Source organism: Passer montanus, unplaced genomic scaffold (assembly GCF_014805655.1).
Source record: "Passer montanus isolate IOZ18808 unplaced genomic scaffold, ASM1480565v1 scaffold27, whole genome shotgun sequence".
Classification (NCBI taxonomy): Eukaryota; Metazoa; Chordata; class Aves; order Passeriformes; family Passeridae; genus Passer; species Passer montanus.
In genome coordinates, this window is record NW_024367372.1 from 7,777,625 (window position 1) to 7,849,713 (window position 72,089).

At 37.9% G+C, this 72,089-nt stretch overlaps 1 protein-coding gene across 2 annotated transcripts; it reads right to left on the minus strand.

Annotated features, from left to right (window-relative positions):
• Positions 1-7,149: 7,149 nt before the first annotated feature.
• On the minus strand, positions 7,150-36,283 carry VRK1 (VRK serine/threonine kinase 1). 2 transcript variants are annotated; one of them, XM_039712863.1, is made up of 13 exons: positions 36,196-36,283; positions 32,230-32,388; positions 30,692-30,747; positions 26,439-26,508; positions 25,959-26,046; positions 24,448-24,556; positions 24,214-24,306; positions 23,088-23,220; positions 21,774-21,894; positions 20,839-20,897; positions 19,830-20,008; positions 15,780-15,873; positions 7,150-8,505 (listed from the first exon to the last, which is right to left on the minus strand). In XM_039712863.1, exons 2-13 carry the CDS (start codon positions 32,381-32,383, stop codon positions 8,423-8,425), a joined length of 1,239 nt encoding a protein of 412 aa, XP_039568797.1. In that variant the 5' UTR covers positions 32,384-32,388; positions 36,196-36,283; the 3' UTR covers positions 7,150-8,422. The 2 variants fall into 2 exon arrangements, with proteins under 2 accessions (XP_039568797.1, XP_039568798.1); XM_039712864.1 differs by lacking the exon at positions 36,196-36,283 and adding an exon at positions 35,766-35,785.
• Between the last annotated feature and the right edge of the window lie 35,806 nt (positions 36,284-72,089).

Consider the following 72,089-nt stretch of genomic DNA (forward strand, 5'->3'; position numbering starts at 1 on the left):
AAGCAAGTTTGATAGTCTTTTGTGGGCTGATGGCTTAAATAACTTGCCAGCAGATCATACACTAGAAACATGTCACTGCTTGTGATACAAGAGCAGGTGTGTTCTTGCCCATTACTGGAATGCATCTTCTGAGGCAAGGTTTGAAATTTACCAGTTCAGACAAAGATATCGTCTTCAGGTTGCAACAAAGGAAACAAAAGAATGGAAATCTCTTAGTAGACATTATTTTTTTTTAATTATAGATATTTATTTAATGAATGCTGTTCCTGTTAAAGTTCTACTTTTTGCACAGGCACCCATTCCTAAGACAGAAAATTATGTCATTCCCTCTGCCACCAGAGGTCTGGATCCCTGTTTGACTGGTGTTCTACTAGAATAATCAGCTGTTGGGCACATAATATCCCCTGGCACTTGTCTGAAGAAGTCCTGCAGTAGAAATATAACTTGCAATTCTTAGCTGGACACTCCATTTCTTGCTGCTCACCTATATTTACTATTCATGCATTCAGGCAGGTTTCCTCAGGGGACAAAAATTCCCAGTGGAATGTTATATGACTTAACAAAATTCTTTGTCCATCTTTCATTCTAGATACTTGAGACTTCAAGAGATAGAGTCTCTCCCCTGGGGGCTATTAATATATTAAGAAACTCAAACACTCCTGAAAAGCCATACCTAGATGAGACATATGCACAGAAAATAATCATTCCTGTGAAGTAAAGGAATACTTCAGTGGCTGAATGTCATACAATTGGATAAAATTATTTTCTAGAAGAAATACTTCCTTGGTACATTTCATTCCCAGTTTGATGGTCTTTCAGAAAAACTAATAGGATTGTCAAAGGCAAAATGATAATGTGGAAATGCAGAGAGTGTGGGCTTCTCTGACAGGTCGTCAGATGTTTCTGTAGGAGAGTAGAGTGAAAATGGATGGAAGGCAGAGAACATCTTTAGAACTTATAAAGATCGAGGAGATGTTAAAGTGGAAAAAAGAAATAAAAGGAGAGAGTTTAGGGGAGAACAGAGAGGAATCTCACTCTCATGCACTGTGTCTCCTTAAAAGCTCCATGTAATATTACAGTCCCTGCCAAGCTGCAGAACTCAGGTGACCCACAGTGATCTAGTCCCCTAGTACTGTGCAGGGCTCAGACTTCTGGTCCCAGGGCTCTGAACATTGCAAGAGTGATTGATTAGAACAGTGCAGCAAATGGCATTGCCTGTGCTGAAATGGGGAAGAAATCAGAGGCATAGGATTGAAAGAGACAGATGAAGGAAAGACACAAGGCAGATGGCTCTGTCTTGCTTTTACCAGGCAGATGTGATGAAGAGGAAGCAGCAAGGCAGCCACACTTGTAAGCAAGGCCCACATCTTGAATCATCAGCCTGGGGCAAGAGCCTGTCCAGAGCAGCCACTCCATTTCCTCAGCTATAAGCACAATGTTGTACCCTGGCCTTCTCCAGTGCCCACCAGTGCCCCAGATCTCCCTCATCTCACCTCATTTTCTGTGCTCTTCAGGGCAACATGAATTTCATTAAGGCTAATAATTAATCTAATGAGGCTAAATAATTAGTCTAATAAAGCTAACATACTTGTTGAATAATCAAAATACTCCCTTGAAAGGCAGAAGGAAGAAGCATATTGCTATGAAATAAATAGAATAACTAATAAAAGGAAATTAATTTTTATCACAGACACTCAACTTCTCACATTCTAGTGCAGCAGGTATTATGCAGAGGGGTCAGAATAACTAATAAAAGGAAATTCATTTTATCGCAGACACTCAACTTCTCACATTCTAGTGCAGCAGGTATTATGCAGAGGGGTAAGAAGATAACCACATCTTCAAAGAGCTTATAACAGACATTATGAAAAAAAACTGTGAAGAATGCAGCAAAAACACATACACATTTAAATACTTTTTTTCTCACTCCTCCAGCTCCTCATTAACTTGGACACAGCACCCATAGTTAATCAAAGAATGTCAAGTTCAAGTATAATTTCTGTGGTTCATTTAAAGTTACTGGTTTGCAGCATGGAATTTCACTTCTGAATTACTCATTCCTTGTTAGGGTCTCACTTGCAATTTTGCTCCTACCCCTAATCTTTAAAGATAATTCAGCAGTGTGCTTGACAGCCAAAAATATCATTATCTTCATAGCAGGTAAAGGATATACTTTCAGAGGAACATAAACTTGATTTTCAAAGATAGTGGTTACCTGCAGCCTTTACTGGCTTCAAGTAATATTTTGGGTGCTACTACCTTTGAAAGGTCAGAATTTCAATATAAACAACTGGAAATCACCCCCAAAACAGAACAGTTTCCATTCACTGAAAGAAAAGTATTCTGGTCAGATTTAGAGAAAATCTTGGGCAGTGCTTTCACCAGAAATGGATGACAAATTTCAAAATTGTTTTTAAAAGGGCTTTGCCATGAGGGAGGGAAACAAGCAATCAGTGACACAACTCACTGCCACACATAAACCATCTCACATATGAGGATAATAAAGGCAAAAACTGTTGTTAGTCTCCAAAGAGATTTATCAGGTGATACCTGGTCTGGATAAGTGTTAATTTCAAATTCTGGTTCCTTCTACATTTGGCCACACCAATTAAAAAGCCCAAAGCCTACAAATTACTGATGATCAGCTCTCTCAGTGACAGAGGAAACCAGTTGTTACACCACACCCAGATATTTTCAGCACTACATTGTCTTCTAAATGTGATGTTCTTTGCTGTATATTTTTTTGCTGTGGCTATCACCAAGTATTGTTAGAAGTGAGTCAGGGACTGCACATTTGCTACTGCAGATCCACCCTCACCAATCCAAGGGAAACAGCTCCACAATGAGAGATTAGTGAGAATGTAAGAATAAAGGCATTATTATTTTTTTATAGATATATCTCTTTTCAGAAAGGAATTCAATTTATTACTTACACTGTTTTTGTTCAGGTTTAGCAGGAGATAGATAAAATTAGCTGGAGGGTTACTTACTTTCAAGTAGATCCAGTGTTCCACTCCTCTCCTGGCAGAAAGAGAAAGCACCTTCAGGTTTTCAAGGCACAGCTCGTGTATTAGTTGTGGTACAAAGTAATTTCTTTTAACATTAAGCTGTGCAATTCACCAATTCCCAGAACTGCATGTTAGAGTTTGCATTCTGAACAAAGCTAAGTACCATCCCTTCCAGGGCTCTTTTGTCTTTTAAATGCATCCTCCTTGGTTGTATTTCATGTTATTGTGTTCTCACTGCTTCTGTATAAATGAACATATTAATCCTTAATTTTCTGGGTTTCTAGCTCCATTTGCCAAGGAAGAATTTTTCTTCTCTCAGAAGCTGCAGATGCAGATTCCCACTGTGCCAGTTTCTTCCTGGTTGCAGTGGTCTGGCAAAAGGAATTCATTCAGGAAAGTTCATAAAAATGTATATTTTCTTTTCACTTTTACTATACTTCACAGCTGTCTCACTGTGTTCTCATCACCCTTCCTTTGAATATACTTATGAAAGCCCATCACAGCAGCTGAGGTCTGCAAAGTTGGAAAGCTGACCTTCTAAGACAAGAGGCAGAAATATGGGAGCCAATCTTTCTCCTATCAAATGACAGCTCCTTCACAACTCTTTTACTCTTAGGGGTACTCCTGAGAAAATGCAAAACCTCAATTTTGACTTGTTGCAGCATTCTCAATGGGGAAGAAAAAGCTTCACATATAGCAGCTTACGAAGCTGTGAAACTTGAGAGCCATTTCACAATTTCAGGTATTTATATGCAGAACTAAATGCAAGGGCATTAAAATCTGGCATGGAAGACTACATGGGCAAAATATGCAACAATCTGGAAGAAGACATGTTTTGGTAGGACAAGATGAAACACAGACTCCAGAAAGAAGTACCAGCGCAATACTGTTTGCCATTTTGCATTTAAAAACGTGGCACATCCATGTAAAGTAGTTGAATTGTAGCAGCCAGTTAGAGCTGTTGCATGTTTCTAAACCCCAAACTGTTGCTATTCATGTACCATTCATGGAGATAAAGAACTTAAATGAAGCATCAAATTCATGGAATCATCTTTCTAAGTCTTCAGCTGCTGAAGTAATATGAGTGGTAATATGAGTGAAGAAAACTGAAATGCCTATGAGTTAGCATGCAGTTGCATAAAGCTATCTAAGATCCCAACTAGGACTCCAGGACTTTTCAAAAAAGTTGATCCCATCACATCTGCTTTCTCTCTGCCTTTGAGAAAGGACATAATGAAAATCACTTCTCACAAAGAACAGATTCCTTCTCCCTTTGAGTACCTCATCTTTGCAAAGAGTCCAGCAGCCCCAAAAACAACATGGGAGGTAAAGGAATTGGTATTTACTGCCACAGAGCTTTCCCAGTCAGTTTGATGTTGCAGTGCCACTACAAGCAATGGGATCTGACTCTTGTTCAGAGCACCAGCTCTGTTCTCTTTCACATCAGAACTGATAAAACTTGGAAACTCTACTTTAGATGTCCCACTACATATGCTGGCAAAAGCAGATATGTACTGGTTATTAAGACACAATCTGGAGTCTGCCTCACACCTCCTACAATGAAGCTACTGATACTCACCTATCATCACCTATACAGGGCACTGCAAACCATCCTTGAAACAGCTCATCAGCAACTGGTAGACTCTCTATTAAAGCCATAGCAGCATTATTATCTGATGTCTTCCCAAAAGTAAAGATTTTTTTTAAAAGCAAAAAAGTCTGAGAAAGGCATTATTAGTCACAGGATGAACCAAAGGCAGTTAATCTCCTGTCTACACCTTAAGAAAGAAAAGAGGAGAAAAAGCTAATTTAAACAAATGCTACTAGGGATAAAAAATTCAGACTGATGCTATATTAAATTGCATGGGAGGCTGAGGTATCCAGCCATGATCTTCAGTAAAAAAAGAAAATTATAGGGTCTATCAATTAGAGAAGTGGTGCTCTGAGCCTATGTGCTGGCAGGCTTACAGTTTTTTTAATGTCTGGCAGGATGTTTTACAAACTAAACTCAGCAAGATGACAATTCCACCAGAAGGTGCTTCAGATGGTTTTGCTAATAATTTTGATCAGCTGAAATGGAGAAAAACATCATTTCATTTATTTGGCTTTTCCAGAACCTGTCAAATCTGAGCAGAACCATTAATTGCCCCCTTCTACATCTCCCCTTGCCATCTTTCCCACCTTTGTCCAGAAAGGACACATTCCAACTGATTTACTTTTTCTACAAGTATTCTGCATATCAGCCTTTGTTCCCAAAACAAACTTTGGTCATTCTTTGTGCACTTCCTTTCTAGAAGGAAGTGCCATTTCTTGAGAATATTCATTGAAGGCTGGTACTGCTACTGCTGCAAAGATGTAAGTGCTAACCACCATATATTGGCTTTTGTTTTAATAGCCTTTTAACCAACTTTGTTAATGGACTGAATGCAATTTAGATATGGAACTTGGCTAAAATGTAGCTTCAATTGGCTATTAAAATTTAAGAGCCAACTAAGATAGCTAATTACAAAAAAGCTCCAGTGATAATGCTAAGCAGAATTAGTAATAGCAAATGACAGTCTGTCTAGTCTTATTCCCAAAGGGAAAGAAACTCTTAACTGAGAAGTCAACCAGACAACGTGCAGAAAACCTAATTGTATTACTGGTATTATGGCATCCCAAATCTGGCAGCTCACTGGGACAAAACAGTGAGAAAAGTCTGTCAAACTATTCAGGAAAGCAACTGACCCCCTTCTTAATGCTAGCTGCAGCAAATATTAGAAATTATTATTTTATATTAATTTATTGGGAAATAATCCTGTAAAAATTATCAAATCGTCACCATCTAAAAAATATGTTATATCCCTCCTGAATTTGACTGTCTCTCCAGATATTTTAGATTAGGGGGAAATATAAACAATCTGTCTGCAAAATGTTCAAGCACTAAAAGAAGCATTCTGTGCTTCATTATCAATATCCTCATTACACCATCAGCTGAAGTGCTGACTAGTTCTCCTGTGAAGATTTATCATGTATGGTGGCCACTTTGAAACATAGGTAGCGGAGTCTTTAACATTCCCTTCTCAAGCGTCTCCCTGCTGTGCCTGTAAATGTCAGTCCAGTTTTTTCACGGCTGCACGCACAGATTAGAAACAGCAGGAGAGCTTGGGAGTATGACTACAATACTAGTAAGGACACTTGTCTTCATGGCACTGCTCAAGTGATTCTTGGAATGCAGGACCCTGCTGTTTTCTAATATTTACACACAACTGGAGTCATCAAGAGCAGTAAATGCAGTCTAAAGGCAGCTTGCTTCTTTTGTGTTAGGAGCTTTACTTTCAAACGGGGATGTCAACAAAATCCGACTGCACCCTCCGCCTCTCGTGAAGTGCTGTGTTTCCCCATCAGTGCTTTGCAAAGCAGGGGGAACACGTGTGTGCAAGCATGCACTGTATGCGATCCATACGGCAGCGCTGCGGGTATGATCACAGCCTTCCCCTCCGCTCCTCCTGCCCGGCCCACGCTTTAAACACTACTGCAGTTACAGCGAGCTCGAGCCTGGGGCTTTGCAGTGCCTTGTGAGCAGAGACAAGCCCTGAAACAACATTCACCTTGAATAAAAAGCACCCTTTTCCTTCACAGAACACCTGCCAGGACATCTTTTTCCGGGACATTTTTGGGGTGGGAGGAGGTAGGGGTGGCTTATGAAATTCGCACCTCAAAACATTCTTTTCAAATATATGGAAATAACTGTTTGTTCCATTTGGCTTTGGTGGTGTCAAAAGAAAACACACTGCTTGAAAACTTGGAAAGTAATCAAAGGAAGTTTACGGGTAAATAAGTTACTAAAAAAATCAAAATGTCAGACAACTGAAGTACAAAAGAATGACATTAACTTTGAGTATGTGACAAGGAAGAGAATACAGTATGCCTTCCTGACAATAGCTATGCAGAACAGTGCAACGTACTTTCTGAACAAAATGATTAAACGAAGTCATTAAAATGATAGTTTGATTTGAGGAGTTTTAAACATGAGAGAGGCTTTAGCAATCCTGTTTTTACATCTGAAATGAAAAGAATGCTACGCTTAAAGCTGCCAGCCACACTTTGCTAATACCCAGGAAAACGAACCTAACAGTCAACAGAAATGAGAAAGCACCTCTTAAATATGGTATTCCAGTTTTATTTCAAAACAACGGATTCCCTTGTTTCAAACATAACCTCATCATTCATTCATTCAGCGTTTCATGCTACAACATATTCATTTAATCTCATGAGTTGCTGTGCAGGCATTATACCATCAAGCAAGCTGGACATCCACACGAATACACTCTCACTGGCTCATATGGATTCCTTTTGGTTTGCCAAACTTTTGGTTGCCCTGATAAGAATGATGTTCATGTCTTATTATGTGTATGTTGCAGTAGATATATGAAAAGTAGCAATGCTGAATTCCAGTTGAATTTACACTGAAATGCAACACTCTATTTTTTGACTTACTTACAACTCTGAATAGAGGACTCAAAGCTAACCAAGAAGTGCTTGCACAAAAGGATTTGGAAGATTTCATGTTCCTCAAGTATTAAAAAGGTAAACCATTATTGCTGTGGGAAGCAGATGTGAGACAATATTTCACTGGAACTAGATCCTGCACAAAGTTACTCACAATTATATTCTAGTCTTTTCACTAATATAAAAAGAAAACCTGAGGGGGTGGTTGAGGATAGGCATTGGCTCTTGGTTTGTTCCTTTCTTTGCCCTGGGCCCTTTGTCTGAAATTCTGGTCTCTTTCTTTCCAGAGAAACTGTGAACAATTAGAAAAGTGATACAAACACAAATACTATGCAAAAAAAAAGGGCTAAAATTCAGTACCTGTCTTCCAAAGAATTAAATGCATTTTATACAAACTAGAATGGAAGGACATGATTTTTGCCTTATGCTCTATTTTTAATTCAAACACTTGAAACATATTTAAAAGCTATTTATGCTTTTTCAGATTTCATCTCAGTGTGCATTTAAGTGACCACCAATATAACTTTACTCAGAACTGTGAGAAATCAGATGCAACACTGCTGTTTCTTATACAGTATCCATAATGAAACCATTAAATAAGGCTTTATCTCTACATTACAAAGTAGGAAAAAAGCACTCTTTTTTAGTTTGCCTTTAAGACATGAATTCATGTATATAAAGAATAAAAATGCATCCCCACTTCAGAAGCTGGCAAAATTTTGCATTAGTATTTACGTGTATATAAATTATGCAAATATTTTAATAAAACATTTATTCTTCAAAAACAGGTACAAACAGCAGTCCATGTTTTTACAGGATTCATCATTTAAAAAGGAAAGAAAAATATTCCAGTGCTACCAACAACAACAAAAAAAATCGGAAATGAGCCACAGAGCAACTTAATTTGTTGCTCCATATATTATTTACTTCTGGACTCTCTTTCTGGTTGCTGTGGTCTTCTTGGGTTTTGGTGAGGTCATCTTCTGGGTTCTGGCAGCAATTGCATCTGCAATTCAAACAAAACAAAAAGACCAACCGTGTGTTAAATAAAATAACAAAAACAGATCACAAGAAAAAAACTTTAGTTTTTAAAAGTATAGCTCAAATCAAATCATTCATTGAGCTTGAAGTGGAGATGGGGAATACGCCATGGACAGAGGAGAATCTTCAACTATTTCTGGAGACTGACCTTCTCCTAAAAAAACATATTGTTCAGCTCAACTTCTCCAAGAGTATCATCACATGCAGTTGAGTCATGATGCCATGGACAGAGGGGAATCTTCAACTATTTCTGGACACTAACCTTCTCCTAAAAAACATGTTGTTCAGCTCAACTTCTCCAAGAGTATCATCACATGCAGTTGAGTCATTTTTTAGCTCATCTTCACCAAAGGAATTAGATCTTCTACAAAATCTACACCACTCCTTCCTCCCTACATGCCAAATTTTTAGTTTTATAATGCTTTCCAGTATTAAGCTATTTTTTGGATCTTGTGCTTAAACTCATCCAGCTCTGGGATCACAATTTAACCCCAGACAGTAACTCCCTACCATGCAGAATTGATTCACTCACTCCCCCTCCCTTCCCAGTGGAAGTGGAGGGGAATTGGAAAAAGGGGGGAAAAAAATCCCATGGATTGAAATAGGAACAGTTTAATAATTACAATAAAATAAAACATAATAATGAAAAACTAAAAAGAAAAAGATTAATTATCACACATGTAAAAAATCCCCAACCCACAAAGTGATGCACAATACAAGAGCTCATCACTCACTGACTGATGTCCAGCCTGACCCCCAGCAGTAACTGGCCCCTCCCAGCAAACTCCCCCAGTTTATATACTGGCTATAACATTCCATGGTCTGGAATATCCCTCTGGCCAGTTTGGATCAGCTGGCCTGGCTGTCCTCCCTCCTGGCTTCTTGTGAAGCTCCTCATTGGCAGAGTTCAGGAAACTGGAAAGTCCTTGACTTAGGGGAAGCACTGCTCAGCAACAGCCAAAACATCTGTGTTATCCACATAATTCTCATACTGAATCCAAAACACAGCACTTCACCAGCTACTACAAAGAAAATTAACTATATCCCAGCTGAAACTGGGACACTCAGCTACAAAATTTTGGTCTGGTATTCTCACAGTTTAGTGACATCTTAGAGCATTCTGAATGGAGTCCATACAAGGGGAGGTAGGAAGGCACACAGGTGAAAAAGAAAGGAAGATTTCTCCTTGGCTATGTCAGCTGTTAAATCAGCTCAGCTATCAGTGCAACTGTGCCTACAGATCCAAACTATCATCTGACAATATTTTGTTAACAAAGGTAAGGAATAATCCCATCTAAATAAGATTCCTAGTAAACCTGGCAGGCAGGTTGTTCAAAAAGACCATACCTAAAAGCAATAATAAAAACCTCCCTGCACTTTTATTCTTGCCTGCCTACTACCAACCAGGAAAAAGGAAGAAAACAAAACATCACAGCTTATTTCTGTGAATCGCATTCAACTGCAGTCACTTTGACAAAAAAATATCACACATAATAAAAATTTCTACCTTTTTGCATATACAGTAACAATGAAATATTTTTCATCTCCTAGTCATGTAATTTTTTTTCTTCTTAATCCTAAATTCCTCCCTGAAGATAGCATGCCTAAGTACTTCAGTTCTTGCTTGTAAAACTATATATAATTCCACAATCCATGTCAAGTGTACAGGTAAAGAAAAGCAAAACCAAAGTTCATGGAACTCCTGAAGAAAGAAGCTGCTTGCTTAAGACAACAGCCTTTGAGCAGTGGGAGTCACTGATCCTTGAAGCTCAATGAGTCAGCTTGGGTGAATCAAGGAGGCAGAGAACAATGAAAAAAAAAGCTTTACAAAAGAAACCCAGCAGTACTGTATATAGTTCTGGGCTCTGTCCTACAAAAAAGGTCTGAGAAAAATGGGGAGAAAAAGTGGTTTCCAGTTTTCTAACAAAAACAAGAAGAAAACACTGAATTTAACTAGTTTATCTGAAGAGAGTAAAAAAAGGAGACATACAATGTGCAAAGGTCACTGCATAAAATGAGTGTGATTTTCATGTCCACAGTGGCTAGAACTACTAAGCTTATGAAAAATACGTATTAGGCAATAAAAATATTAAAATACTCCCCCTTATTAAATCCTTTGTAATAGTAAGGACAGTTAAATATTACAAGTGCTCTTGACCAGGGAAGTTTTAGAATAATCATACAGGTTTTAAGATAAAATATTGGCATCTATCAAGACTGATACCAACATAAATTGATTAGACTGGTGTGTAGAGCAGATCTCTTCTCGATGTCCCTTCTCATCTTCCAATTCTACGTACACTGTTTTAGAATCACACAAGTCTTACGACTAAGAAATAAACTGTGCTCAAGTCAAAAGATTAAAATTTTTATAAACTTACAGAAGTTCCTTTGGTAAAAACAAAGCCACTACTTTCTTGTTTAAATTGCCTTCTTTGATGAAAAGGACAACAGTGAGAGATTTGGAAACATGAAAGCACAACAACTGAGCAGATAAAATCAGGTAGGATTTAGGTGGCTGTTAAGTTATATCATAGGTTAGAATATCTGAAAACAGAGCAAACATCAAATGTGAACTTAGGCCAGGCTGCAGTATTTAATGAGTTAAACACCAACATTCTCCAATCAGTTTGGTCAGTTTGAATATGGTGCCAATAAAGAGATACTTTTCTTTTAAAGAAGATAAAAGACAAAATCTTCTTTTAAGAAGACTGTAAGAAGATCAAGTCGTCTTTTAAGAAAACCCTTCCTTTAAGGAAGAGTCCTCTGACAAGCTCTTTCGTAGTTCAGCCAGGAAATCCCTGCCTAACTGAAAAAATCTGGTGAACAACACTTCTCAGACCAGCATTTTTCAGTGCTCTGAAGATGCTGAAGAAATTGCAAGGGCAACAAATAGTAGTTGTAGTTAGTTGGCTTTTTCTGTTTTCACAGCAGCTCTTTTTCTACAGGAATTCAGAAATACGACTCAGAAAAACAATGAGAGGCCAGAAGAATGCAAATATGGACTTGAATTCCAGTAAATATATGACTGTGGGGTGGGGATGAGAGAGAAAAGTCAGTGAAATTGTGAGATGGAGCTTAGCTTTAGCTACTCTGTTCTGCCAAGTACTCCCTTTCCTGCAACAAATAAAGCAAATACTTTTCATATTCTCATAAGGAAAAACATCAGAACACAAGAATCTATTATTTATGATTTTATGCCTGTGTATTTCTTACAGATAACATCAAATATATGAATGTTCTTTTAAAAATTTTCATATAAAATTGTTCTAGATGAAACTGAAACTGGTTTACTTCTATTTGCAAAAATTGCTTCACTGAAGATATTTCAAAACACAATTGTACATAAACAGAAATCATTTGTCCCATGCAGCATGTGTCTGAAATTAACCTTCCTCTTTGCCACACAGCAATTTGTAGGAAGAAGGCAGTTTAATTCAAAACATTACTTGCAATCCTGCAAAAGGTTAGTTCCCTGTAAAAATCTGAGTCTCTGCAGTATGATTTTTCTTTCCTGTAGAAAAATTTCCCTTGCAAATTTTATATCTGAGTTTGAATTGCAATACTTACTTGTTCAACATACTGCAATTCATCTTCAGGTCACATAAAAACAACCAAAAAACCAGACTAAACCTTTTTTCTTAAATTACTTAGCTCTACATGTAAAGTCATTATACAAAACCTTACATATGGAAAATTTTTGTTACAAGATGTTTTGTTTTAATACTTTTTATTAGCAGCAAACAGAAGAAAGTCCCATTAAATGTTAAAAGGGAACATAAATTACTTAAATTTTAAATGTGTTTAAGTGCTAGAAATTATCTGAAAATATTGTACAGAAACAAGCCTAAAACACAAAGGTAGATTAAATAAAGAACTGTGTTCCAAGCACACACAGAAGTACACAGTAACACTCCTATATTTTACATGTTGGACACTAATTTTTTCTCTTTATCATGATTAGTGGCACATGTTCAAAGTAATTCTCACTGAATTTGTCACTTGCAAATTGCAGAAAAAACCCCACTATTCATGAAGAACCACAAAGATAAATTAAATGTAAACCAGATCTATTTTAACTTCCCTATCCACAATATTTAAAAATTTTTAACATTAAAAGCGCCTCCTACCACACCTTTTCTAATTTAAGTAGCTTTTAAAGATCCTCAAACAATTCTTTCTTCCTCCCCCTACAATTCTGGGACTCCCCAGCCCTAGCAGACTTCAATACTGGCAGACTTCCTATGGCCACTGAGCACCTTAGGGTACTCAAAATACCACACAGCTGATCAGGATCTTTTGGGGACAACTAATCTTTTGGACTGGAGAAGACAAACTGCATAGTCAGATGTGTTTAATGCTGATGAGCTGAACAGCAAGAGGCTGCACAGCTTTTGCTATTGCTTTCTGTTGAACATTTATGAGATGTTGTTTGAATACCTGAAGAGCAACCACCATTCCACCATATTTATGCCCCTTAGAAACCAATAATATAGAGTTTCACCAACTTTTAAAGCATTCCTGTATGACTCAACCTCAAACTGTACAACTAAGAGGAATCAAGAAAATATCCATTTTACTGAACTTTAGGATTTTGAGGATTTTTTTTTTTAAAGTCACAGGAAGAACCACTTAATGGAGAAACAAGTCCATGGTAACACAAAACTAGTCAGATCTGGAAACACAGTTTTAAGTATTTCTATAATAATCAGCCCTTTTCAAACTATAAAAGCATCAGAAACAGAAACTATTATGATACAGTTGCCCTTTCCTTCAACACAGGTTTATGAATCATGTAATAGTTGGTAAAGTTTTTAATTCCAAATTTGGAGAGAACCAAATGAGTAAGTACATGTATCACATTTCACCTGAAAGCATTTTATGTACTCCCTCTACTTGGTATTCATTAAAGCGAGTAGTGTAAAAAGGAGAAATTAGAGCCATTTCATCTCTAACTTTATTGAACTAGCAAGTTTTTCTCATTTAAGCTTATGTTGAAAATCTATACAGCCTCCCAAATACCTTCACTTAATCTGAAAAAAACTCATTGTTTAGAAAAAGCTGATGTTACCACCTGGATTGCAATTCTTCAAATTCTTTTCCATCTCTTTCTATAAGAATTTCAATCTACAATCCCAGGAAAAAGTAGTATAATATAAGAAAAGAAAGTATGTTCTGTGCACATGTATCAAATCACAACCAGAAAATAGTCAACTGTATTAAGTATTTTGTTAAAAAGTCTTAAATTATATCTAAAATGTTAAAACTGTGTCAGCATCATATAAGCATAAATGCTAAAACTGTGTCAGCATCCTTCTATTGCTTTGAAAGAAAGTATAATCCAAGTAATATTTTTCAGCCACTGACAGACAAGAGAATTTATAATAAACTGAAGTCAGTAAGTAAATACACATTCAAAAACCAGAAATAATCACTGGCCTTAACAATTAAAATTCTATAATATGAACAGCTGAAAATGACCAAAGCAGAGTCACCTCCTGGAATAACATTAGCTTCATTCCTTGTACTTTGTGCCACACAATTTGAGTAAGTATACCAGGGTAAATCCAAAACTCACCAATATTATTACTGTCTTTGAAAGCTTACAGTTTCCCATCCTGCAATACTCCATCAAACTGTTTTTAAACAAGGACATTTGTTTTGGGGTAGACTTCAGTCCTACTGCTTTATTTTTACACTATTTGACCACAGACAACATGTGGTATTTTACTTAAAATTATAAATCAAAAATTCTTTAAGAAAAATATCTTTGCTATTACATGAATTCAGTTCACATTTACATAAAGGCACTACAAGGTTGGATCCATAAAGCAGTTTAACTGGACACTCACCACCAGCTTTCCCTATACAGATCTATTGAAGATTTCTCACATTAGATTTTCAATAATCCTACTTTATCTGTCCATGACTTTTTCCATACTGCACTGAAACTATGCCAAACTATGTTGAAATAATAGCTTCAGCATTTTCTATGCTTATAGATAATCCTTTCCTTGACTTTAAACATGCTTGCTTTTGGAAGCTGCTGCTGTTAGCCCTTGGCTTTAACACTGTGCAGAGGAATCCTGAGGAGTCAGCATGTTCTAACAGTGAACTGGACAAGACAGAAGGACAAAAATGAGAATGAGCAGAGAATGGCAAAATGAAAATATATTGGTTCAGCTACCAATTTTTATCACCTAGCAACTCCACCAGCTTTGGGCACTATTTAATTGGAGCATAATCCTTTCTTACATAGAAAGTTGAAATATTTTAACTTTATTTAACAAAGTTAATCTAAAAGGAAATTACAAAGGAACAAAAGCACTTGAACTGCTAAAGGTTCTATTGGGTATTTTATGTGGCTGGGTTTTGGTAAGCTGAGGGCTAGCTTCTGTGGGGAGAGGCCAGCTGCTCTCCTGTGCCTGACACAGCCCTTTCCAGCTGGCTCCAGTACAAACCCACTGCAGGCCAAAGCTTCAAAATAAGCCCATTGTAGGCCAAAGCTGAGCCAAATTTGTTTGTGGCACCTCTGTGGAAAGATTTAAGAAAGGCAAAAACCAAATCACTGGACAGGTAGAAAGGGAGTAGCAGTGCAGGGAGAAGAAGGGGAAACAGCAGACAGAACACCAAAGTCAGAAGTGGAAGTGGTACTCCATTGCACCAGAGCACATATTCCCTGTAGCTCAGGAAGGACCCAGAATGGAGGAGATATGCCCTGCAACTCATCTCATGTGAGAGCCCAACCTGGTAAAGATGGGTATTTCCTGAAAAAACTGGACCACCTTTTTTTTTTTTTTTTTCTCTGAAAGACTGCAAGCCAAAAGAGAGAGCACACACTGGTGCAGGGAGAAAATGTAAGGATGAAGGAGCAGCAGAGACCACAGCACACTTCCCCTCCAGGACCCCTGCACCGAACAAGAGTGGTAGAGTTTAAAGTTAGGTTGAGCCTGGGGAAAGGGGAATGAAAGGTGTTGTTTTAATGTTTGTTGCTATCCTAATCTATTTTAGATTTGCAATATATTACATTTATTTTCCCCAAGTTGAGTCTGATTTGCCCAAAACAGTAAACAGTAAAAGATTTCTTCATCTTTGTTTTAATTAATAGGTTTTCTCATCCTATTTTCTCCTTCTGTCCCACTGAGGAGGGCAGCAAGTGGCTGTGTGAGGATCTGGACTTTAGCAAAGGTATCCTGCCACACCAGTACATGTGACTGTCAGAACAATCTTTTGACTTACTAGAAATAGCAGCTTTCTTTTTCTTTGGACTTTCTGAGTCTTCCATTTTTGCCTCAGTGCTCTCAGTGGCTGCAGCTGCTGCCTTTCTTCTTTTCTGAAAAAAAAAATTACAAAAATTAGCAGTTGATCTCAAGAGCAAGAAAGACCATGTAAAGCAGACAATATCCTCACAAGGTATTCTCTTCTTGTATATTATATATTATAAAATGTCTCCAGTCGTAGAAAAATGTATTCTTGTATTAACACAAGAATACTGTTACTAATCCATACACAATTTGAAACAACAGTTCCCCGATCTGCAGATCACTTTATCAATTGAAATTTTGATTTAGGAAAACATGAGGTGTTGTGATCATAACCTGTTTGGTTTTTTTTATCTCACACTGAATAAATGTTACATAAGGAATAACCTGAAAAACTTAGAGAATGCAACATTTTATCCCAATTAATTGGGTTTTCTAAATAAATATTATCATATTAATTGGGTTTTCTAAAAAAATTACACTACATTAAAGTCAAGTTTGTTTGGATCCTTGCTTCTTAAGGCTTTCTTTGGCTCAAAAGCAGCTAATAATCACTGACAGTAGTTTTTGGTTTTTTTTTAATAGCAACCATGGGTTCTGTTCCATAGAAAGGTATTTGCTTTTTTTTTTTTAATAGCAACCATGGGTTCTGTTCCATAGAAAGGTATTTGGAAAATCTAAACTCTATTCAAGGTACATTATCTTAAAACCTCTAAATGGATAAACTCTTATTATCTGTGTATCACAATTAATCTTACTATTGCAAAGTATTCCTGAAGTAGTTATGGAAAATTATTGTTTTAAAGCCATGATTTCTGCAAAAGATGAAGTGACCTGTATCAGACATACATGAAAAGCATTGAACACCAGCGGAATTTTACCTTTCCTTCTTCTTAATTTATTTATTTTTTAATTGTGTGAGACTAGAGCTTTACTAATACAGCTTTAAAAGTGGCTACAACTTCACACAGCTCACGGGAGAAGGGGAGAGTGCATTACATCTTTCCTTTCCAAAGTGTTGCTTCATGATTACCATCTAAACCCTGCTGGGCTGAACAGATTGGTTCGATAATTACATACAATAACTGCAGTGGGCAGGTAACCCTCAGCTGGCACAGGGCAGCTCCCCTGTGAGAACTTCCATATGCAAACTGCACTGATGGAGTGCATTAGGTACATCTTTCCTGCCGGTGCACAGGCCTGATTACCGCCAGCCAAGACTCCAAGGTTAGCATGTCAGCAGATTTGTGATGCATTAGGCAGGAATAAACACAGACACTTTTGTTCATTCTGACCAAAATTAAGGAGGACTATTTCAGTGCTGTACTGCTTTTATATGAGAGATAATGCATTCCTCCCAATTGTACTAGGAAACATTTTAAATGCTCATCCGAAAAACAGATATTCAATACATATTACAGAAAAGCGAAATACATTTATCTTGTTTCCAAGCTTATTTAATAAAAAGTGGTTTCTTAATCTTGATGCAGGTGAATTACATAGCAGTAGAAATCAGGCAGCATTCATCTGACAAAAGCAACACCTGCACATCTGAACCTGAACATTAGAAGGAACCACAAATCACTAAGATCTGTATTTTTCCAGGCTACTTCACTCCAAATATTTCCCAGACACTCTTCAGCATTGAACAACAGTAAAATGTGGTCCTTGCTCTAAATAATTCAGTCAAGAGCTTGAAATACTTCCTTCAATACATGGTACTGCTAGCTTCTTGTTTGTCTAGAACTACTAGAGAATACCACACTCACAAACTAGCGTGTTTACTATACAGGAAAAAAAAAAGGAAAAACCTCAAGCACATCTGTGGACTATGTTTAATTTACTCATACATCTGGGGAAACTTGAGACACGATATAGAAAATAAAATGCTAACTTTTAATACAGCAGACATCTGTGACTTTTACCCAGATACCAATACTGGAGAATGACTCAGATTCCAGAACAACCATGTTTATATGTAACATATAAATGCCTACCATGGCTCAGTTAGCTGATAGCACAGGAGAAGTAAATACTTTCTTAGACTGTAGGATTCTCCTGTGCTATCTCCTAGCTATGAAACACCATAACTTTGGAATGTCAAATAACACTGTTTTAAGAAAATGTTATGGTAGATTGTACCAAAAGAAATGAAGAATAGGTGTGTTAAGACCTGCTGTGATTAAAAGATAGTAGGGCCAAAATGTCATAGATATTTTGTGTTAGAGGTTACAATCTTCTCAAGGGTGGGTGCCAGACTCCATTTTTCTTTTTCCAATTAGGCATTAAGCATGTCAAACAAAATTCAGCATGTGGTAGAAGATCCTGGCTTTCAGAGGCAAAATGCTACTGATCAATGGCAAATTATATTTATGGAGAGTAGTTTTAATGAAGTTTGGAATTTGGAGATTATCTTTAAAACACTAAGTCATCTTCTACCCTAGCCTATACTGCAGCTGCTACACAGCCTACAAAATTCAACATAGAAGAAAGCGTCATCTGTCCTGGTGTTTGGTCAAAAGCAAGAAGGTTATGATGTCCATCAATCTTATTCTGTCCATGAAGTAGCATCAAGCCCACTGAAACATGAAGCAGACAGCTGAAAACACTTACTCATGTGGGCCAGTATCATTCCCTGTTTTATCTAAGTGCTTCATATTTGTGACAACTGAGTAAGCTGACCATGCACGTGGTTTTCAAAGTATATTTAAAAAAAAGAAATCCAATGAATAGGCTTACTTCTACTTGATGTCAGGAGGTAAGAACCTATGGAAAAGGATTATCCCACCCTCTGGGAATGGTCTTCACTGATACAGGATAAAAAAACCAAGATTTTTGAAGTTTTTTTTGCATTGCAAATGTGCACCAGACATCTCTGCTGGACAAGGACGTTACAGGTCACAAATGTTGGCTCTGCAGCAGGCCAACTTACTCAGCAAAGAAACCAGCCAACCATTAAAGACGGATTATTTTTTCCCCAAAATACAGGTCTCAAGCCGTATCAAACCACAGAGGGACCAGAACTTACACTATCAAACTCTACTTTTGGAGGGACATTTACACTCAGTTCAGCAGAAAATATTAGTATAGAGACCACAGCTGTATGATTTTAGCCAAAATACTATTTACTGGGCAAAAAGATCTAAGAAATGCTGAACATGTATCTTCAGAAAACTTTAGAATCATTCAGGTTTTTTTACTTCCTGCTTTCCCCCATCTTTAACACACTGCTGATCGTGTCAATAAGCAAGCAACATACTTGTACTATTATTCTGTATTATAATTCTCAGTTCCCTGGTTCATGCTAAAGGAACCAGTAAACTGCCCACCTGCTATTAACAAATGTAAATAAAGAAGTAATAAATGCAGTTTGAAGTAGAAGATGATAATTACTGCTCCATTATGTGACCACCTTTTTATGGGTATAAGCTGCTTTAACATACTTTCCCTAAACCTTAAAAAGTCTTTAATGCTGTATTCAAATTGGAATTCAAGTCCAGTATTTAAGGCTTCTTAAATACAAAGAAGAAAACAGCCCTAGCCTACCAATACAGTTAAGACTCAAAAATAACAGATTAGTGAAATCAATATGTGAATTCCAGAATCAAATACTTGCCATAAAGATGCATATTTAAAACTCAGCTTTTAACTAGCCATGGAAAGGAAGCTAATACAGAGCAAAAACTAGGCTAATCTTACATGTACTTTGATCCATTCAGAGTTTTAACAATTGAAAGAAATAAGCAAAAACCAAATTAATGTTCAAATATCATTGTATCTAGGTAAACAAATTTTGTTATCTAAGGTACTATCTACTATGAAAGTAACTCTATAAACATCATTCTGTATTAAGTTTTATTAACAATTAGTTAAGTTTAATTAGAAAAATAACATGTGCAACTAGGACTTAAATATTTCACTATTTGATTATTTACTACTGGATTAAGTTACCACACCTACTTCCAACATCACTAACTCTTACTCAACCAAATGCAATAAAAGAGAACATGAATTTTTAGAGTAAAACCTTTTGCACTGGATTTCTTTGAAAGTCTCCATTCTCCGCCAAGCCAAAGTCAAGCACACCATCATCTTTTTGTCCAATGGCCTTGAGACCTTGCAGAAGTATTTCTCGGAAATGCTGATAAACAGGTTTCTCTTCGTAGCTGAGTACCTTCACCTTTTCCATATATTTGGCTATTTCATCTAAAGAAATGGCACTTCCAATTAATTTCTATTTGAAAATACTTTAATCATTCACTTTTAACACAAAAGAGACAGAAATTATGCATGCACTACTTATGCTATCCTTGAAATGGTTATTTATAAACTCATAATAATTATGTCTTTACTACACATTTCAGAAAAAAATTATACCAAGGTTCATTACCCAGTGATGACAGCATCACTGTTTTTTACATGTTTATTGCAATGAAGAAAACAGTCAGTCGTAAAAAACCCTAATAGGCCAATTTTCACCAATGAATGCTTATTTACATAGTATTTCTTATGTCTATATTTAAAAATGTGGAAAAGGAAATTCAATGTTATCTCAGAACTTCATCAGTTCAAAACTGAAATATATACTAAATAATACATGAATCATTAGACCACTGAAAAAACAAACAAGTCACACTTGAATGAGAAAACTCTTCTGATCACCAGGAATAGTTGAAAATAACTAAATAGTAAGATCCCAGGAAAGGGTATTTCTAATAGAGTCAGTTAAAAAAAATAATGTACTCAGCAAATCACCTGTGACAAATAGGAACAACCGATACTTCAAGACTGCACTACTTCTTAAATTTCCGTATCTAAAATTCAGTTGTGAAAAATAAATTTACACATCTCATGTTTGAAACGCTTAACCGGAAACACCAGAGTGTCTGTAGTGTAACTGCAGCCAAAATGAAGAGTCTAGAGACTTCCCTTCAGCAACAATTGAATTCATGCTACTTTGTTGTTCCTGATTGAAAGGAAGAATTAAAATAGGCAAAAAGTTCAGTAAAAAAGTATTTTAAAATAGCTCCTCTTACCTGGTTTATTTTTCCCAGGAAAGCATTTGTCCATCAAAATGGAAATATTATCTCTACATCTGAAAAACAAAATTAGTCAAAACTACTGTTTCTTTTGAATTTTCAGTCTTGTCCTGTTCTGATGAACTATTTATGTACCCAGTTTGGGCCACTGTCTGATACAAGAAACACTACTGCATAAGCCTCTGTTATGACTTAGTATAGCCATTTGTAGGTGGCCAGCACATTTCAGAACCTGATAAATGCCAGATGGGCCATGTGAAACAGTTTCTGATTCTCAAAAGCAAGTAGAAGACAGAAGAAAAAGAAAAAGGTCCATTTTCAACCCTCACACACCAATGCTAAGGAAGACAAATAACAAATACTTGTTAATGAGACAGAAACTGCTGTGCTGGGACAGCTCTCTTCATATTAAATATGTCACAAGAGAAGGCTGACCTGGGCTGAGGGGAAGACGAAGGGATGTTAACATTGAGATTGAAGGACAAAATGAAAAATAATTTTAAAATCCCATAACAATGGTGCTCGAGCTGGAATGATGCTCAAAGACATTTAAGATTCCCCTTTAGCCTTCATTTCTGCCACATGCATGAGAGCATGGTGTTAAAGGGACACACACTCCACACTTCTCTTCCTGTAATGCATGACTGATGGTTAGCTGCATCCTGCTAAGAGTGCTTTTGGCTTCACCATGGCAATTCTAAAGTGCCAATACTGTGGTGGAAAAATAAACATCTCAGACACGCAAAAGAAGCCAGCAGAACAGTACAACTGAAGTTTAATTATATGTCAAGGATACAGGAGACATAAAAGGAAAATGAGAGATATACACAGTAAGAGCTACTCACCAAAAGGGAACATACTCAAAGTACAAAGCATTTCTACAGAAAGATATTTTCATTCTCAAAAGAGAATGAAAACAAATAGTTTCTCACCTGATTTTTGAGTCTCTGACAAAATTTGGATCTTTCAAATTATCTTCCCATGGTAGATGGCCACTAAGCCAATGAATCATACAGTAACCCAAGATCTCCAGATCACCACGTCTTGATGGTGCTAAATATACAAGCACATACAAAAAAAACCAACCATAACATTAGTTAATAAAGCACACACAGCTTAACAGTTTATAAACAAATTTATACATATGTTAAGACAATGCTAACACTACTTTATCTGTTACGTATGTCTTTATTTTAGCATGAAAGCTAGAAAGGAAAAAAATATTGTTCCTACATCTGGAAGGATCACTTCTTTTTCAAGCCCTTTATTAACTTCTTCTATTCAAAGACATGACATGCTGCAGTTATCCCAATTTGGGAAGCTTTTTAAGTACTCAGGTTGTGGAAAAAAATAGAACAAGCTAGTGAAATGATTGACTTTCAGTTCAAAATAGTTTTTACTTCCCTTCATCTATAAAAAGGTAAAAGTGCTGAAGCCACACCTCCCCCCAAAATATTCTACAATGCTGAATTATTTTACATGGTCTGAAAACTGAACAAAGGACCATATGAGATCAGATCCCAAAGCCTTCACAAAAAACCCCCTCTAGAAATAAGCAACCATAAAAAAACAATTCACATATACAATGACCACAGACTACACTAGAAATATAAATCGGCAGATCAAGTTGTCTTTGGTTATGTTCAGCTTTAAGTATCCTCAAGTATACAATAATTTTCAACAACTGTTATTTTTGCAGAAAACACTCTTATGCTAATAAAGCAAAATTTAAGAAGCAAGAAAAAGAAGTTGACATTCACTATAAATCCTCAATGATTAATCAGACATAAACCTGTCCTTTACATATTCAACCTTTTCACACTGCTTGTTTTTTGATGTTCAGTGACTATAGGCATAATTAATTAAGTTTTTTTGAGTTAAGATGAAAAATATCTTCACATTGATAAAAGCAACTACTTTTCTCCTAAAACTAGGACCTATTTTTCTATCAAAATCTCAGAAGCACTATTCTATTTCTACTTGGTTAATAAAAAGCAATATGCTGAACCTCTTATCTTTATAAATTAAGAAGCTCTTAAGAAAGTTACATTAAAAATACAATTAGTAAAAGTTAGTAGATAGAAAAAAAGAAAAATGCCAGCATAGCACATAAAGAAAAAAAAAGGGAAAAGCATTTTTTTAGAATCAGAAACCTGATTTGTTTATTTGTCGCAACTGAGTTTTTTCAAGTCTTTTATTTATAAAAAGGATATGCAAATGCCTCTTGCAAAGTTTTACATCCTTACCCACACCCTTGTGTGCATCAATACTGGTATATTCCATAGTTCCATCATGGCACCTTTTAGGATCCTCTTTATATACTTTGTGAACTCCATCAGGACAGTATCGGTAGGCAAGTCCATAATCCACCAAGTACACCTAGTAATTCCCACAAAGCATTTGAAGGTTAAAGAACTCTAAATACAAAAAATTACACAAATAATAAATGCAACTCCCAACCATTCTCATAACTCCTTTGAAAATATTAAGAATGGCAAGTTGTTCAACTGTGAATGATTTTCAGTACTTTATTAATCTTAACACATATGACTTGAAAACAATGTGTCAGTTAGGTTTCATTGTTTTCCACAAAGCAGTCTGATCTGGAAGTCATTTCTTGCTGCTACAGAAGGCAAGTACAGTACAATAGTTATTACCAGTAAAATGAGATTTTTAAAAAGACAAACAAACCCAAGTAACAACCAAAAAAGAAGTAATGTCCACAGAGTTATAGCACATTCACTGTGCTACCCTCTTTAAAGTCAGTTGACCCATTTGAACAATACTGCATACTACTACTTCTCACTAACAACATAATTACTCTAAGAGAACTGAAAGTACTTACTATTTTACATCTTTCACATTTGAGCAAGAACAAATCCATAATTTGAAACTCTAATATGCATTGTTTGAATAGTAAAGAGTTTAAAATGCAGAAAAATGAAAGACTTCCATAAATCAAGTGGAACAATCAACATTTTAAAGACCAATTTTTCTAAGTAACAGAACACTTATCTGATGGATTTCTTGAACAAAGCAAAGAGGTAACAATGCAGACAGGCAAACATAATTTACCAGTGTGCTACATAATTTTAGGCTTCCACCTGCAAATACTTATTTGTGAGTCAATTTTTTTTAATCTCAAGAATTTCTCTAGAATAGTATTTAGGCCAAATAGTCAATTGATAACTGTCCAGCAAAATGCATTAAAAAAATCATAGAATATTAACTAGATATAAATGTCAAGCAGAAATAATGTTATCATATACATTCTTAAAAATTAGCTTCTGCTAGATTTCACAGGTTCAAAACGCTTTCATTGTTGTCAAATTAAAGGTTTAAAACATGAGGAGTAAAATGCATCATAAATACCTGATTAGGGTTCTTGTAACTCAGAAGGAGGTTTGAGGCCTTGATGTCTCCATGCACATATTCATGCTCATGGACATATTCCAGAATATCAAGCTAACAAAACAAAAATCATGTAAATGCAGTACCCAGGTCTGCCCACCAGAGGACCTGGACTCGGCACAAAAGTGGGACTGAACCGAGACATTTACACAGGGCAGACAGATTGAGAAAACAAAATGTATTTTTTAAACTTACTATTCTCAGGCCTAATTGTAGTACAGTTTTATGGGAAAACTGCTTTGCATTCTCTTCATACATCTTCTGAAGATCTCTGCCAAATCGGTCCATTATCATAAATCGATAGCTAAATTCAAAGAGGAAAAAAAAAAATTAAAGCCAAAAAACCAGCAAAGATACTGAATCACACTTAGGGAAATTTTTTTATTTTCCTGTTAACTGTACTAACTAGTGATTGAATACATCTCTCTCAAAAGAAACTGTGGGGAATACTTGGAATACAGCATTTTTTTAACACTGTACATCAATTCTTACCTTTTTCACATCAGCTACTCAAATGTTCATCCATCAAAAGAACTGCTCTATATTCTAGTTATGCAACAAAATAACAAGCACTCACAGAGGAAAGCATCCCTATTGTAACTCACTATAGGCAAAACCAAGCATCATCTACCCACAAAATACATTTCTTAGATTGTATACATGGCTAAGTGATTTAACATATTCACTTACAACGTTCCTTAACTGAAATCTGTTAAAAACTTTTTTGACCTTTTGTTAACAACAAAAACCTCTCACTTGCCAGAGGTGTTCTGATATTCATTGCTATAGCCAAATGAGAGTTCATACTGGTTATATTAAAAAAATTCATGCACTAAACACTGAATGCAAGTCACTTTTATTTGCAGGATTTAAAAAATGCTACATTTACTTTTGCTATCAAAATGAATTTTGTTTTCACATTAGGTTAGTTTTACAGTTGAGGATCTTCTGAAACACTGATATTTCTGACATACTAAGGCATCCCCACTGACTGCTCTAGGCAGTGAGCACACAAAGCAGCCTGACCTACTGTAAGCTGCCAGAAAACTACCAACATTCTGCAGCACAGCTGCTTAGAGAAGGGCCACTAGGAAACAAGGACTATTACATAAGCAGGCATTAGCATTAAAGACTAAGTAACAAAAACCTTTCCTGGCATGGAAGAATACTAAAAACAATCCCTAGACTTAAAACAAATTTAACATGAGACTAGCAATTATTCCAGCTCACATATCAAGCCAGACAAAGCTCCGTCCTTATGGAAAATAGAAGAGATTTGAGAGAACTCTAAGTCCTTAATATTTGTGGGTGAAAATACACTTTAAGTGCACACAACAAGAACTTTAGTCATATCATTCCACGACTTGCACATCAGAAATTGGCTTTGTTTTAATTACAATATAAAAATCTTCTAAACCACATATACATAAAGAGCATCATTGTTTTACAGCAATGCTCACAACAAATGAAATCCCAATTATAAACACTGTAACAAACACAAATAGGGGTAACAAACAGAATACAAACAAAATTTATCTATTTATATAGTCCCTAAACATACCTTGCCATGCACATGAAAATTTGTAACAGAAGTTAACAGCATGAAGATAAGCAGAAAATACACCTTGTAAAGTAACTTAGGCTAAAAGAGATAAAGTTTGTTGATGAAATAACTTCCAATATATGTCAACAAAAGATATATTCACCTGTTTCCATTTCTTTCATGCAAGCCAGAACCCCAATATCTTGGTACACCTAAATATTTCAGTTTATGGGACTTAGTCCACTTCTGAACTGAAAATACAAATAAAGTTCATGAATTTGCATGAGTTGAGACTTACATAAAAAGGGAGTAGTCACATCACGTATAGATTCTGCATACCTGTGAGCTGCTTATTTCATGGAAATGTATACGCAAAGTATACAGGAAAGTTAACCTCATATACATTGTAAGGACAAGGATGCAACTCAAGTTTAAATTTAGACAATACTACCAACAGAACTACAAAGAACTTCTTACGAAAACCCTCTAATTTACTGTATATCTGAATTCCACTTCAATAATTTAAAAATTATTTTGAAAATTACCTAAAGAGATTCTCAAAGCTCAACCTTACTTTACTTCTACAAGCTCTATTTTCATAAATGGTTGTAGGTCATTAAAAACATTTTAATAGACTGCTTACTTTCATCTGGCTTAGCAGCTCGCATGTAGAACTTTAACTCAGTAAAAAGAGGTCCATTCTGGCTGGGTTCCTTTAAGACAATTTAAAATTCATTAAAAACTGCTGTGTTAATGCCTGATAATTATTAAAAGCTGAAGCATTCACCCTATAAAAACATACTCTCCCTCAAATGCTCTACCTGATGCTGATAAATTCACTATAATATCTTCTTATTATAAAAGAAATTTAGCTCTAAAAAGCTATATTTATTATAAATGGCTTGACATTAATGGTATCAAAAAATACTGTCCCACAGCAAAAGACTAAAGAATAAGAAATTAACTGAAATGTACAGAAATATTAACTATTATTGGCAGAAGTTTAGCAGAAAACATTAAGCAACGTTATCTCAGATTCTCCAGAGCATAGCTAGATTGCATCAGTTGTAGTAGCCTTTAATGATGTTAAAATAATACCTGAAATGATTCAATGAAAAAACCTTAACAAAAGTTAAATTCTTATGAAACCTAAGGCACTTTGTTCCCTTCATACATTAGTTGACCAAGATAAAAATAACAGAGGATTTCAAAATTTCTCTAAATTATTAGAACTATACCTACTTCAATTTCAGAAATACCTTGTATTTAGTACATTTCAGTTCCATTTTCAAGGGACAAAACTATGGGAACCATGTATTACAAGTAAAGTTCAAGAGAGAAATTCCTATGAAAACACTAAAGATTTGAAATACTGCAAGAACAGTAGATGGGCAAGTATCTTGATTCTACATTTCCAGAACACGGTAAAGAAAAATGTTTTGTAAAAAATTATTAATTACAAATTCTTGTAATTTTTGAGTAATTGATTTTGAGATGAGCTTAAGCAATTTATTTTTGTCTAGTTACTCATAGATATCCAAATTCATTCTATGTGAAAATACCCATTTTAGAATATCCTACACTTAAAAAATAACAAAGCGTATGCAATTATTGGCAGAGAAACTCAAGAACAATACAATCACATGACATTAGATACACACCAATCTTAAATGGGTTTAATTTTAACTTTTAAATACAGATGTAGTGATTCAGCCAATTGCTACAGGGCAGAGTGTAAGAGAGCTAAGAGAGGCTCACTGCTGTGCAGTCTCCCTGGAGCAATGCAGAGCTGGGCTCTGCTGGGCTGGAACACGGGACGTGCTGGGAGCAGATACCCCAGCCTGGGCACCACTCCTAGGCCTGGACTCTTGATTACAAAGCCACTGCCTGTCTGCACCTCACCTTCTCCAGCAGCACTGCCCTGATAAACAATGGAGCCAAGGCAGCTTTCTGGCCTCTCCTTGTGAGGAGGAGCCAGAAAAAAACCCAAAACCAAAGACCAGGCAGTTTGTGTGACCAACAGACACAATTTGGTACCTGCAAATTTACTTTCACAGTTAGTTTATTTATTCACAATGGACAACAAATTAGCAATAGAGAGATTATATATGCAGGGAAGAAGGGTAAAATAGATTAATTTTTCTACTGCATTTATTTCAAACACACACATTACTTGACCTATTCACTTGATCCTGTGTAGCATTATCTATTAATATCCTAACTTATTAGAATATATTACATGGATTTCAACCATGTTGTTTTCCTACTAAAATACAGCCAAAAAAAAAAAGTAGGCATTAAAAGTTCTTACATTATTTATCCATAATAAATTATTCCAAAAATATTTATGCCTCAGTGCTGAAAAGAGGTACATTTTCAGCACTGAGGTACATTTTCTCTGGTCAGAAAGAAAAATCTGCTATCTCTTCATACTTGGAGAATGGATAAATGATTCAACCATAGACCAGATCTTTATGTGGACTATGAAGGTGTTTTCCCACAATACCATTAATTCTACCTACAGATAAATAAATGCATATATGATGCTAAAAAAGCTTACACAGCATCCAATATTTGCCATAGTAGTCCAGAAGGAGTGCAAGCACAAATTTCTACAGCTTTATGGCCAGGATCATTCTAAATACATGACTTATAAAATTGAAATTAAATTCTTATTCAAAAAGATAACATAATGAAAGATTACAGAGTACATGTCAAAACCGAGCAAACTTGAAGCAGTGTTTTAAGAATTCTGATCTTTTTCAGTCAGCAATGTAATGAAGTGTAATTAAACCCTGCATCCACTCCTGAACAATGACATCTGAAAAGTCCACATGTTAAAAAGCATTTCTTTTTTAATAAAAACTGTGATTCATTTCATACTGCTCAGACATCAATACTATGAGGATATGTCAAAGACTAAGCCAATTTCCATCCTGCTTTAATAGCTTAATTTGAAGAACGTTACTATAGAAGCACATATTTTGTTAAACACTAATAATTGTTCAAAGCTGTTAAGCACTTTGCTTCAGCTGATGGAAAAACTAGAATCCACCCAGGCATCAGAAAATGGGCTCTTATCCGAAGTTGTGTTATCCCAGACTGTAGAGGCATAATATGTTATGGGTCATTTGTGAAGCCAGCACAAAGACTGGGGTTACTCTTTATTGCCATAAAGACAAAATTATGAAAGTCAAATTAAAATTGAGTAGTCATCTGGGATATTAGCAATGGAGGTATTTACAAAATGCTGCAAAAAAAAAAGTGAATCTAGCACAGGAGCAACCCAAAAGCTGGGGCAACTATTACATAAAGAACCCAAGGTGGAGAGAAGATGGATGGGTTTTCAAGCTCAGGAAATGAGCATAATAGCAATTACACAGAGCATAAAGTAATGCATATCTGATGGTTCTCCCAGCAAGTCAAACCAGATTCTTCCATGGAAGTTAAATGGTGCTCTGCTTCCCGATCAATCCAAACTCAGCAGGAGCCAGTAACTAGAAGCCACTGACTCTCCCAGGCAAGCCACTGCTGCTATCTGCCTCTAAAACAGATGCACAATGGACACCCCCACCCCCAAGAGGACAGGCTGGCCACCACACAGCTGCTGGCTGGGGCTCCTGGTGTGTCTGGAATTCCTGCCCACAAACACCTAAGGCAGCAGCAGCAGCAGATCAGTGTTGAGAGTGTGGCAGTCTGACATTTGCTTAGCAAGCACTGCTTTTTTCTGCAAGGGAAAACATTTCGGAGGGAGGGTCATCATAAACTGTACCTTGGGGTGTCTGAACAGATCAAAACCAGTATTCTAGAATTTCTCTTTAGTCAGCAGATGTAAATACCAAGATTAAAGGCACATAGTAACCAAAATGTATTTTACTCTAATTTAACCTAACCTTATAGCTCAGGAACAAATGTTAAAAGCACTAACATATACACAAAGTGGTTGGCTACTACAGCAAGGTATTTCAGAATCATCATATAGCTTAATAAATAAAATGTTAAAACAGTGCAGTTCTGAACTGCGCTGAAAAACTAACCTTTTACACTGTGAAGTTCTTGTACAGTTCTCTGGCATTTACTTTTATTGCAGGAACAGAATCACCACCAAGAAAATTAAGGGCCTGGTTCTACTACGACTATTTCCATATTCCCTTGTTTTTTATTAAGACTTTGTAAGATCCTACCATATCTATACAAAATACTCTGGCAAAATTTAAGAAAAATACTTTATACCTTAAGAAGATAAATAGCCATATCCAAGTAAATAACTCTTTTTTTCACTAAAACCATAAGAAAATTTCAAGTAATAAGAAGAATTTGATTATTTACTACAATGGTCCAAAAATAAACTATCAACAATGCTTTTTCTTCTCTCTAATCATTAGGTTTAAAAAATTATTTTTTAATTATTAGTGTTATTTTAGTTCAATAGAAATTAGAACATGTATGTGGTTTATGAAAAAAACATTTTTATGAAAAAACTTTTTGGAGATCAGAGGAATTAAAGTTTTGCTGTTTCTAGTCACAACCCATCTGTCATTTTATCAATATCCAGTGGTGAGCAACAGTTCACAGAGACTCACTGCTTAACCACAGAAATTCTCCAAAAGCTACAAAGATTTCATTCATTTGGTGATCTCTGTGTTGTTTATAGGAAGCAAATGAAACAGAATCTGATCCATTTCACGGATCCTTTTCAACTCCACTGATGCTCTGTTATGATGTTCCTCATACACAGGAGTCCCAATTCTCAGCAGCACTCCTTTGTATCCCCATGCTTTTATTTTAAACGGCACTTTGCAATTGCATTATTTTCAGAAGATGTTTCAAATTACACATTCTATTCTAGAACAAATATTATCAAGTTTTGAAGTAAAGATTCAAATGCTCTCTTACCACTTTCGCAACATAAGGGGCATCACTGCCAACCGACTTTGAAGAATTAACATCAGCTGTTAAAAAGGAAGCTTTCATTAATAGCAGGAAACTGTCACACAGCATACACCCACTTGTTATGCAGGATGGACAAACATACAACAAAGTAACTAGGTGCTGACATAAACATGGAGCAGTACCTTAGCCTCACCTGTAAGAGAATGACATTATATGTGAAGGCTACTGTATACAGATATTGCATTCTCCCTTCTTTTTGAGGAGTACAGACTGTTTATTAAATGAAGGCATTGTTTGTTTTTTTTAATCCAGTAACTTGCTCCTATTCAGTAGTGATTCTTTTACTTTCTAGGACTACTATAAACATACACATTTGTGAACATAAAGAAGAAAAATTATTCCATGCTGCCATGTCACGTATGCAAAAGTGACCTTCTGTTGCTACTAAGTTGTTGGTATTTATGACAGAAGATACAGATATGAAGAACATCAAGTCAGGCAAGTACAAAGTGCAGGAACAGTCAGGGTCACAGCTTTGTGCAAATGATGGGGAAGCAGAGAGCAAGCTTTGGCTTGAACGAAGCAGGAATTCGAGTGAGTTGGAGCTCCAGTAAATTTAGTAGTTCATTGAGTGAGGCTGAGTAAGAAGTTGAAAGCTTCTTTGGCAAAAAGCCACCCACTGGTCCTGTTTTTTTCTCCTTAACCCACTTATGCTGCAGTCTGTTCATTTTAAAAGCAGGACAGATTTTTTTCCTGTTTTCCAACCCAGTATGAATCCAGCACGACCTTTTCCCCAAGATGAGGAAGACTATATTACAATGTTCACATTAACTTTCATCCCTTCAGAATTGTTGAAAAATGACTAGGGCAATGAAGCAGAAAAGTCTCAAGACCTCTCTTATATGTTCATCTGTCCAAGTGAAAGAGCTACTAAGTATGGAACACTATTTCACTTTTAGAAGTTTTCCTTGCAACAGAATTGCAAAACAAGACCCAAACTGAGGCTCTAAACTGTAAAGTTCAACACTTTGATTTGTTTTTAGCACTGGTTACATTAAAAAAAAGTATATGGCATGCCAGAAGTTCACAAGACAATGAAAAAATAAAAGCAATACCAAAGTTAAAACCAGTCCAAGTATTGGCTGACCAGTAGCTTACAGATATATGCACTGACAGTTTCAGTTCAGAATTCATCATTATAAAGACAATGATGCAAAAATCCAGTCTTTCAGCCAGACCAAAATTCAAATTGAAATAAATACTAAACTATCATTTCCATTGCTAAAAAGTAATAAAGATTTTGATTTTTAAAAAGAATGAACTACCACTGGAAACTCATAAAACTAGTGCTTAAAGTGACCATTTGTCTATTTCCATCATTTTTTCCCAACACCGTGACCCAAGATAAGGTTCTAGCAGAAATCATCATGTGAAGACACTATTCTATATTCATATATCTAACTTAGGGTCAACTTTTGTTTTGAAAAGGGATAAAGATGTACTCTCCATTTTAAAGAATTATCAAAGATAGCTATACTTACCAAGGTACAGGCGTCCAAAGCCTCCCTCCCCTACAGGGACACCTAATTTCCATTCTTTTCTTGATGTGTCTGCCAGAACCTCCCCCAGACCAAACAATTCAGCAAGTTTCGTTTTTGAAGGGGCTCTTTTTCCAGCTGTTTTCTTATTTGGCATTTTCCCTAGAGAAAGTGAAGGGAAGGAAAAATAATTTTTAAAAAATAGGTTACATGTTGAACCAACTTATTTTACATAGAAATCTGTTAGAAATACAAAAAGAGAAGTGTGGAGCCCCAAAGCTGACTCGGATAAGGCAAGAAAGTGCAAAAAACAGCAGCATTGCCCAGTGACTCAGATGTGGGACAAGATCACACACACTGTCATCTAAAGGATACCAAAATGTACCCAAAATAAGCATACTTGTCCTCAGGCTAAGAAATAACTTATTGTCACTATAAGAACCATGCAGACAGAGGCCTTGAAGGACTTCACCCCCTTGATCTCTGAGTTACTACAAATAATTGGAGCAAGACTTGGACAGAGACTCTTAGGTGCCTGAATGCTGGACAGATTGTTGCCCACAAAAGAAAATTTGTGGCCTCTCTTACAATAAGGCTAGCAAGCCTGTGAAACAAACCTATTGATACACTCCACATCTTTGGCATTCACAGTGAGACTCTTGATAGCAGCCTTGCTTAAAAAGGAATTAAATTTACTTAAAATAGCTCCTCAAGAGTATCAAAGGAAGAGCTGGTGCTTCACTCTTCTTCCACACCCCCGCTTATTTTGTTTAACATGGTCAATAATTGTATGCCTGAAGGTATTTATTAAAAAAAAAATTGTTAACGACAACTTCCCTTTATCCATAAAAGCAAAAATTCAAAATGGACATAAGTTTGAACGTCCCCAGCTGGGAACCCTGCCCTTAACAAATACACTAGATACACATACATGCTTTCTTGGCTGTCTGTATTCATACCCATCTGTTAACATGGCACTGTGCCTACTTACAAGTTGGTCAAACTATCAGCAGACCATAGGTGCCAAACACTGATCGCTTGCAATGGGCAGCATGCACAATGCTAAGCACTCAATCTCTTGCAAAAAAGCTGTTACCCAAGGAAATATTTAAGCAATGGCTGCACAGGCTTTCACATTTACTTGGATAAATCCATTCAAGTATCTTCTAGTGATTGACACTAAAGACACCTGGACACAGCAGAAATTTTCTACATGAAAAGATAGAACTAGAAAAAAACCATGATAAAAAATTTAAAAGACAATTAAAATTGAGTACAAAATCTATCATTCTATATGCTTTTCAAATCATAATACAGTAAACACAAGGGGTTTGTCAGGAAACTTATGCACCACCAAACATGACATAGAGCTGTCTACTGTACACTGCAGAACTGGAATAAAGCCATCTACTTCTACCTAAAATCACTTCTAAAAATTCACCACCATCCCTCCAAAAGAAAACAAAAAAAATCTTAAACTTTCCTCTCAATACTTCTTTCCATCAACAAAGGAAATATTTTCTATCCACAGGTATTGTGAAGTTTAATTCATTAGTTCCTGCAATCATGCTAAAGTCCTTGGAAACAGTGCCACGGATGTCAAGTACTGTACTATCATTCAAGTGTCAGACCTGACCCTACTTAGCTAAGGTGCCTGACAAGAACAATATTCAAGGTGCATGATTGTAAACAGCAGCATTTTATGTCGCTACAATGTGCTCAAAACAAAGATTTTCCTCCTAAGAAGTATGAATAACAGAAGTCTATTTGTCTAAACTCTCTCCAGAAGCCTCTTAGTACTACAAAGGCTTCTACCTAATAAAACATCTTGGAAGAAGCAGAATACACTGTACTTGAGATAGCACTATTGATGCAAAATTGTCTGCATATCAGTGGTGTTATCTTTACAAATGTTGCCTGCTACGACTGCTACTTAAGCGATACTTGAACTCTTAGAATAAATATGAATAGCCACTTCTCAACTCTTGTTGCCATTCATTATCAACAAAACTCTGAAATGAATACAAAACAAATTTATTTTGAAGGAATTTCTGCTATGTGTCAAGTCATACTGGTTGCTTCCTGATCTTCCTCTTTTATTCTCTGGAAATTGTAATTTTTACAGTTGTTTATCTCAGTAGGACATATTTTCATTGTCAGCCCAAAGAAGGCATGCTGGTGACCCGTGCTCCTAGAGGAGCAGGTAGTTCCAGCAAGACCTGAAATCTGTGTATCATTAAAACTGCTCATTAGTCAAAGCAAGAGTCTGCTACGTCTGCCTAAAAAAAAAAAAAATCAACACAAGGAGAAAACAAAACTAAAATTTTGCTCAAGGAGTAGGGAAGAAAGAACATGACACTTAAAGACTCCTGAAAGCTGTAGAGCTGTTTCAAGGGAGGGACAACACAAAAAATAACTGATGTGTTGGTGACTTGAGGTGAGGTAAAGTGAACAAAGACTTTCTTGCATAAAGCAGACATTCTGTGACTGTGAAAACCTCTCCAAACTAAGTTCCTGATTAAGATACTGGACATTTAGTGACACTCACATAAGAAGAGGCACTACAGTTCTCTCCCAAGAAATAAAAAAAAATATTTTTAGACAAAATTAATAAATGCCATTGATGGACAACTACTGCAAAATATACAACCACAACAGCATCATAGTTGACCAAGGAAATGCCTTTTTTTGCTTTTTCTGCTAAACAAACCAAGATGACTTAATATTTCAGAATGCAGCTTGTTCAGAGGTAGGAAACAGTCATTTACAAGTGGAATGACTGTGCTACTAATTTTAAATTGCTTTCTCAATAATACATTACTTTTTTTAAGTTTAAGGTTATTTAAGGTTCTGTTGAAAATTTTAATGATCACTCAGTTATTGCAATAAAAAGGTAAGGTACCAAATCATGTCACTCCAAATCTCCTCACCTCCAGACCAACTGCAAATACCTAGCACAGTGAGACACTTAAAGGCTTTTTGATAATTTAGCACACTGTATAGAAATCATCAGCTCTGAAATTCATCAGGAATCCTACCTCACTTAGGGATTATCCCCAAGAATTTAGTGGAGAGCTGATTCCTACAGATGATGGCACAAGCCCTTTGACACAGTTACAATTATAGGAAGCTTCACAACAGTTTTTGTACTTTACTTAGCCATAAAAAGGGTCCATGGATTCCCTATAAATTAATAAACGCCTATAGGTCTTAGAGTGCTTAAACACAAATTGAAAACCAAAGAGAACAACAGAGTCCACCCTGTCTGAAACTGTTGAAGGCTCGAACAAGGAAGGCAAACAGCAAGAAAGAGGAAGTGAAGAAAAACCACAACTAATGACAGAAACCAGAACCAGCTTAGCCCAATTCTTACACCACCAGGCCTTCCCTGATCCTAAAATCGCAGATTTTTGGGATTCGTAGGCCTGTAGTTAAAAAAAAAATAAAAATTAAAAAAAAAAGTTTACTCTAAAGCAAAACTCAGGAATGCCTCCCAGCCAAGGTGATGCCACACCGAGACAATCCCGAAGGTGACGAACCTCTAAAGTGGCACCGAGCTTTTACTCAGCTCCTCCGCCTGGCTTTAGTGCTAAAAACCCCAAAAAACAGGAAGTAAAACAATTGGGCCGCTGCCACCGAAGGCAGCTTCAGAGCCACAGCCGGGACAGGCGGGTCCCCAGAGCTCAGGGGTGACTGTGGGAGCCGGGCCGGGCCGGGGAAGGGAAGGGAAGGGAAGGGAAGGGAAGGGAAGGCGCCTTCCCTGCCCCTGGGGAGGAACCAGGCTCGGGCGGGCCCCGCGGTACCACCGGCCTCCTCCGCGAGGGAAGCGGGGAAAACCGCCCGCAATCCGCCAGAAGGCCCGGGGATGCTCGGTACGACGAAGCGGATGCGAAACAGCGCCCCAGAATTCGCCTCCTAAAAAATATCCCCAAAGATGTGCACCCCCGAGCAGCCGCGGGCTCCAAGTACCTCCTGCGCCAGCGGGCCCGGCGCCGCTCCTTCCTCCCGCTCCGAAATTCCCGCACTGCCCGCGGCCCCGGCGGCCCGCCCGCCCCGCCGCCACCTCCCAGCATCGCCCGCGCCCATTGGTCCGCAGAGCGCGGGCCTCCGCCTCCATCCCTCCCTGGTCGCGGTGCCTGTTGGGAAGTGTAGTCCCTAGCTGCAGAAAGTGGCAGTAGGAGGGCCCGACACGGACTACACTTCCCAACAGGCACCGCGGCCCGAGAGGGGCCAAGAGCTGAAGTCGTTCACGGTCATGGAGGCGGTTGCGTTGGAGAAGAGTTTAAAGCCCGTGTTCACCGCAAAGCCGTGCCTGAGTGCCGCATCCTCACGCTTGTGGGCATTCCAGGGGTGGTGACTCCACCACTGCCCTGGGCCGCCTGTTCTAGTGCTTCACAGCTCTTTTCAGTGAAACAGTTTTGAGAGTTGGAAGAAACCTTGGTTTCTTACGCTGCCATAAGTTTGGGAAGGCCTTTGTCAGGCTGAAAGCACAGGATCAGTTAGGGTAGAAAAGATTATCGAGTCCAGCCTAACCGAACACCACCCGGTGAACTAGACCAGGGCACTAAGCCCAGCCTTCCCTTAAACACCCCCAGGGAGGGTGGTTCCTCCTCCCTCCATTGCCAAGTGTCCGCATGTCTGCACCTGGGTCTGCCGAGCTGCGGAGTGAGGGAGGGGCAGGAGATGAAAGACATGGCAAACCGGGCAAATTAGGAAAATAAAAGGACAATGATTTTGTTTTGTGAATTTACTGAGTATTTCAAACTGTTAAAAAGGCATTAAGATCTCATGGCCACTGTCTTGGCACGCTGCAGTTTTAGAGGTACTAAATAGTACCAAATTATTATCTTTGTTCAAACAAAGAACTATCATTCTGTAGCATGTTCATCATGACAATATTTACATAGATTTCCTTGATCACCTGGGCTACATTAAGAATACTAGAAATGTATTTTTGAAATATTAGGTGCTACTAGAGATGTTCAAGAATCTGAACTGTTCTGTATGTTCTGGGGTATTACTCTTCATAGGAAAGACCAAAAGTTTGTTTCAACTGAGAGAAGAACACTACCAGACATGACAGCATTTCACTTGCAGTACCATCCTCTTTAGTACTGAATTATTGAGATCATGAAACCATTTTAAGATGCTGATAGAGAAAATTAAATGAAAAATTCAATAAATATTCCAGTTCTACATGTGAATCACATTTTTGTTTAATAGAAGGTAGTATTCCAGTTCTAAAATAAATTATGTTCTTCACATTTCCATTCTTCCAAAAATTACAGAATTAAATGTCTTATAATTCCAGTATGTGTTCTCTTTCTGAAATCTTCTTTATTTTTCTACTTTGCAAAATGAGAGGAAAAATGCATATGCATTGCAGAAACACCATGTCATACTACACACAATGCATTAAAACCACGAAAAATAATTAAAAAAATTAGTTCATTAATTAAAAAACAATTCCCAAATGAGGAGACTGTGCCACCCCAGCTACTCGATAAAAGAGTACACATGCACTACACTCAGCTGTCCTAACTGGGGGTTGAACACCACGGATGGGAGTAGGGTAGAGATTATGGCTACTGTATCAAAAAATAATCACAGTATTGTCTTCAAATTGCAGACCTCATGAATGGCTAGACCACAGAAGATTTTGCTAAAAACCTTGTGGTCAGAGTCCATAAACAGTCTGAAAAAGAGCACTGCTATGATCACTTCCCGAGGAGCAAGTTTTTGATTCAGAGCCTTTAGTTGCCTTGCACCCACCGTGCACCTACTCTGGTGTACAAGGAATTATACTTCCCATCATATCCCATTGTTATCCTGCAGTGGGAATATACTGACACTAAGGGAAAAATGTGTTCATTGCAAACTTACTTCTTGTCCTCCTATTCACACTTCACACTATTTTCCTTAGAGGAAAGAAGTTAGAGAAATTAAATTAAGGTTTAAATTAAGGCTGTGGCTTTTTTCATCTAATGTGCTTTTATTAAGGTTTAAAAGAGTAATCACTATTCTCTAAGAATATCAGTATGGCACTCCTCAGAGTTGTCTTGTTTATCCATTAATATACATTTCAAGAGAATTTACAGTGATCTACCCAGTAACCTCAGAGCTTGTGTGTATTTTAGGAGACCAGTACAACATCTCATTGTGTCTGGGTGCTGTTAAAGGTGGATAGGAACAAAACTGGTTTTGCCAATCTTTCCAGGTGTCTTTACAAGTTAGGCTAATTTTCGTATTTTTGGGATGGAATAAAAATTTTTGTTTATTAATTCCTTCAGAATTAAGTGAATAAGAAACTGTTACTTTGAATACTTAATCAATTTGATGAGACTTTTTATTTACTCAGTGACGTTACTACACATCTGTCTAAAAAGTTCCCCATGAGATAAGGCTATCACCTAAGTTTTCCTCACCAAATAAAGGTACAATATTGGCTTTTGTTTGGGTCAACTTCCTAAAGAACTTCATAAATAATCACTTGAGCAAAATAAATATTTACCCCTCATTACAAATGAAGAATCAGACACAGAGGTGCTGAGTAAAGTTTGTTTAGCTTGAAGTGATAAAGGAAATTTGTAACAAATCTCAAAGACCTGGTTTACTTGACTCTTAATTCTTTATTATTAATTAAAAAGACATTATTGATGGCACTTTTCAAAACATTTTAAATTCAAAATTAAGATGCTGAGGCAGGAAAAATACTTTTAAATCTTGCAGCTCTCTTAAAGTATCATTTGTATTCATTCACCGAGTAGTTAATTTGATAAAGAGAGAAATGCAATATGGGGTAGAAGAGATCCAGTCTACAGAGTACCCAATAACTGAACAGAAAGGGGATGAAGTATTAGAAGAATTGGTGAAAACACTGTGAAAGAAAAGCTACACAGAGAGCTACACATGGGAAGTTTCACTTTTTTTCCTGGCAGTTTTGTGATGCTAACAGACACATGATTTGAAGCTGTTAAAGGAAATAATTTTAAATAAGTTGAAGCTTCTAAGATGAGAGCTTGTTTGAAGTGCATTAAATTAATCCAAATTAAAGGACTTTTATGAGTTTCTAAAGCATTTCTATGTTTTCTTTGGTCAAGGTCCAAACTCATATGCACAGGCAGTTTTCCTCTACTTAAATGACTAAATTGTCTTGACTGTGAAGTGTCTCCCCCCATCCCAGTTAGAGTGATATTTATAGGTATAAATGCATTTTGTCTGGGGGCACTGTATATCCTGCACTGCAGATTCACTCTCATGCACACAAACAGCAGTGCATAGGATCCAACTGTAGCGATGCAAAGAACTTCTGTTTATCATCAAACATTTCATATATTCCATTACATGTGAAAGAATTATTATCTGTCCTGTTGCAGTGCAATGCTTTTTCCTGTAATGGAATTTTACTCTGCAAATTTATTTTGGTATTAAAAGGTTCCACTTTATAATGTCTATGGTTCAATCAGTGATCTAAAAGGCACTTAAATACTTTGAACAAGATACATAAAACGCTTTTATTGCAAAGCTTTGCTGTATCTACCAATTTTACCATTGATCTCTTTCCATGTAAGGCAGTTCTGGAAGCTGCCCATGCTGTATAAAATCACATGGTGGCTTTTGATCTCCAGCTGGTGATTAAAGCACATTATGGAGGTTTGAAATTTTCTTGTGGTCATTAGCATACCTCCAAACACTTCTCTGCTAAATAGTAGTGTTGCCACTATATGCTATTTAAATAAGAAACCAGAATTCTATAAACTTATCATTTGCTATTCTTTGTAGCTCAGAGGACATAGATCTCTTGAATGAGGTGAGCCTATACTTAGCTGTGGACTTCCTGATCAAATAGTGATTTCTTAAGGTGATTTGGCTCCAGCAAAAAGCGCGAAAGAATGAGGTTATATTTTTAAAACCCTCTTTTGATGCAAAGAGGGAGAGCTCTGTGCCTTGTACTCCCTATGTACAGTTCCCTATTTCCCACTGCTTAAAGACATCACTATCACTTCCAAGGTCACCAAGCTGTCATATGTTTTCTACAGTGGATTTTTAAACAACACAGTATTAACTCTTTTGCCTGAAAATAAAAGAAATAGCATTCTTTTGCACACTTTTTGAAAATGTATTTGTGTGTTGGGAAAAATAAAGAATCACCATGTACTTGTTAGTTCCTCTAGCAAGCTCTTCAATTCTTTCCACAGAAAATAAATGACTATGCTAGCTTTATATATATTTTTATCTTTCACTGTATTATATTAGATTGCATCTTATTTGCCTATTTTTACCAACTATACCTTGCCAAGAAGCAAAGTTTATTGAATGTTACCCAGATACAGAGGAAAACATAGCACATGTTCAAAGATATTACAGTCAGTAAATACCAAATAAATTTAAAACCCTTGTTAGTTGTTCTACCCTGTCTCCTCACTCCCCAAAATAGAACAAATATAGGTAACCTGGTTTCTGACAAGTCAGTGGTTACAGACGGTTAAAAGGGAATAAAATCTGGGTCGAGGGAAAAATATTGGCCTGGAATGGATTTTTCAGTTGTAAGGGAGACATTTGAAAGGACAGTAAAACTTGTGGAAGAGATGTGCAGGCAAAATATCAAGGTTAGCAGGTATCAGCAGACCTATGAAGGAACACAGTTTTGAGTCAATTATACTGTGTGGCACCTTGAATTATTTAAATCTAGGAAATAATAATTTCTATCTCTGCATTTATCCATCAGTTTCATGAGAGATAGCACTAGAAATTTATCATTTAGGTAATATTTTTACTTATTAACTACATGCTAAAACACCTAAGATCTTTTATAAGATTTGGAGACAGCAGTTTTTGTCTGAGGAGCATGTTGTTCAGAGAAAATAAAAAAAAAAAAACCTAATGAAAATCAGCACGTTTCATCCTTTTTAAAAATCAAAAGTTAATCCATATTCATATAAATAGTTTTTTTGTGAATTAATTGTCTCCTACAAACTTTCTTTGAGGAAGTAAAAGGGGCAGAAATCATTGACTGTTTCCTTGGCAGGAGAAGTAATACAATGAAAATTAAAAATAAACCACTGCAGTTCATTATAATTCATACTTGTCTGTCTTCTGGCAAGCTTTATTATCCAGAAATAGCTGTCTGGAGAAGAAAAAGAACTTACAGAGCTGCTATTCTATACTTGAGCATAGCATGGAATCCTTCCTGTCATGCCACTGCACTGCATAGTGTTGGTGTTCATGACCATGCTAGTCTACATCATATTTACATGGCTTGTAACAAAATACATGATTTGCATAAGAACTGGTTTTCCCCAATCTCTAATGGCACTAAAAAACTCTAAAAAAGCGCTACCACTAGGTGTCTCATTGGTTTCAATGCACTACAACCTAAGAGCAAGACATGTTCCACAAAATTTAACAAAAATACAGTTGATTACCACTGACATTCCCTCCTTCGTTACACCAGCACACCCTGAATTTAGTCACATGCATTATTGTAACCAAGCTGTGAATCAGATTTTGGAATACTTCAATTTTTGACATAATTGCAGCAGAATTCCTACAGCCCATCTAGAACATGGGTATGGCAAGATTGATATTGTGTTACAAAATGTGATCTGACCAAAAAAAATTAAGATGCTTCTGTGCAAAAATTAAAGAAACACTGAACTGCTAATGCCTTTACCCTGGAAATGTGTTACATAAGGTAGATTGTCAAGAGTCAATATAACTGCCTGCCCATTCACTGTTCTTGTTCTTTAAATGTTTAAATGTTGTCTGTGTCATTTTTATTTTTGCTTACAAATATATAGCTTTAATTTTCTTAATTGGAACCAACTGTACAGAGAACTCTTTTGCTCTGAGGCTTGCAGCAAAAGATTTATAGAAACAATCAGAAGAAAGGGGATGCCAAGGAGAGACTTGGGCTGATGTTGATATTCCTCTGAGACAACCCCATCTATGAAAAGCCACAAAGCCAGTGGGCCATTTCACTGGCATTTGTAAACAGCTCATTGATGAGACATTTAGAGTATATATTGATACCTTTTTCAAGAATTTCATATTCCTGTTTTTTGATGTATAGTGGAGAAGGTAATTTTTATTGTTAATATTTCAAAACATGAGAGGTACAAGTAGAGGTGGAAGGCTCTTTAGATGGAGATCCATCTGTCAGCAATTGCAAGGGCTCCCCTGACCACATATGTTACAAACTTCAGCCTGGCTCAGGTGAGCATTAGGCAGATAAGAGTCTCTCTCACTTTTGGGACAGCAGTTTGTGTTTTAACCAAGAAGGTAATTTTTACCATCTGATGACTATTTCATGTCCTCTGTGAATGAGTTTGCAGACCCCAGCATCTTTTTATGTAGACAGATGTCCCCCTTCATGAAAACAACTGTCACAATTGGCAATGGTTGTCACACGTGCTGGCAGCAGCACAGGCTCAGGATGAATGGAAAGGAGACAGGAGAGCATCCTCTGGCTGCAGGGAGCCAGGTGAGGATGGTGGATGTCTGCAGCCCCACTGACAGTGCTGCATTTCAGCAGAAAGCTTCTGTGTGACCAGTGCTCGTTGCTTTAAAGGTCACTTGTTCGGATATTTGTAGAATAGCTTGATGCAAATGTGTGTAGATAGCTTAGGACAGTTTCTTGTCTGATGATAAATTAATAATTGCTTTCTTTCTGATGGTAGGTGGGGAAAATTCCAAACACATTTTTCACTGAAGAGTTATGCAAGGCTTTAAGAAGCTGCAGAAACACACATGTAGCTTCACACACAATCTCAGCACTTTTCCAACCTCGACTTCAGGAGACACACTGTAACTCTGCTCCTTCTCTCCATCTTCTTTCTGTCCTCAGGGTCTCATTTGCTTATTTTCCATATCACAGGCACTGGCCCTGTTATTCAGAGAACTACTGTTTTACTTGAGTATTATCTCACCTCCTAAGACCTCTGTTTTTAAGATCTGTTTTTTCAAGTTGAGTTGCCGTATTTTCATGCAGACATCTGCTGAAAGCATTGAATTAATTAATATAGTAGTAGCAACTAGGAAAACATGATAATCAGTTTTGTCCTCTGCCACAGTGAAATTACCAGGGCAGAGAAAAATTGTGTAGAATTTGATGGGCTCTCTGTTTTATGATTTGTTACTGGGACAATATGTTAAATTTCTGCCTTTTACTTCCATTCCTCCACCTCCTTTCCCTTCAAATGCTTGAATGTGGATGGAGTCAGCTCCATCCACACATATGAAAGATGACCTTGCATATCTCATGGTGGAGGTGAGTTTCCTCCACCTCCTTTCCTTTCAAATGCTTGAACCTGACTCCATCCACACATATGAAAGATGACCTTGCATATCTCATGGTGGAGGTGAGTTCCACATTCCCTGCAGACTGGCTGCTTTTTGACAGGAGATTCTAAGCTTTGTCCCTCTCCAGCTGCCTACAGCTCATATTTGGTTGAAGTATACTAGGAAGAAAGTGTTTACCATCTATTGTTGAAACAGCTAATTTTTTCAGTAATGACATGGCTTTGAAGATGTTTAAATGGTATGAAACCTACATCAATGATATAAATAGAGAAGCAAGTTCAGCAGTTTTTATGATACTGTACACTGACAGTATTCTAAACTGTCCACTAAACATTTTTCATTCTCCCTGAATATCAACAGTACTGACTGCAATATTTCTACCAATGTTCTTTTACTTGCTAATAATCAAATTGAAGCCATCAACCTTTTCATTTAGAACTACTTGCTCCAAAAAGTAAGCACAGCCATTTGAAACAATTTTGTAGCTATGTCAGATAGAATGTAAGTTTTAAATTGTTGAATTGTAAGACTGCCACCTCGTAAACATATTATAATGTATATTGGTCTATTTTGGTGAACAGCTGAATAATAATGTACTTTAGAAACAGTTTGAAATGCATCTTCTAAGATATAAAGCAGAGAGGATGACTAATATGAGAACATGGCATTTCACAGCAAACTTAATGAAAGCCTGTGAAAACTACAGTATCTCATCACCACACTGGCTACGTTGGCTGCAATACAGTCAATACTATATTGACTGCTAGAAAGGCTATAAGTATAAAGCATTCCATCTCTCCTGATGAAAGTAACTTAGCTGGGTCAGGATTGATGGGTAAAAGAGTAAATATTCCAGCTTCATGAATTTTATATAACTTATTCTTGAATATTTCTTAGAATTGTGTCCCGTCTCCTTGACCAAAGTAAACTTTGCTTTTCCTTCATTTTCAAAGAGCCTTTTGAGAATGATCATTAAAGTAGGAGCATATTTTTAATACATAATTTATCTGCAGAGCCCCAAAATAGAGCCTGCTTTGCCTGCATTTCTAGTTGTAAAAACTTGAGAGGGTACAACTACTTTTAAAAGGAGTAGATTGCCCGATGAGGTGTTTTACCCTTTTTATTAAGTTATTTATTTAAAGTTGAAAATGTTTCCTGAGTGCTTGCTGTTTATTTGGCTTTATATTGTTTGTGTGTGAGACAACTTCCTAGCAGAGGGACAGTTCTGCCTGGCTCAGGCATGAAATCATTGGTGCTGTTTGCTCAACCCTGCATGCAGACAGAGCTAAATTATCCCAAAGTGCACATGCTGTCTCTCTCTTCTGCTTTGTCTCTCTCTTCTGCTTGTGTAGATGTTAGTCAAGTGCTTGTTTGGGGATGAAAAGCTCCCTTCCTGTAGTCAGCTATCATGGAATACCTATTCATCATAAACATAGATGCTACATTGCCTCTCACTCTTAATCAAGACCCCAGGGTATGGCACACAGCACTCATACCCCCCGGCATCAAAAAAACCCCACAACTGTTCCAGAATCTTAAAAAAACCCAAACAATATAACCTATATAACCAGAAATAATATAGTCCTATATAACCAGCTAAAGATACACTTGCTGCCACTTCATCACTGATATCTTTGTTCTGTAGTTTAGATTAAGCTCAAAATGTAATTAATTGTTTAGTGACCAATTTTTGTGTCATATGAAAGAGAGAAAGGCTGTGTTTGGCAATGTTCAGAATGCGATGCAAGAAAAATATCTCATATAAGAAAATTGAAAAGGAAAATCATATGCATGGAAGTTTGCCATTTCTGTATGCAATTGGTCAAATAGGATACATAACCTTTTCCTGCAAGTGTTGTTTGTCACATCTCTGAGTTGCCAGAGCATCTGCTGGAAATAAAAAAACTATTATGTCATTCTAGAATCACAAAGGTGAATGGAAGAAAGAGGTGTGCATGTGTAGGTGTGTACCTTCCTAGGGATATCCTGAAAAACATTTGTGCCTGGTCTTTAGAGCAAGCCATTTGTGAACAATTAATTCACATTACAGGTATAATATACTGGGTAGAAGTGTTTGAAGTTTTATTACTGATTTATTAGGTATAATAATCTTTAGTTACTAAACACTCAAAAGATGAAATGCATAAAAGACTGAAAGGACATATGGATAATTTTCTTCATAGAATGACATGTCTAACTCACAGCCTCAAGGTTGTTGATTTATTTTTCCCCCAATGGAAAGCTAAGCATAAGGTAAGGAATGCAGATTATTATAAAGCATCGGAGAAGTTCCTTGTAAAACACCATTTTTTGATAAAGCGTTTTTTGGGGTTTTTTTATTAACAGCACAGTGTAATGCAAATCAACTATCTGCCCTTATGTGTTCATTTTTACCAGGGCAATATGATCCTAGATTGAACATGAATCATTAAAAGTGTGGTTTAAGAGTGTTTTATTCACCTTTGAAGCATTGTGAATTTATGTTTCACATCAATAATGAGCTGCAAAATCTTTCAGGGTACTAATAAACAAAATAAAGCATTGAAACAGTCTTGTGCCCTACTAACAGAGGAAATAACACCCAAAAAAAATCAAAACTATAATGAGAAATATACACACAGAAATATTCAGAAAACCCATAGGAGGTGTTCCAAGAAAGAACCAGAAGGGACATTTGCCTAGGAATAAAAGAAGCCTGGGGATTTAACAGATGAGTGACAGAGATGACAGCAGGTAGGAGTGGGCAGCTGAGGGGTTTGGTCTGGTGGCAAGGAGAAAAGAATTGCACCTGGTGTTCTGGGCACAAAAGTTGCTGGGAAATAGACAAAGCACAAAGAGGGCAGAGAGTCCAGACAGAAGAGGGCAAGGAGAACAAAACTGGAGTTACTGGAGAGAAGACATGGCCAACTGGAAATCAGCACAGATTGTAAAGCAAAGGACAAGCAGAGGCAGGAGGAGGAAAAAGAAAACATGGCTCTTGCAAAGATCTCCACTACTCTAATAAGTAAGATTTTTCCAGCTGAGGAAAGAGGGAAACTGAAGCAGACAAGGCAGCAGGTAGAAGACACTTGCCAACTTCAAGTTTCCCAGCCAAGTTTGTTTAGTATGGTCACACATGCTACTCTTGGCACCTGCCAAGTTGACCATTTATAATGGTTCAGAATTTTACTTGTTCCCTTTTCACTGCTTGAAATGATCCTGGGTCACTTGAATCTAAATGTAGTTTAGAATGTTATTTGATGAGTATCTGGAAAAACGTGAATTTTATAAAATTAGGTATGTATTAAGGAGCAGCTTTTTGCCTGCTACAATGCAGCTCTGCCAATGCACTTCAGGCTTGACTTGCAATACCCTGCATAAAAATCAGTGCTGTCTCTCTTCAGAGCAGTGACTCAGTCATGCTGAACTATGCCACCTCTGTGGCAGAATATAGTCTATTGTATCAGTTTTATAACCTTTATGACTCAGAATCCAACACAGTTATCACAAAAAACAGAAAGTGTATTTGTAATGCAGACAATTTAATACATCATCATTCAAAGAGCAGTTGAAATTTCAGGCTGGTACAGCAAACTATATCTTAAATAAAGACTTGCATTATTAGCAAGCTGCATCATGTTTTTCAAGATGCATAGCAGAGGACAGGAAAGGGTGAGTTTGGTTTCTTTTTCCTGACATCATTACTAGCCAAAACACATAGGACTGGACAACTCAGGAACCTGAAACATGGGTAGTTTTACTTTCTAATCTTGTGCTGGATTTGAGCTATTGACCTGTATCAAGATTGGTAAAAATAAATGATTGCCAACTTATGTAAGCAACTACAAAGAGTTTGTTTCAGTACATTTCCTAGAGAAAAACAGGGTACAAATAACAAAAATATTCCTATCTACCTATTTTGAAGTCAGTATTGCAGACTGAAGAGCAGCAAAGTGTTAAGAGTTTGTCTAAGCAGGGAAGTATTCGGAAGTGTGTGTCTCTGATTTCATGTCACACACAGACAGATGCTCCAACATACACCTGACTTGGTTGCTATTTAAGCCAGTGGGAAGGAGCAGCCATAAAAATTTTTACCAAGTCCATGAATACACAAATTTTGAGCCACTAAGTTAGTATTTACCTACTTGATTCCTTAGTATCAAAAAGCAAACTCAGCTGGCAAAAGCTATTTTTGCTCTCCACGGAGAAAAATTCATATCCATCGTTTACAGGAGGTTTTGAAAATGGTATTACAGAATTGTAGATAAAGAAAACTTCACCGTTCACAATAATATGGCCATCATGGCTGCTCTGATCTTCATACTTTTAGCAAATTATATTCAGATTCTCCTTGAGAAGTAGCTTCTTCACAAACTGAATAACTGAGTTTAACTTATACTGGTAACAGAGATTTCTTTTGTGACACATTGAGCCATCCAGTGGCACAGGCTGAAAAGACTACTGCGTGTACTTGTTAATGCATTTCTCCAGTGTCTTTCTCTATATCAGAGATGTATCAGTGATTACAAAAAAAACAAACAGAAAAAAAAAAGCAAACGCCAAAAAAAAAGCAACAAGAGAATATCAAATCTCTGTTTACTGATAACTGTAAAGACCTAAATGTAATGAGCATTTATATTCATTTAATAGTAGACACAAGTAGTTTCTTGACATTGGTTTAATAGAGAAGGGAGATAGGGAAAAAAGAAAGAAACAATGAAAAAAAATCAAAAAGGAAAATTTTAAAATTCTAGGTTGAGGCTGCACTTTACACATTCTTTACACTTCTTTACACATCTATGCTTTTCCAAGTAGAATAGCTAAAATTAGATCTCAGTCTTTGATCACCTGCATAGTTTTGTCATACCAGTTTGAGTTCATTAATTTACCCCATATCACCTCACTTTTTTCAATGCCAATGATTGAAAAACAATAGTATTTGAAATATCTTAGATTTGAAAGTATCTGTACACAGGAGAGAATCAACCATTGAGGGCTTAAATGAACAACTAATTAAATACAGTGTGAATTTTATTTTTTTAAGATTGTAAGAAATTAAATGCTGAATAATGGTGCTATAGCAGTAGTTGGTAAAGCTTGGCTTAGTGTGGGCAATGAAGAAAGATCATTAACAAATAAAATAGGGAGCACCTCAGGGGACACGCCTACAGACAGTCTGTCACCCACTGGTTTTAACATTTCATTTCAAAATTTAATTAGATATCAGTTTCTGAATGCCTAAATGAAAGCAGCCTCTTTCCATTGCACCAACATGCATCAGCTTTTAGTGATGAATTTAATGTATAACAACATTCCTCTTCCTAAATTTTGAGGGGAAAGAATAACAACAGAAGAATAGCCAGAAATTACATTCTGGGTTCTAGCAACCAACAATCCATCCAACAAAAGTAAACAATTTTAATACCAATATATAACTCATACTGATCCACTTGAAGCAGTAGTAAGGCCTTATAAAATATATAAGGAGCAATATTGTTCTCACTAACTTCAGAAAAGGTAGGACTGGTGTCCCTGGTTAATAAGGAAATGCTTCATTGATCACAAAAGTTATGTGAGTCTTCTATCATTCCAGTAAAATTTATGACATGTAAGTCAGTGAGAACTATTGTAGACTTCATGGGACTCCCCACTGTCAAATAGATCATTGCAGAATCTGGCTGTAGCTACTTTAGGACGTCATAAGGAATGAAAAGTGTTCCATTCTGGAAACAAACTAAGCACTAGTCAATGTTTCCCTTTCTAAAGTAAGCAAGTCAGTTCAATGTCCAGATGATGGAGCAGGTGTACTCTGTGTCACAATGCAGAGTCTTGATGTCTGCTTTCTTACTGAGACAATCAGTGTTTGGAAGGGACCAGTAGCATAGATCACATCAGGGTTTCAAGTTTTTGTCTGACAAAAAATAAAATAGCTACAATTTTTTGAAGTAATTGTTGGCTAGCTGGAAATATGAACTGTTGTGCAAATGTGAGAGCTGCCTTCATTACTGCTGTCATTGCATTTTTCACTGGGGGTTTTTTGGACCAGCAGTTCCTATGCTTCACAAATAACACAGTTGTAGTAGGCTTAGCTGTGTGCTGCAGCAGGTGGGCAGGATGAGACTGTAAACCATCTGTCCATTCATCTATCTTAGACACATATCTCCTCTATTTCAATTATACTCAGAAATTATTTCATTAGATGACTGATAAAATCATCTCCATTTATATATGGGGAATGAAAGGCCCTGGGTGCTTCCACGTTTCCTTCAGACTGGGGCTCAAGTCTGTAGTGTCCATTCCTTTTGCAACAGTGCTTCACTCACTGGACAGTGTTCCTTCATCCTCTACAGCGTCTTTCCCCATCTGAGGCTCCCTATTTACCTCTTTGCGTGGGCTGTAAAGAGTGAGTGAGTTTACAGAGTTTGCCTCTTCATGTTAATTCACTTTATTCTGGGTATTCAGCATATAAGGTATTCATAGATACCCTAATGTAAATGGACTGATCCAGTCTCCAAGTTTCATAGCTGCACTGTTCCCATTTCCGTGTAATCCTGCCATTACCCTGAGTATTGCAGTGAACTACACTGAAGTAGCATACAGTATCCCGGGGTGATGTTAACTGTGGACTGTGTCAATCTAAAGTGAAACATCAGGGGGTTCATGTTCCCTCCAGCATGGGAAAGGACAATTTTACACAGGGTTGTTGAGCTCCTGTCAAAGAGCAGATAGCTGTGCCAGCAGTGGGAGGAGTGGCTGCATGGAGGAGATCCAAGGGCGGGCAAATGCTTCCTGGGGCTGCAGAATCTGAGACTGGGGCTGAGGCACCCTTGTACTGCAAGGGCAGGTGGAGCTGTGTTGAGGCTGCTGGCTCAAACAGCCCTGAAGGCTGTGCCTGTGCAGCCGAGTAGTCCTCCCATGCCTCTGCAAAAGAGCGTTTCTAAGGGCTAAGAACCTTTTTATTATTATTATTTTAAATTATCACCAATATTCATTACCTGGTCTGAAAGCAGGCAACACCTGGGTAAAAGGACAATCTTTGCAGCAACGCTTACTCTCAAATACATATTCATACAAAGAATTGCACAATTTCCACATGGAACCAAACATGTTTGGACAAGGTCTTACCGGCAGGGCATCCTGTCTGCAGGCAGCTGACTGTGCAATCGGAACAGGAGCAGTCAGCTGAGAAGCTGCACCTCCTCTGATTAGTATTGCCCAATATGACCCTGTTCCTGAGCAGATCAGCAGTGCACGTTGTGTCTCTGCCTTTCCCATAGACACTGTTGATGTGCTAATGCGAGGAACAGGGATGTCTTATTTGCTTAGAAACCTTGCAAACAGAGAAATGATTAAACTGCAGAGGATAGGCACTAAGCTCAGCCCCACAACCCTGTTAATTGCTTAATATGGTATCGTGTGTAACAGATTCTCTCTGCCATGGTAAGGGGCTCTTTGTTGGGCACTTAGCCCAGTAGCAAACACAAGCTGGTTCAGCTTTGCAGGGCCCATGGTACAGTGCAGGGGGGCTTCAAAGTCTTCCGAGAGATTGCTTCCAAACAAAGTTTCTGCCTGTATTCTGAACCAGGGGGAGGTTTCTGATGGGAATTCCTGTGGATAGAAGGGGCTGCATGTTCTCAAACAGACAGTGGACAGCAGTAGCCCACTCATGCTCTGCAACAGCAGTTGTGGTTGCAGCATTGAATTGATCTCTAAATTGTGAGACACGCTGAGGGTGCAAATCCTGCCACTGGCAGCACCTGGGGCCACTGTAAGGCCTCTGTTTTACTTAAACCTGAGCAACCTGCTAATGCACGGTAAGACCTGTCACCTGGCCTTAGACTATTGCTACATTTCCTCGATGTTTTCCTTAGGCATTGCCCAGACCCCTCGCTATACATGCAGAAATCGAGGTACCTTCACGCCGTGTGAAACCCCTTTATTCTGGCGCAAGAACAACAGAGCTCTGTTGTTCTTCAAAGCAGCATAAACACATCGTGTTAGTGAGAAGCCAACAGAGTGACTCCCGGGCCGACAGTGCATCCGGAGCTGCTTTCCCTGAGGGGCAGAGGGGCTCTCCGCGAGGTGCGAGCCCCGCAGAGCCCCGAGAGCGCACGGGAGGAGCGGTGCGAGGAAGAGGAGGGTGCGCGCCCCGAGCCTGCCGCAGCCTGGCCGGGCGCTGCCCTGCGTGCGGCAAACACCGCATCCTCCTGCTGGGAGCGTGCTGCTCCTGCTGCCAGGCTTGGGACTGAAGCGAAATGAAATTAAACTCTCTGCTGAGGCAAACTTCGAGCTGGGTATCGTGCGCAGCTCTTGCTTGCGGATGTGTTACGCACAGGCACACACAGGCAAAGTCACACTCACCTGGGGGTCACGCAGCAGTAGCACCGACACTCCATCTGCTTACCAAGAAAGCCAACATAGTGTTAAAAAGCAGCCAGGATGCTCAGACCAGCTTGGACTTTAGACAGGAAATTATCTTTTCAAATTTTGGTTGAACGATAAGAAGCTTTTAAAACTAAAGAAATGAATGATGTATGCAAAGCTGTACTTGAAATGATTCTGGTGTTGCAAATTGCCATGCTCTTACTGTGGAGCTGATGAAAATAAATGAAGCTCTGCGTTGCTGGGCTTTTTCCTCCCCCTTCTAATAAATGAAATGAAAAAGCCCCATTATTGAGCCACCTGCTTCAAATTCCTAATTGTGGTAACTGAATTCTGAAATTATTTGTTAGCTGTGTAATATCACACGCATTAAAAATACTGAGAGGCTATTAAGTTCTTTAAAACCCAGCACTGGATAAAAAGGTGCAGCTATCTTCAGATTTTTATTTCCATGAAATAACTTTTCCAGTAGAGAAATATGTTCAAATCCTACAAGTGCATCCTGAAAAAATCCCTGTTAATTTACCAGTTAGAGAAGCTGCAAAGACCCAGGAGAGGTCCATTGGCATATTTAAATATTTTTTAAATAGTGCTGTATGCCACACTGTTCATATTTTTCTAGCATATAAATATAAATGTTTCAGAAGACAATAGAAATCACATGAAATATAAATGTAATATTTCTAATGAGCAGGTGAGTGTGTGTACATGTCTGAAGTGTCTTGCAGTATGCCTGAAGTATTGCTGCATGTGTGTATAAAACATCTCATTTAATTCCTAACAGTTTCTCATTTTAATAATGTTCCAACTTAGATATCTGTGTATATATTTTTTACAAATTAAAAAAATGTAATTATCAGGACAAGCTAGAAAGAGTTGTTCTTGAAATATTTTTTAAATCAAAATAATGTTTCTAGTTGAAACTCATTGTTTTGATCTTTTTAATGTGAAAGGACTGGAATCTGTTAAAAAGGTCTTCTGCAAAAAGTTGTTCCACACACATCCTATATGGTCCTTTTTTTCCCCCCACAAATACAAATATGGATAATACAAATATATATGCACACGCAAATTTCTAGACAAGATGCAACCGTTTTTCTTATATTAACTTCTTATACGTGAAATCTCAGCACATAATTGAGTAAAGGGTTAAAATAACAATCTCAGAATTCAAGTCAGCTGTGACAATATTCAGCACATCGAACTGCTGAAATCTACATGGAATTAGACATCCTTTTGCCCATCGAACCAAATTAACTGGTTTGTTATTTCCTTGCACAAGCAGTGTTTTCGAGGACAGGGCACAGGAAGAAAAGGGATTCTATTGCCTCACGTTTATCACAGGCAGCTCTCGCAAAGCTCGCCCACTTGCTGCCTTCCTCACTTGCAGCCCTGGAGCCAGGAGTTACCGAGCAGCCTGAGACCAAATCCCAGTAACAACAGTTCTCTCTCAGCTTTACACTGGAGCACAAAAGTGTCCTGTTGGCAGCAAAACCTGCCTTCGTCAAACAAGAGGCTATTTCAAACACAAGTGAAAACACTTGGAATCTGAATATTTTTAAAAGAAACAACAGAGCAAGAGGAAGGGAACAACCAAAGGGCTTCGTTGAAAAAAGTGAATTTTACAAAAAAAGTTAATTCTAAATTGATTAAAACAGAGTAATTGCAAGTGGAATATAGCAGATGCTATTTAAATAACATTGTAAAAACGCTACAAACAAGGAACAAATACAGATCTTGTAGGGATTAAGAGGAAAGGAAAAGTTAAACATTCTCAGTTAATTTATTTGATTATTTTACCTCTTTGTCATATACAGATTGACAAATTCAAAGTTGTGTTTTGATTGAAATTTAAAATGATATGATGATTAATTTGTACGTACATATTTTAGCTCTTGACTTGCTTGCAAACTAGTTATTACAATTGCTGATTTGATTATGTGCTGGTTGTACTTCACAAAGAGCCTGAACCAAGGTGCTGGCAAATCATGCCTGCCTTGGAAGCTGTGCTGCCACATTGCATGCTTGGCCACCTAGGCCATATGCTGTTATTCCTGCCCCTCAGTTGGATAATGTTCTCCACCACAAAGAACTCCCAAAATGGCCACACAAAGATCTTTGCACTTTGACTTGCTGGAGCTGAAGATTTCCATGTATGCACATCTAGAAACATCGCACTATCTTAATTTCCGAGCAACATTTTCAAACAAAAATTTGGTGAGAAAGTATTTGTGAAAAATGTACAGAAGGGGGCAAAAATGTGAGTGATCCTAGTTTTGTGGCTCTTACACAAACAAATGTTTGTGAGTATTTCTGTAAAACCAACCACATCTTGTTTATAATACACTGCATGACATTAGAAAGAGAATATTTAAAAATACAGGCTCACATCTGCAGAAAGAGCAGTGCTAATTATGAGAAAAGACAGAAAATGGACATAAAATGCAGTAATATATGCAGAGGGTTTTTTTAACTCTTCTAAAAGTAAAAGGAATGAAAAACTGGTAAAAGGGGAATAAACCAAGCATTAAATATAAACATGCGTGACTATCTGTCCACAGTATCTTATTTAGATTTTTCAGCTATTTATTGTCTGTTAATATCCTGTGTTCCTGTTTTTCTATTGAAGTATCAAACACCAAAGCACAAACCTTTAAACTGCTGCATGTTTAAATAAATACATACACACACACACTTCCTGTGTGCTTAGTTAGACACTAAGGGTATGTGCTGTATGTCCTGAAATACCTACATTTTGGAGAGTGACTAACACAAATCTGCAGTCTTTTTAATTCATCTCGTGTAAAAGCCAAACTTTTCCTAACATGATTCCCTTTCAGTCTTTTGTAATGAACTTCAACAGAAAGCTGTAGGTAGGAAGTTTCATCTATATATCTAAGGCTCAATATGATTTTTTGTATTAAAAATAAAGGGAAAAAGCAGGGGAAATATTTTGAAAGTCAATTAAAATTTTGTGTACGTTTTCATTTTTTAATGATAAATTAAGTTACTAATTTTGTCCGTGCTCTTTGTAGACACTGCAGGTTTAATTGCTAATTGTTAACTGCGAATGAATACATTTGCATATTAATTAGCTCCCAATTTACATTTTTAATTTGCTTCCTTCAAAAGGTGCAAGATAAAAGGTCGTGTTATTTTAAATAATTTATGCTTTATTGCATGAAATACGCTAATATGAAATGTGCCTACTAATTTTAACCCCTTTTCTAAGAAGCAAAGTGAAGAACATTAAAAAGAAAGACAAATCTGGGGGTGTTTTGAAAAACAACATTATGCCATGTTGTTCTTCAGTATTAGAACTTGCTTTTTTCCTGAAGCCCAATCTGGTTGAAAATTAATGCATTCTTTCCTTCACCATCAGTTTAGAAAGTGATAGGATATTTGAAGAACAAAACAGCTGCCAAAGGGGGATTGATTGTTGTGGTTTCCTGCAGAGGATTAACAAAAAAGGTTCTCTCTCTCTCTCCCTCCCCCTCACCCCATTCCTTACCCCAATATATTTTCCAAGCAAATGAAAACATTCAGTAAAAGGATAATTTCCCAAAAGTGTCTTGCTTATGAGGAAAAACTCCACATTTTTAGATAACATGTGTACTTAACATGTCAGGCTTTTGATTTTAATAGTCTAGGATAATCAAACAGGAGAAGGATGTCCCACCTTCCATGATCACAACAAGATAAGCTTAAGGAAGAAAAGTCTGTCTGTTTATTTGTTTGTTTATTTTATGTGACCTCAAGCATCTTCTTAGAGGGGAGTTTCAACATGCTGTTCTATACATATCAATACAAATATGGCTAGGCAAAGATGTTATTACAAGTGATCCTACTGTTTCATAAAAAAGTGTCAAATAGAAGCCTAAAAACACAGAGGCACAGAGCTGATCACATATTACCACTGATTACATAAATATCTTCTTTTATTTTGATTTCCTTTTGTGTGCTACAGCAAATTCACTCTGAAGAGGGCTGTGCTTAGTAAGGCTTTTGTTCCCATAATTGTTGTACAAGTACAAAAGAATACTATTACTTGTATAATGTCACAGAAAAAAGAAATATATATATACTTGGCTTGAAAAATAATTTTTCTTGTTAGGAAAAAAAGCAGGTCTACAGCCTGAACATTGTAACGCCTTCGACAGGAAGACTAGACCTGAAAAGAAGTTGTGTGTTGTGCTTTCTCCTGAACCACTACTAAATACTCATAACTGTGACCAATATATACATATTTGAGATATTTGTGTCCTGCATGGCAGAAGAAAACATAAGAAGCCTTAGGAACGAAATTTGCATAATGGAAAATACCTGTTTCCCTCAGCCACCTAACCTGAATCCCTTTTCCTTTCTAGATTAGAAAGTAAAAGGGTATGCTCTTCCAACCATATTCAGTAAAGTAGCTTTGATTAGATTTCCAGTAGCACATCAACTGCATTAGAGAATTTTAAACAGAACTTGTGGTTTTGGTTGCTTGACAAGTATTAAAGAAATCTCTGTAGTTCTACCACACACACAACACTGGGGGAAATAACAGCAATGAAGTATTATTCCCTCTAGATGTGTCAGCTGCATAATCAGATTTTCAACTGTGTTAGTACATTTCTTGGATTTTTGTAGCTCTCTTTCCTTATATCTACACTAGGATAAGTAAATCACTGCCAATTTGTCCATTTAGAGCAATCAAGGTAACTATGAAACAGTCCCAATATTTTTAATTTCAAATTACACTGACATTACATGAAAACAACCAAGACCATCAAAACCCATCAGATTCTAGCAATCATAATATGCTAAAGGTAAGATTCTAATAACAAACTGGAGATAGCTGGAAAGAAATTGCCTTTAATGAGGAAGGGGGGAAAAGGAAGAAGAGAAAGAGAAGAAAAGACAAGAGAGTTGTGTTAACACATATCAGTTACTTGGATACAGCTAATAGGGACTTTTCAAAATGTACATGAAGCATGTAGTGAATTTAGGAGCACTGTGATTTAAGAAAATCTCAGAGAACATCATCCTTTTATATGTCTTGTTCTTATCATATCAGCATGATTGATGCTTCAGTGCATTGTACATAACACAATGCTTCCAAAAGTCAAAGACTAACTGTAATTCTTTTAGATTTGTTCTTTTACCTTGATCATAGGTACAAAAAATATTCTGAAATGCACAAAAATGTGCAAAACTATAACTGTAGAAAAATAGCAAGTGCTCTTTGCCACTATTTACTTTTGAAGTTTTCCCAAACAAGCACGAAAATTTAGCAGTCAACTTCAGTTAATAAAGCTACTTATAAACAGCATAAAACATGCAGCTATGGATTTGTGCATGCAAGGATAATCTATGACATCCATCCTGATTTTGCTTAGAGTAGTAGTCAAAACATTTTTGCTTCTTGCAGGTCATGCTGATCTGTGGCATAATTTGAATTCTCAAGCTGTTATCCATACATCATTCCCAACAACTTTCCAAAATAGAAAATAATTTCCACTTCTTTAATTAAAACCGGGAGCTACAGTGTGCATTTGGCTGGGTCCTGAGTTGCTGCTGGAGAGAGACTTGAGTTTAGGGGTAAGATCCTCAGCTGAGATAAACTGGTAAGGCTCAGCTGGAATTAATAGGTCTATCCCAGTTTACCTTAGTGAGGATATACTTATTCTGTATTTCTAGCATCAAGCACTGCCAACTGTTTTCAAATACACCTGAAGTGCCTGAATGTCATTATTGCTAATTGGTATCTATACAGCACCTTTGATGCAGATGGGTATAAAGCTCTTTACATATTTTTTATGCCAGATTCCACCCACAGGAAAACTAGATTAAATCAGGGGGAATGCCACCAAAAAAAAGCAGAGTGAAGAGAGGGAGCAGCACATCTTGAAACAGAAAGTGCATCTGGCTGTTAGCAGAGTGATTTTTTGCATACTGTTTGCAAATATAACCAGTTCTAGGGTAGAACAAGGCAGCAGTTCAACTGTATCCATGTACGACTAAACAAGTTGTGCATGGTAATAATTCCTTGATTTTACTTATGACAAACAGTAATTAGCTCATGATTATGTAAATATATTCTTATCCAGGTAACATTTTTCACTGCTTGTATTGCAGACAGGAGCTCTGCAGTTAAGAAATGTGCACAATTAGTAGGGAAAAAAAGTTCATAAATTATGATGAAGAGCTTCTAAGATTTACCATGTCACAAAACCTCCCAGTGTTTCTCCTAGTTTCTCGCTACCTAAATAGTTAATCAAGCAATAATTGATCTGTAAAAAAGACACAAGGCATGCTGCAGAATGATCAGAGTGAGACTTTCTGCTGAGGAAGACTGTCCTGTCTTGGGATAGGGGTTCTTCATCATAACCCTGAATGGTTATGTCCATTTCCCACGCAATTCATCCAGGGAGCAGTTGGCTGTATGACTGAAGAGGTGCATGGCCCTCACTGTCCAAGAGGTACTTCATGATATAGAGAAGCATTAATCAATATAGAGAAGCATTAATCAGTTGAGAAGTTACAGACCAAAGCTGAGCTGATGCCAGCCACAGTCCTAGAGAAAAGAGTGGCTGTACAGAGCCCTGCTACATGTTCTGGTGAAGACCTAGCCACTGTATTCTGCAGTGCCACAATTTCTGTGCTGCTGCTTCATTTAGCTTTGCATGCAATGAATCAAAGTAATCCACTTCAGATTTGACAAACTCATTTCAGTGGTGATATCCTCATCCATGGTGGAAGAGGTGCAGCCTTTTGACAATGTTTTGGGTATGTCTGTATGGCACATGTGCTAGTGCTGCTGCCCTGTGGGCACTCACATCAGCACAGTCCTGCACATGAGCCAAGGCACTGCAGCAAAGAATGCAGTATAGTGTATGTGTATATATATATATATATATATATATGCGCCAGGAATAGTTCACAGCTGTAATCACTGGAGTCCACAGAAGCATTTGGCCAGACACCCTGCATGGAGGGTCTGGTCTTTGTTCCCATGATTGTTGTACAAGTACAAAAGAATATTATTACTTGTATAATGTCACACAAAAAAATATATATAAGTGGCTTGAGAAATAACCTTTCTTGTTAGGAAAAAAGCAGGTCTACAGCCTGAACACTGTAATGCCTTTGACAGGAAGACTAGACCTGAAAATAAGTTGTTGGTTAACCCTGCACAGTTCTTCCACCCCAGCTAGCTGCATAAACGGGTTAGCAACACTTTGTGGCTATCTTGGCAGAAGTTGCAGAGATGGAGCAGTGTAGTACAAATGTCTGAGAACTGACATTTGTACTACAACTGGAAGACAGAGATCAAGAAGTGACAAACACGCAACAGTCAAGAAAAGCTTGGGACAAGAGCAGAGCAGAGAAGGAACTGCAAGAGGTGGACTGAAAGTTATTTCAAAGCTGATATTTCTAGTGCTGTTTTATTTTTGTGAGATATAAATGGAGCCTGGCATTTTAGAATACACTGTGACAGTAATGGCTGTCAGAGTATGCAGCTGACTATTCTCAATCTATCAGACCCCTGTAGCATCAGTGACTAGCTTAAAAGGCCCGTTGTGGTGTGTAAATGTGGGACATTGTGATGAACATATTTCATTTATGAAATGGTGGAATAGCCCTGAGAAATTATTTCATAGCAGAGGCTTGTGCCAAAGAATCACTAATGAATAAAGGGTTGTTTTCTTTGTTGAGTTGTCACTTGCTCCAGCATGCTTCTAGGGCACAGAGGCAAATTTACCTCCTTATGGAACAGCCTTTTTTCAAATACTTCCCAGAACTCATAAAGAGCATTACTTTTAACAAAATGCTCAATGATATTGAAAGTAGGAAGCCTGATTCTCCTTATGCTGGGTTGAGCCTTAGGACTAAAGCAACAACACAAAACAATTTGTCTGGTTTGTAAACTGAGAACATTTTCCATGTGACTGACTGGAACAGGAAGCACATGTTGAGAGCCCCCAAGTACCATTTCCGCAGAAGGATTCTGTTCACTGCAATGAGACCTTTAAAAAATATCCAAGATGTGAAAAGATATTTGAGAAATTTTCATGAAGAATTTTTAGTACCCTCTGCTGTAATAAGCAGAAGGTGTTTAATAAACATGATATGCAGCAGTTGCTAAGCAGAATCTGATTTATGTACAGTAGCAGTTAGAAGCATCTACACATCAGGGTTGTACACTTTATTTGACTGTGAATTCTGATTTTGTGATGGAAGCGATTCTGCTGAACTTTATTTATAATCAGCTTACAACATGTAGTAGTAGGGTAGCAGTATTATAAATGCTTCTCAAATTACATAGCAAATCTTGTTGTCTTCTTGGGTAAATAATCATGAGCTTTAATTGTAATACAGGTCATTGTCAAGGGTATAACACTTTCCAAACCCTTCTGATAGTTGAAATCATGCAGCATTTTTAAACAGAATGCATGTCAACTCAGTGTACCTGAGATGGCATGGCATCTGCTCAGTATACATATATTTCAAAACAAATTGTTCCTAATTTTTAATTCCTCCCATTAAATTAATTATTAAGATGTAATGGATTCCTGTATGGATCATTTGGGTTTGTGCAAGTGAAGAAGAGGGAGCTAGGAGCCCTGGTCTCTGCTCCATCACAGTAAACAGAGCCCAGTTTCCACACCGATATAAACCTGTCAGCTGTGTATCGGGGAGACAGAGATCAGAGCCTGACCCAGAAAGAGAGCAAGGGACAGAACTGCAGGTTCAGTTCGTGGCGTTCAAGAATCAAACATGGATTTTGTCTGTAGACAGAACAGACATGAGGATGTAAGCTGTGCCTCATATGGCATTATATGATTACAGTGCTCTATCTTTATCTTACTAGAAGTCAGTAAAATCAATGGAATAATGTTTACTTGCATCAGATGAAAAACTTGACAAAGAGAAAGCAGACATAGTATAGGGAAGTCTCTAAACCTCTCTTCCCCTTCCACTTCTCTTTCCAATTCCCTTTTCCTTTTTCAATATATTAGAATTTTTTTAAATAAAAGGAGAGTTAATAGAGTCCCACAATGAATTTTCAGTGCCAGCAAGTGGATAATGACATTCATATCACTCAAGTCAAACAGATAAAAAAATCCTGCTTTAGAATGCTTCCTAAACCCAGTGAAAACAGTGAATCTCTCTGCCTATTGGAGGGAAAGAAGTAATAGAACCTTGCCAAGGAACAAGCTTTACTTTTATCTGATTTAATTTGAAGTTATCAGGTGGCTAGCATAGTAATGTTATATACAAGCATATATACACATGCTTTTTTTACCCTTGTAGACAGTCTGATTTTTATTTTCTTTAGTTTCTTTCCATTCATAAGATTTCCCAGAATTTCCAAGTAGGCCACTCCTGTAAGCCATTTGATGCATAGCCCCTAGCATGCCAAACTCCCCCACTGAGGGACTATTCAAAGAGCAATAGTTCTTTGCTCTATTCTGCAGCAGAACACTGCACACTGCTATTTCTCGGGGTCACAACATCATATGCACAGAAATAAAAATGAAGGGGCTTCAGGAGACAGAACAAGAGGGAGTGGAAAGGATTCTTGCCTGAAGTGAGGTGGAGCTGGATCTTATGTCCTTAGCCAATGTTCTGTCCTCCTTTGTAGATGCAGAAACTTAAATGTTCCCTGTATCCTGCAGGTTCCAGGAAAATCTGTTGTAATGCAGTGACATGAATGAACACATCCACAGCCACGGGAGAAGAACACTCCAGGCTAAACCCAGCCAGACCTAATTCTGGCACATGCAAAGGTACCACTCAGTCCTCTCTGACAAGCTACCTGAGCTACACCAGTGCTGCCATGCTGTACACAAGCCAGAGAAGGATCTTGTCCCATATTTTTTTCCTGAATTAGAGGATGTTTATTTCTAGAGCAAAATTTTCCCCCTGTCAAAATCTGCAGAATGCCCATTAATGAGGACACCTCCTTCTTGCACATGCAGGGTGTGCTGGTGTTCCACCTGTGCACACACAGTGCAGTCCTCTCTGTTGGTGTCCCACGCCAAGACAGATCCTGCACTACAGCACAGAGTGGTACTACAAAAACCTTCAAAGTCCACTTTGTTTACAGTGTTAATGTGTTATGGCAAGCTAAGTTCTCACCCTTTTTCCTACCAGCCTGGTCTGTGAGGTTTGTATTTCCCTCTCTCAATCAATAATTGCTTAAGTAGCAAATAAAGTTCCCATCCCCCAGCACTAATAGACTCTCATGCAGTCAGGAAGCATCAAGATGAACCCTCAGTTACCACTGTGCACCCTGTTTAAAGTATGCATTTTTATGGCATCTGATGTATATGGTTCCATTACTGTCTATGAATTCAGAGTACTGGAGCTAGTTAATGCATTATTTATTTTATTACCCCTTTGTATAAGCTGGTATTTGCAATTTGGAATTTTATATACTTTGGTTCCATAATGGTTTCATAATGTGTACACAGCTCAATAATTAAAAAAATATATCTTACCACCTCACCTCCAGAGCCAAGTGTGTTTGTGCTGCTAACTGCAAGTTCTGGCCAGCACCAATCCTGCATTGTCTGCCAGTCCCTTTGCTCCTGGCCTCAAAAGCCTTGCCAGTCCCACTGTCAGGACACAGCCCTCACCCCACCCTGAGAAATGCAGCACCATTTTGTTCTTTCTCTTTGGGACCAGAGGGAAGTTTTTCAGAATTTTATAATTTTCAGAATTTTAGACCTAATATGTGGTTGTCTGGCACGTCACCTTCATTTCTGAGGATGGAGCCCCATGGGCACAAGGTCTGCCTGTGTGCCCCAGGCTCAGCCCCATGCAGGATTTCACCTCAGCAGCAGCAGAAGCCATTTCCCTCACCAACAAAGCAAGTTCCTGCCAGTACAAGCCATCACTGGGCAACAGGAGGGACTGAAAAGAAGCAGTGATTTCTCTCTCCTGACAGGGGAATCAGCATGTGCTACATCCAGCTCCAGCTGCCCACTGCTAGCCTGGGTATCCTGCACCACTGCTGATTCCCCTGCCAGCTCATGATGAGGAGCTTGTCACCCCTCCAAATGGCCTGGAAGTTCACTTTCAAAAGTTTACAGCCATATCCCTTGAGATACCATGGCCTTGCTGCACAACTGTGATAATGAATTTGATTAAGTACTTTTTGCCTGGTTCAAATTTTCAAGCTAAACTATGACCTGTCCAAACACACACGTATAAGAAGAGCATGCTATTATTTTCTATCTTCCTTCTCATGGATGCCAGCCAAACCACATGGCACAGAATCCACTTGCACAGAAACCCTTTGGTTTCAGTACTGGGTCTGCAAAATGCCACTCTGCCACCACAAAAGGTCTCTACCAGTTCCTTGGCTGGTAGAGGTCCTGCCCTTAAACCAGCTTGTCCACTGGACAGGAAGATAAATATTGGGGATTGTTTGATTGTGGTTCTCTGCAGCAGCACAAGCACGTGTTGGTTTTGGCTAAAAAGGCACCAATAACTCAATGTGTGCAGAGGATTGTGTTTGACTGCTGCTGGGAGTGATTCGAGGCATTGTGAAGCTCTGTGACAACATATTTAGGAAGGGGAGAAAAAAAGAGAAGTTATTGCACAGAATTAATTGTTACTAGAGAAGAGAGAAGTAAGAATGTATGAGAGGAACAGCTCTGCAGGCACTCAGGTCAATGAAGAAGGAGTGGGACCTGCAGCTCATGAAGGTCCACATGGATACCTGCACTCCTGGAGGGCAGTCCACAGAGATCCACGCACAGCCCCTGGAGGAGCCCCACTCCAGAGCAGGTGAATGTTCAAAAGAAGGCTGTGACCCCAAGGGAAAGCCATGCTGGAGCAGCCTGTGCCTGAAGGACTGGACAGAGGGGGAAAAAGAGAACGTGCTGTAGCAGTTCCTGCAGAACTGTAGCCTGTGGATAGGACTGTCTCCTGTGTGAGAGACCCCACTCTGGAGCAGGGAAAGACTCCTGAGGAGGAAGCAGCTGCAGAAAAAACGTTGATGAACTGACCATAACCCCTATTCCCCTGCACAACTGAGAGGGGAGAAGGTAGAGAATTGGGAATAAAGTTAACTCTGAGAAGGAGGAAGGAAGGCAAGGGGAAAGGTGTTTTAATAACCATTTTACTTCTCATTATCCTGCTCTGACTTGATTGGTAATAAATTCAATTAAGTCAAGTCTGTTTTGTCTGTGGTGGTAATCACTGAGTGATTCCTCCCTGTCTTTATCTCAGCCCATGAACCACTCATGAAATTTTCTCCAGTTGAGGAGCAGAGTGGTAAAGCTGGTCTGCAGCCAGAGCCCAACCACCACAGATGCAATCCTAAAAACACCAAACTGACACAGAAAGGATTAGGATCAGGCAGCCCAAGACAGGTCCTTGCACCCAGGGAAGTCACCAGGAGCCACCTTGCCCCAACAAAGACATCTAGCAGTGACCCTGTGCATGCAGACACAGGGAGCAGGACCAGAGGAGGGAGCTGAGGTGCTCAGAGCAGTTCAAATCTGAGGAAGAACTGTGGGCAGGTAATGAGACCTGGGAGAGATTGAAATGAAGAAGCCTTAATTGTGTCATATTCTGCACACAGAGGAGTGAGAACACTCACTTTTTTCTGTCCATTTAATAAAATATCAAAGCTAACAATACGCATACAGAAGCAAAAAATCCAAACCAAACGTAATTATGCAGGTATTCAGGAGAAAGAAAAAAACAAAGATGAAGTGACGAGAGTTCCAGATTATATGGCACCAAAACAGGGAAAGATATGGATTCAGATCCCATAACCCATAGGCAAAGACTGACAACACCTGGTTGAGAGGGTTGGACACCAGAAAGGATAATACTCTGCCATGACTATCACAATTCGTATTCAAAATATTTGTGCCAGAGTATTAGATGGAAAGAGGACTGGATGACTCATGATGAAACCCCTGGGTAGGAGATATGGGTTCAGTTTCAGTCTCCTGTAACCTTCCTGTGTGAGCCTGGCCACGTTCTCTCTCTGGCTCAGGTGCTGAGTGCCACACCACAGAGGTTGCCTTGCTGCCTGTGTTCACAGTCCTCCTGGCAGAGCCCACTCTGCTCTCAGGTGGGGCCAGCAAGCACAACAACTCAAAGAACTATTGCCAGTCATAAATTGTTTTATACCAGTTTCTACCCCACAAAAGTGAGGCGATATAAATAACCAGTGCTAGTAACAGGTGATAGAAGCAGCAGAGTGTTTCAGAAAGAAAGCAGCTTTCCCTGTTTAATTTAACCAAGTACACACACACACATGCAAACGAGACAGTTTTTCAAAAATGAGGATGCAGATGAGAGACTCAAGGACAGTTCTAACTTGCCCTCTGTCAATTTACAAGAGAATTTATTCCAGACTATTCATACATGAATATTTAGCATGGCAACAATTACATCCAATGACACCCATGAGATACATAGTACTGAAGACCCTCTCCAAGGAGCATGCACAATGCTTTAACTGGACTGAACATTTGATTTTTAAGAATTATTTTTCTTTAGACATTTCAATAATATTTCCTATAATTATTATATTAATTCTGTATATATTGATGCCATATTTTATAAATGAGAGGTATGATTGATTCACATGAGTAGAAATGGATACGTGACAGGAAGTGAAGGGGAGAGACAGTGGCTGCTGAGGCATGTTAAAATAGCCTGTGGTCAATCTTATTCTTAATGCAAAGACCTTGTTTTTGTTGTATAAAGGAAAAAGGAGGGGGAAGGGAGAGAGTCAGTTAGGAGCAATCACTCAGGGCTTAAATAGCACAAACCTAAAGACATATAAAAAAGAAAAGTCCCTTCAAGTCCACAAATAAGATTTAACACCAAAACCACAAAACAGCAAACATAAGGTCTATATATGGCTAGGCAGAATGCTTTTCTGTATGGATAATTCATTTATTCTCAATATGAAGCTCTCTGGTTATCATGCCCTATTATAAGCTCTTGCTATGGAACACATTATTAGTTAGGGAGAAGAAAAAAAAAGGCAATGAATATTCATGCTAACATTCCAGATACAAACCTCTGACAATTCCAGTAAAATGGAAACCAGGGAATACTGAGGTCACAACACATGCAACTAGAGTTGTGATGACTTATCTTGAGAGCTTATTTAATTCAAGGTCTACATTAAACTGGACATCATTCCAAAGAGAATGTTTACCCAGGTTTGAGATGTCCTTTGCTGACCATGGAGTGTGCTTCCAAAGCAGGCAGTACAGTGTCTGTGATCTTCCATACACCTGGATGCTGACTTCACTGCAGGAATAATCACAACAGGCAAAGCACCAAACCAACACCTGGAATCAGCTTTCTGGTTACAGTAGAACCTTTCTCACTTCTAACAGCCTTCTAGTGCCTTCTAGCCCTAAAAGTGCCATCCAGAGCCTGGGTGACTACCCATCTCTTCTGCATTGTGCCAAAGAGAAAATCTTTTGCCAGGAACAAAGTGGATTTTAGCAGTTTTACTAAGTGTGCTGACATGCAGTGAAAGAGGCATCTTAGCAGGTTAGTCTTTTGATGGCCCACATTACTCAGTAAAAGATATTTATGGTAGTCCATGTAGTGTTTTCCACAAAACATGGAAAACCATATAACAATAATCCTTGGTTTAGAACAATGAAATTTCATTAAACTCTAATGAGGTTTTACAGCCTTCTGAAAATGTGTTCTTTAGGGGAATGTCAAGTTGCTTTACCTAAAAAAGTGGTCCTGGAATTCTTTCACAAGGCATGGGAGTGTATCTGCATCTGTGGCCTGAGAAATACAATCCTCAGAGAAATCCATTCAAAACTCCACCTGCCAGTTGCATGGTTGAATTTGATAGTATAAACCCCAGACACTATGGGACTGTCTTCTAGGCAAAAGTATTAAGTTGCAGCACATTATTCACTGAGTTAGAAAAGAACAAACATTTAATTATTGCAAATTTAAAAGCAAAATTCTGTAGGACTGGGATAAGGAGATAAATCATTAAGGGATTAGATACTGCTGAACAGAGTAATGCAACGAGGTCAGGAGATGAAACTAAGCCTTTGGCTCATCAGCATTCCCCTAAAAAAGCAATGGCACTTCGTCTCTGAAATTAATTTAGCCCTGTCCACACCACCTCTTAGACATTGTGGGAGAAGTCAGATATTTACCTCTGTTCACTCATTTCTAAAAGAATTTGTTTGGTAAAAAGTCTGTATCTCTGTCGTGTCCATCTGAGAGCTATGAGATTGGTGCCACCATTTACCAAAAATATTCAGTAACATTTTCTTCACGCATTGCAACCAGTTTCTTGTTTTCCCATTAATAGTGCAGATGGTGACTGCTCTTTGTAAGAGGACTGTTTCTTAGTTTGCTACAGGCAAAGGTTTCTTCTGTGGTGGACATTTGAATTTGGGATGTCTCCTGTACACTGTTTACCACTTACAGTTTAGCCAAGGCAGCAGAGACAAACATGAATATTTCAGGATTAGACTTGTCTCCTGTCTCGAGCATAGGCCTCCCCAAAAACGTGACAACTTATCCTACCCTATGCAAGCCTTAATATCTTTTAAAATAATGCAGCAATAATCAGGACTGGCTGAAGTCTCAGTTCTTACTGGGACAACGCCATGAAGCCATACCATGAGGCAAAGGAAGAAGCTGATGCTGAATTGGACTCAGCAGCAGCACCACCACCCTTTCCCAATCAGGCTAATAACAGTGTTGATGATAAGGTCAGAATTCAGAGATTCAGACAATTGTATAAATTTAAGGAATTCCTGTCTGAATGAGAATTATCCAATTCTGCCCACTTTCTGTAAGCTCTATCTTAAATAGTTGCTGTTTTTCTGAGTAGGCATTAATCCAAGATTGGAAAAATACAAAATGAACTTTATTTTTAATGTGTATGTTTCCTCTCAGTTTCCTCTCAGGTGAGACTCTATTAGCACTTGCAACTCTTTTTGAGGTGCTGTGACCAGCCATGTGCATTGTGGCTTCTGATATCCTGAAGGAGAGATTCCAGGGAGGATTAGGCAGAAGCCTAAAATAAGACTAGAGCCTGCTTGTGGCTCACTCTGGGTTGTCGAGGGAGGGGATAAACCCTCCCAAAAGTAATTTATCCCTTGAGATCTCAGCTGCTCTATAGAAGTGTGTGTCTGTTTCCACTTGGTGACATAGGGTGCCTTTGGCAATTAAGCTCTTTCTGTAACTCAGATGTGTAAATGTAGGGACCAACTCAAGGCTTTGTGCCTTAGGGAAGAAGGTTAATGTATGCAAATTAGATTTACTTGAACTGTTTTGTCACTGTATCGCCAGAATTTTCATTTGGGCAACCATAGTATAATAAGGTTTTACTGGGCACTTAAGTTACAATTCCAGGAAGTTTAAAACTGCTTGAATATAGAGAAATATTTACATATTTGTGCTATTATGGCATGCAGAAGCTTTCTGATTTTGTTGCATAACCCTGACCCTGTGACACCATTTTCTGGTTTTATCTCTCTGCTCAGCATTTCCTCCTCTCATGGAGTGTTATCACTCTTGATTCATCGCCCTCAGTGACAGCTCACTCTGCTCAGTACAATTTCTGGTCTTGTACACTTTCTATTGCCTCTTCTTTCTTAACACAAATGTTCTATTTATTTCTAATCCTAAATAAATTTGAAATAACTTAAGCTATCCTGGAAAAATAACCAATGAAGTCTTTAAAAATCAAATAAAACCTTCTTAATCTCTCCATCTATTACTGTAAGTAAATTGAGATTATTTTACTTAAATTTTTGGAAGTGCAGTCTGAGAAGAAAATAATTTTGTCCTGTGCTGACAGTCATCTTTCTCAATTACGTTTGAAATACTGATTTCCTTGACTATAAGCTGTAAGCCACAGATTCAGACCCTATTGAATTCACTTAGAGGAGTGGCTGAGGGAACCATTTGGTGCAGTGTCTTTTGTGACTTATGCCAGGTCACCCTCCTTCCAAGTTGTAACCACAATCCTGCAACCACTTAGGCAGGCTCCTTAATCTTCATGAAAGCTCACTGAAGACCAGTTTTCAAATGAAGAATTTTCCTGTGCACTGCTGTTTGTAATATTGGGGGCACTGTGAAGCCCAGCAAGTCCTATTCCCTCTCTGTGCTTCAAAATTTCCTGGATTTATGTTATCAGATAGAGAACAGCTTCTCAAGTATAGCTCTTGTGTGTTGAAATTACACACACATGCACAGAGCCATCACTCATACAATGAATTCATGAAAATTATTATTTTTTTTTTAAATCCTCTCAAAAATATTTTGGATATGAAATAAAATAACAATACCACTGGTAAAAGAAAGATCATAAAACAGGGCAGAGATTCAAGGCAAGAGTCAAGAAGTAAGAAATTATACAGTTAAATTCAGAGGTTTACATATGTCCCTGTGAATGCAAAAATTTGCATCCAAATAGTTTTTTTAAATACAGCATGCTGACAAGAACAGCTATTGCAAGGAGCACATCAGCCTTTTTCTCCTCCTTTTCTTAAGATACTTTCAATTCATGAACATTGCACAAAAGTTTTTACCCATGAAAATAATCCACTCACACCCAAACAGCTGATATGGAATCAGAAAGGTAAGATCATTTTCCTTTGGCTCACCTCTCTCTGAAGGTCCTTGCATTCCCACAAAACACCCCTTATTTTCCATCTCACTTCTCAGCAAATCCACATCCACAGTCACTCTAGTCCAGCACCATCCTGGCTTCATCCCTAGCATGAAGTTCCTGTCCAACTGCTGTAATTGGGCATACTGTCCCTCCCTTATCTCAGCATTTAAAAAAAAAAAAAAAAAGCCCTCCAAAAGCACACCCTCTGCTTTCTTTAGGTCAGGTGGACAATTGAAGGTTTGCTGATGGTATTTCCAGCAATTCTCCCCCACTATACTGTGAAAACAATTACAAGTGAACAAGAGGTACCAACCAGCTCACACTGAAACCTGTGATTCATGCAAATAGCGTCCTTCCAGAAGTCTATGGACTTTAAAAGCACACGTGCAGTGATTCAATAGAGCCATGCTGTGAATAGCTGGCATTGTAAATATGGAATTTATGGCCTTTCTAGCTATGATTTTTCTAACAAGCCTTTAGCAATGGTTGCTCATTCTTTCTTTGCATCTTTCGGTCTGGATTTATCTCAATGGCAGAAAAAGGCTGGGGAAATTTAAATCTGGGGCAATGCTAGACAGCCTCTTGTACGACCACAGGTTGGAAAGCCAGGTGCAAAGGCAGTGGGTGGAAGCATCTGCTGTGTGAGAGGAGAGATGGATAAAGCAGCTCAGCGTGTCAGAGGTGGGGATGTCCCCACTACCACAAGTGGCAATTATCCCAATAATGAGAAGTAAGGCAGAGATACAGAGTGCTATTTCTTGCCCTGTCCTTTGTATGAGGCAGGTAGAAAAATTAGTTCTTGCAGATATATTTGTGCCAAATCTGTTTCTCTGTAGTGTTTTCTTTCTGGCAGGAGGCCTGGCAGTCATCAGCAAGAGGAATTCCTCTGGCTCAGAGGGGCAGCAAGCAGCAAGCACTGCTCTGAGAGACCTGGATGTGCCCCCTCTGCCTCCTTACCTGGCTGGAGACCTGGGTCAGGCAGGGTTCTGCTTTCCTGCACATCATCCTGCCCTGAGCTGGGAGCTTGAAGGACCCACCAGGAGTTTAGGCCACCTTCTTGGCATGTTTGCCAGAGGTCTTGCTGTGTACAGCATGACAGTATCCAGGCGGAATGTGGCACCTTCAGCTGCACCCAAGTCCCCTAGATACCTGCCCAAATTTCAATGCCCATTAGATTGTCTGTTTGTCCAGCCCTTTGCTCTCTACCTCTTTTCACCATCACCAGGTTTGCTCCCATTTCTGCCAGATTTGTGTCAGAAAGGGAAGGAGACAAGATTTCTATGCCCCTCAAATATACCAGTGATTGATGCTGCAAAAATCGTATTAAAAATAAAATTGTGTATTGCACATGCATTCCAAATATTGTCCAACACTGGATCAATGTAAGTATATTTTTCCCTATTAAAATTATTGGGAAAAGAACAGCCTTTTATTGGAGCTATGATGATTTACACCAACTGATGTTCTGTCGCTTTATGCTCTTCTTATTTTCAGAACAGCAGGGAAAATTTCACTATTATAGAAAAACCCCACAGATGCTGTTATTAATTTCCTGTAAGTTTTGGAAGCTAGTAGTTGTGTTTGCTTCTCTTTTGCTCTCTCACTCTCTCTCTCCCAAGAACAATCAGAATAATAGAAAAATATACAATGTTGTTATGATTACATCTTTTTTTCCTGCCTTGGTCTAATTTTTCCTACACTTTTGTTTATACTCTTCTGGAAGAAGGAATTCTTTGAGCAAGAATCCTTACAAAGAGAAATTATAGTCATCTTAGACCTAATGTATCACTGAAGAAGAAAGGATTTATTATCCTTCAAGTATCTTTTCATGAAGAATTTATCTCAGCAGGTGGACTCAATCTATGTAGGGTAGGTAAGCATAAAATATGGTCCACAGATTTTAGAACTACTTTAAAACAGCTATTTATGCTGGTACCTTTACTAATAAGTGTTTCACTTTATACTGAAAGAGATTGAAGTTCCTCTACTCCTTGATGAAGTATACAATGGCAAATAAGTGTTAAAACTATTCTGTGGCTGGAAAGGCTTATTTTCTTACACAAAAGTAATAAATTAAAAAGTATTTATCCTTTTTGTGTTTTGTTTTCTTCTTCTGTTACTTCATCTTTCCTTCCTCTTAAATTCTCCCCTGCTCTAATTTTCACACACTATTAGCTTCACTCTTGTTTTTTAGATTATCATCTATGAGCAGAAATAGCTTACATGTTTGCAATACTGGTCACACACACACACTATTAGCTTCACTCTGTTTTTTAGATTATCATCTATGAGCAGAAATAGCTTACATGTTTGCAATACTGGTCAAGGATAACATTCATACCCTTGACAAGAGACTCTCTCAGCTATAATCTACTTCAATTCTAATTGCTGAGTTACTAAAGCCAGAGACCCTCTTGTGCTCTGTCAGTGCCTACCTTGCTGCTGAAACACCAGCAGTGATGACAGTGCTGCTGCCAGCTTTGGGTTGCATCACATCTGCCTTGGAATTGTTTGGGAAGGGTCAGCAATTTCACATGAGCATGAAGAGAATCCCTTTATGTGA

What these genes read in the sequence shown, in the direction of transcription:
- VRK1 (XM_039712863.1), bottom strand. Translation starts at nt 32,383, where the DNA reads ATGCCAAATAAGAAAACAGCTGGAAAAAGAGCCCCTTCAAAAACGAAA. An exon ending in AGCTGCTAAGCCAGATGAAA is followed by an intron (nt 26,047 to 26,438) that starts GTAAGCAGTCTA and finishes TTGTATTTTCAG; the next exon opens with TTCAGAAGTGGACTAAGTCC. An exon ending in GTTACAAGAACCCTAATCAG is followed by an intron (nt 23,221 to 24,213) that starts GTATTTATGATG and finishes GGGAATTACTAG; the next exon opens with GTGTACTTGGTGGATTATGG.